At 37.8% G+C, this 72,089-nt stretch overlaps 1 pseudogene; it reads right to left on the bottom strand.

Moving 5' to 3' along the window:
- Positions 1–35,342: 35,342 nt before the first annotated feature.
- On the bottom strand, positions 35,343–64,411 carry LOC128513367 (band 4.1-like protein 3; annotated as a pseudogene).
- Positions 64,412–72,089: the final 7,678 nt, after the last annotated feature.

Here is a 72,089-nt window from a genome sequence, read left to right as displayed (position 1 = left end):
TCACGGCAACCAGTTCTGGATTGCACGCGTAATAGTTATGCAATATAAATGCATAAAATATAGCTATATATAAAAATCAGGCATGTGGAAACCAGGACATTAAAAGTCCTGGGAAATATGTTTTTCAGGACAGATAGTAAAAAAAAAAAGTGACGGTCCTGGGGAAACCAGGTCAGGTGGCAACGCTAAACACCAGTCACTGTTTTATAGACTGCATTAAATAAATCAGGTTAAAATTTGAATGGAATTAAGGCAGTAGTCACATTACTGCATTTCCATTTCCTCTCTGTCAAATCAATCAGGAGTTTCTACAAAACACAAACTACAAAATAGCATTCTACATTTCCAGTGTGTGTTTCAAATAAAGTCCATTTAGTCTCTTTAGTTTAGGGCCAAGCTGCTCCAAGTCTTGTACACCAAGACCAGTTAACAATATTGGTGTCCTTTACAAGACTTTAACACTGTCAGGCTCCTTCAAATAACCTCCTCCTCCTATACCCCATTTCCTTCACACTCCAGGGACGGCCGTATCTGTCAGAGTGCTGTGTAAACAGATGAGAGTATGTAGTGATATATAAAGTGTTATCTATGAGTCTGGTAAAGGTTTGGATGGAAATGTGTGTGGGTGTGTGAAGCCCTGGATTCGTGTGATGTCCCCGTCTCCTCCTCTGGGCCTCTCTGACATGCCAAACAGTGTGTTACTGATGAGCTGCGGCCCGCCAGCCTCAGCAATCTCCAACATCCGTTCCGTCTTTTTCCCCACCTTCGTCTTTTGGCAGTTTTATTCTCTCTCGCTTTCTCACACGGCACAAGTGGAGCAAAGCTGTTTTTTTTTTGTTTTTTTTAACGTTATGGATGAGGTGTAGTCATATGGGGTGCAGATTGTAGTCTAAAATAAAGACCACAAGACAATTAGTAGATGTTAACAAAGACTCTGTTTGAAAATAACTATAGTATACAGTACATAATATTAGTTACTGCATATATTATAAGCAGCTGCTAAAACTCATCTTTTTAAATTAGCATAAAAACGTTAGTGTCTGTTTTTGTTTATTTATTTATTTAAATGATATTAGTCCCTTTAATGATTTAACTTCCACATCTGGATTGCCAACCTTTACTGATAGATTATTTTTATTTTATTTTTAGTACTCTAGAGTTATTTTGTTCTAGATCCTTTTGATCTCACAGTAATTGTCTTCTAATTTATTGCTCTTGTTCTTAATTATATTTAAAATGCTTTTTTTATTTTATTTTTTTACCTTGTATGTTAAATGTAAAGTGTCCCTATAAATAAAATTTAAATTTCCATGTACATAATAATAAAAAAACCTCAATTAAACAATATGTTATTGTAATTTAAAAAAACAATGACACAGGATGTAAATACTTTAAGAGATGCATGGTTTAGGGGCTTTCATCACTTGCACAGTATCCAAGCATATGGTTCACAAATGTAAAAAAAAAAAGAAAAAAGAAAAAATACTTTATAGCAAATAATATTATTTCCGTAGATATCCATAAAACACTGAAGAAATATACCGTAAATTACTATAATTTATTTAGTCCACTTTTATAACCACTAGGATTGCTGTGTATCGAGAGTCTATTCTGGAAACGTTAGGAATGCACCCTTGATAGAACATCACAGGTCATCACAGGTCATCATGCACACACTGAGATATTTACACCTGGGGCAATTAAGCATAGCTATTACCTGTATTTTTTTGGAAAATGACCTGAGAAACCAATATGGACACAATATGGACACACAAATCAGAACATGTAAAACTCCACAAAACAGTAACCTCAGCTCAGAATTTAATCAGGAAACCTGGGGCTGTGATACAGAAATGCTGCTTGCCATGCCAAAATCCCACCTAAATACAATACGGATCATACAAGTCAATCTATCACTTTCGATTGGCCAGAATAACAGAACACACACTTTTTACATATGAGAGTTAAAACTCCCTTTATTTCTCTATATAATCCCCTGCTACACTAATGCAGTTATTCCAGTCTTTCAGTAGTGTTTGGACACCATCAACGTAGGAAGTTTTCTGAATACACTGGAGCCATGATTGGACTGCCTACTTCATGTCTAAAATGCTACGCCCTCCGAGGAACTCCTTTACTGGCCCAAACATGTGGAAATGCCTTGGAGCGAGGTCAGTACAGGGGATGTGGCAAAAGTACATTGCAGAGTGCCTGAAATGTGCAATGTTGTGAATGATTGCATGTGCAGTTCCCACAGCCAGATGGGTCTCTTCCGCAAGTTGCCGACAAGTTATCTGTTGATTTGCTAGGATCAGGCTTCCACTCGCTCAGTGTTCATGGGAACGACTGCAGTGGGCTCCGAGCCACCTCGGCCAGGATTATTCATGGGTGTACTTTCTCCTCTAAAATGTTTGCACCTGCAAGTCCTGTTTTGACTTGAACGTCCCACTTACATGAAATCCTATTTATCTGATATAGCATAATAATTGACAATAGCAGCAATAGCATTATTGATATGTATAATTTGACATGTTTTCAGTAGTACAGTCCTGCCAAAAAGTAGCAAAACATGATAAAAACCACTGGCCAGCCTTTAAGGGAAGTAATCATGGTAATGATACCTTTGCATTGTTTTTTTTTTTTTGTTTTTTTCAGTTTGGAATGTCCTGCGTTGCCAGTGATCCAATACTTGAACTCCTTTCATTGAAACAAGGGCACATTTCAGTCTGTGGTGTTTTAGGTTCCAGCTGCAGTCTGATAACTTACTTCTGGAATGTCCACAGTTCCAACAGGCCTAGGGGGATCACAGACGGGGCTGCCGTCATCGGTCTAGCATCCTCAACAGAACCCTGGCTGACTCTGATCAGCATGCAAAATAATATCCCTCCCCCATTTTAGATCTTCTGTGTGTTCTCTAGTAGACATGGCTACTCGGATAAAACTTTAAAACGTCTATAGTACTTAGAGATGATGAGGCCAATGGTGTCCTAATTAGAGAGAGAGAGAGAGAGGTCCTGAAACCTTCATACTAAGAAGAAAAACATATTTCATGCAGACTTAATAAAACAGTTTATCAAATTTTATCGAATTAGTTTGGAACCATCCATGTATACTTCCCTACTATATCGCTAACTGACTTTGGCGGCAATGCATCTGTGACTCATTCATAAAATATATTTTTAGTACAAAAAAAAAATCCAACTTATTACATGAAAAGGTGCGAGTCTCACCTCATTCACAAACACACGAGTCAATATTTGTCTGGTATAAAATATTCCCTGTGGATTCTGATGATGAATTGCACTTTGTGTGTCGTATCTCGAAATATCCTCGACGCGTGGCACTGGGGTATGAAGTTCTGTTTGGGCTGCCTGCGGCTCTGGTGCTGACAGCGAGGGTTGATATCATCTCAGGGAGCTGAAGAGAAGCTCTGTGTCCGTCATGCTTTATACAAGCGCGGCTTTGTCTATGTGTTGAGATCAAGCCTCCGTCAGAGACACCAAATACAATGCAGGCCTGGATTAAACATGTCATATTTCAGGCCTGTTTGTCACCAGGCACGGATGGCACCTCTTGCTGTGGGATGCAACAGGGAAGTGTTAGTATTAACAAGCCAACCCTTTTAAGCCTGCGATCGCTAGTCTAAACATTGTAGGAAAAAAATGCAGAAATTGTTTCAGATTAGTGAAAAGTGAGTCTGTCATGCTGCCTTTAAGGCACATTCAACTGTCTTGTGGTTTAGTTCCATACGTTAACGCATTTCCTTTTTAATCAGGAAGTTGTAATGGCAGAATGGTAAAGAGATAAATGTTTAAAATATGCAACATATAATGTGGATTTAAAAGTAAATATCGCTTATACTATAACAATAAAGATTTTAGGGTGAGACTTACAGGAAGGATTTTTTTAAATAAATTTTTACATTGACAATCCATTTAAATAATCCATGCTTTTTACTGTATGTAATGTACATAAGTTTTTTCTGAAAACAAAATTTAAAACCAAATCATCCAAACTTTAAAAGGTTTTCGCAGTTCAGTTAAAAAATTTTTTTTTTGAAAAATTAATTTTTTTTTTTGTTAATCCACATACAGATCCATTATTGTTTGTCTGAATGTCAAAAGGTACACCCTGACTCAAAGGACACACCTCTTCTTATTTAACTGTGTCTGGGGGACAAACACAACAAATGACCCAAGACCCATATCATTCTGTAGTTCTGGAAGTATTTGTACTTAGCTCCAACCTTCTGTATGACTGATAGAAAAGAACTGGCAGTCATTAGTGTCATCTTTCTTTTGTTTACAGTAATCAGATGCAGCCCCAAGAAAACTGTCTTGGCATACACATGGAAAATAAGGCCTTTGATAAATCAATCAGTGTTAAGAGCTAAAACTACACCCAAGATTCCATCTAAACATGAGTTGTTGGGAATTTCTCCTAGCTGCGTATCAGACCAGAGATAGGGGCTCAATTCAGAGCTATCGGAGGCACCAAGATGAGTATCACTCAAAAACTTTCCCAACATGGTGATAATTCAGTATCAAAATAAGGGTAGAAAACAACATTAATGCGTTAAATGTTTCTCATCATGGTGGTCAGTCATTGAATAGAGTTTTTGTCTGGACGAAGATCACATCCACTGCCTTGAATGATTCTTATTCTTAATAAATGACTGTATTGTGTTATTTATCATATTATAGATATTGTTAAAGTATGTAATAAATAGAAGGCTCAGATAGTTGTGGCTCTGGGTTGTTGAACCTGCCACCGCCAGGTTGCGACTGTAGGTCCTTTGGGCAAGACCCTTCTCCTTATGTCCATACCAGTGTAGCAAGGGACGATGGGACCCACTGGTCTGTGAGAATGATGTAAAGTGGACAGTGAAAGGACAGATCGAGATCGGGATGCCTGGAAAGCTGTGCATTCATGCCATTCCCTACCCTCAATTGATGGGAATGACTTAACAACAACAACAATGGAATAAATACATTGAGTGAATCTCACCATCAGTAAATTACAGTACTAATAGACTGAGTGGTGTGTGTGCACACGGTGTGTGCATTGAGTTTGCATGTTCTCACCGTGCTTGGTGAGTTTCCTCCAGGTTCTTCAGTTTCCAAACATATGCATATTAGTGTAATTGCTGTTCCCAAATAGTCCATAGGGTGTGAATGCGTGTGAATTTTGACTGGTAAAATGGGAATAAATGCAAAGGTCACAAAGCGAATTTTCCCCAAATAAATAATGGAAACTTAAATTATTCATTCCACAGCCCCAAAAAATAAATGCATAAATAATAATTAATACAAAATATAAAGTAAAATAAAACAAATTAACCTGCACTTTAAAAATAAATCTCGACAGATAAGTGTTTTCGTTTATGCACGCAGGCACACAAACTGCAGGAAAATGGATCTTTAATGTCTCTAATGAGACTTTCTTTTGCTTTACACGTGCGCACACACGTGTTATATTAAACAGTACATGCGCGCTGTACACACACACACATACAAACACAAAATAAATTCTGTTACATCCTGGTCACAGTGTTATAGTAAATAGTATACATGTGCACGAATGTTATTTATACCAGTAAAGGATGCGCACTAATACCCAGCAGGAGAGACGATTACCCACCACTCTGCAGTGCAAGAGAGAAAAAACATTGACTCAGTTGTGATCACGGGATGCTCGACGTCAAAAGAAGAAGCGCAGGCGTGCTACATGATACTCGGTACTTGTAAACCAAGACCTTATTTTTCAAGTCAAAATTTATTGAAAAAATCTTCGCAGAACGCTCGCAAACCGCGTTACTTGCAATCCAAGGTTCATATACATTTCTAGAAAGACCCCTAACTGTTAACTAATAGAAAAATTATGTTCGGATGCAAAATCTGTTACTGTGATGAAACTGACAGATGTGCAATAAGTTAAAAATAAAGTACCTCAAACATTGGTTAGTTTGGATGGCAAGTTATTTGTTACCTGTCTAGCATGCTATCCAAAAAAATTTTATTATGATATGTTTGTTTTTCTTTGTCCTTACATGGAATGTCCTGTACAGTTTCTGACATTAAACAAGAGAGGTCTGTACCCTGCAGGGCTTTTTCTAGAAATATTAAAGCAATATTTTACTAATTTGCAATAAAACGCCTAGAGCTAACAGTCTGAGGGTAAACAAAGGCTTTTAGCATCGCGAAATGTGACTTGTAAACATCTTTCCATCAGACCGACTATGAATGTTTTTATCTTTAAATGAATGGGTCTGATTACTTCAGGAGTATGAGACTTGATATTTAATACTGAAGAAAAGCTACCCACCCTCTCATAAGGGTCTTTAGGATTACTAACAAGACCAAGCTTGCACAGATTATTTGTGAAATAAATTTTAGCTTCACAGAGCCTGTCACTATTTGGGGCTTATATCTTTTTTTTTTTTTTAGTGAGATAATTACCATTTGTCTTTGTTGCTTTTCAAAACAAAATGAAAAGTTGAAAAGGAGCAAAAGCTTGACTTAATCCCATTTGTTTGAAGCTTTGGCTTATGGTGCTTTTATCTGATTAAAGGAAGAAGTGGAATACTTTTCTTGGCTCGATCCTGTACAAAGAGAAAACCACAGATGAAAATATCATGCTGCTCTTCTCTCGTATAGGTATTCATCTATGTGTGTGTGTGTGTGTGTGTGTGTGTGTGTATTTCCATGTCAGCATGGTTATTTTGAATGATTCTGAATGAATAGTCATTATGCTGACACACCAAACTTCCTGTGATGTCATAATCACATTCAAACACAGGAAGAACTCCCAGGCCTTAATTAAGGCAATATGTTCACATCTTTATTCAAGGTCACACTCGGCTCAACCATAAGAACATGACAAGTGCACAGATGGTTAAAGGTGCAGTCTGTAATATTTAGAGTTGTTCCTATTCCAAAAAGCTGTATCATGTTACACATACATAAGGACATTTGTAATTCATAAACTTTCTGTTCAACAGGATTCATTTCAGCATTTAAAGCTTCTTTTAGTTTTTTTTTTTTCCAGGCCAGAAATGAGCAATAACAAATGGCTTCTTTAATGTAATTTAGCATTTTTAGTATATATTTCACAGAGTAGTGATTTTTTTTTTTTTAGCATTTCTTCCCTAAAGATGACCTGGTTTGGTCATTTTATTTTCTGATTTATTTACACCCTTAAACCAGGCGTTTCCATCTCTACTCCTCAGACACACTGGCCTGCACATGTAGAAGACAAAAAGTACAACTGTACGAGTTTTGCCAAAAACATTAGCTAGCTTATTTAAGCACTGGCTCTGGGTCAGCTGTGTCGCACAAACAGCCAGAATCCCATTCAGCAGACCAGACCACCCAGTATGACCAGTGAACCCCCTCCTCCTCCATTCTCTAGCCCTCTCGCCTTCCCCCACACCATCTTGCTTCTTTCTGCTCTCGGATTACACTGCTTTAGAGGGCGAGAAAAGGAAAATGTCACAAAAAAAAAGAAAAAAAAAAGAACTTGAACTTCAAACAGGGGCTAATCTGACGGAACCCCAGATAATCGCCTGCATCTGTTCCTCAAAGAAAGAGAGAAAAAGAGACAGAGGGGGAGGAAAGTGAGAAAGGGAGAGCTACTGACCAATTCATCCACAGCCAGCACTTTGTGGAATAGATAGACATGTTATTTACAGACAGTGTTTACTATTAAAAGTATCAAATTTCCATTCACTGTATCTGTTCCATATACAGTAAGTACTGTACAAAATTATTAACCTACCACTCATTTCTCCATATTAATTAAAATTTAAACATTTAGATTAAATGGAAGAAATGTGAACAAATCTTTTATGATAGGCTTTAAAGTGAATAAATTTACAATAAAAAGTTGCAGCAACCTCATTTCCTTTCTTGTCTGTTCCAACAACTCAGCATTTAGCATCACCAGTATACCAAATACCAGCCTGATCATCTATCATCATCTGCACCTGTTTCTCACTGGTTCATGCCTTAAGTTAGATGGTTTTTATGCTTGAATAATTCATAGGTCTCTGCATGGCTTTACAAATAAAATCCATTCTTCTGAAACTGGTCAGGTACCGTACTGGGACTGGACTGAAAACGAGAGCCAAAAAAGTCTATTCCTCAAGACTACATTAAACATAAAAAGGTTAAAATATATGAAATACGGGAAGCCAGGACAAAACATTTCTACTATTTGTGAATAAAATTCTCTAAAGAATTAATCAAAACAACGTATAATAATAAACCTACAGTAAATGTACGTTTGAGATTAGACATTGCTCGGGGCATTGGTGGCTCAGTGGTAGGTTTCTCGCCTTCCATGTGGAAAGCTCGGGTTTAATTCCCAACCAAACCCCAGCCACTGGATGCATTACTGGACTCAAGCCTGGATAAAATGGGAGGGTTGCGTCAGGAACAGCATACGGTGTAAAACCTGGGCCAAGCTGTGTGCGGAATAGATGGCCCGTGTGGCGATCCCTTGACAGGAGCTGCCGAAAGACTGACAAACAACTTTAGACATGAGTAATGTGTGAATAAATTGTGTTGCCTTTTGCCCAATAAATACAAACAACAAAAATTATTTATTACGTATTTCATTTCTAAAAGTGCTAGAATATTTTATCAAGACGTTCAAGATGTTTAGTTATACTTGTTTACAGGTAAAAAAAAAAATTAAGTAACACATCTATATTTCTAATTGCAGGAAAAACATACAATATTTTTAAAACTCTCTCTTTAAACACAAACCGGAGTGTGCCAGATGGTTCTAGTATGTATAAATATGTATATGAAGCTATAAGGGCAGTTATAAATGGTCTGTCCTGCTGATCCCTGGTAAACCACAGGCAGATGTGGGAGAACTACGTGTGTGAGTCTGTCTCTATTTCTCCCCTTAAAAAAATTTACATTTTAGGAAATTTAAAATACACACTATTTGGCTATAATTTTTTATTCGGCTCTGTCAGTTTCTCTTCAAGGGGTCAATTTAGGGTAAAATACTCTTGCCCTAGTTCAACACACCCACTTTCCATTATTTTTTTTATCTCCTAACTATCCTTTGCTCCCTTTTTTTTCTTCTTAGTAGTGTCTGCATTCCTTCTCTTGACAGGAAAACAGAGACTGCTGGGTTTCATCTCCAACAGAGACTCGGCCGAGTGATAGCAGCTGAAAGACATGTGGCCAGTGCCCTTGAAGGCAGCTAAGAAACATGTGTGTCAACTACAAGCTCTCGCTATTACACACACAGGCACACACACACTCCCCCTCAGGGTCACCCCAGCATGGCTGTTGGGAGATGATTAGGGAGATGCCAGAATCAAAGGAACCAATTGACTAAATTATAGGACTGCCTAAGACGTTGAGCTCTCTCGCGTACCCCCCTGTTCCGTATGTTAAGATGAAGAATGCAGTTCATACGAGGAGCCCTCTTTAATTTGTCTCTTCTCCTTGGCAGACGGAGGAAGCATCAAGGAAGCTGATTTTCCTAGTTCTCCCTCTTGTCAATAGGAAAAGTGACTGATTTATTTACTGCTGTAATTTTATCACTTTTAATATCATTTTTCCTTTCTTGATTTTAGATTTTTCCTCAAAGTTTTATGTTATTCAATAATTTAGTATCATATCATTTAGGTGGATGATTTATAATAAAAAAAACAATAATTTAGCTTTTTTATATTAGTTTTTGTTTTTCTTTGTAGACTGAAGGCTGTGAAACTTTTCACAAAAGTCAATATGATTTTTTTTTTATTTTCATCTGAGTTTTTTTTTTTACCCTGATCTTTAATCTTTATTGCGGAGGAAAAATGAAGAATTTGGAGCACAAGGTTTAATTAATTAATTTTATTTTATTTTAAATAAACACATTGTATGTGTTGGTAAAAATGTACATATCATTCAGTTCAATTTTATTTGCATAGCGCTGTTTCACAATAGACATTGTCACAAAGCAGCTTTACACATTTAAAACAATTATTTAAGTTTGTATGAAAGGTGAACGTGTATAAATCAAAATGATAAGACTGTCCCTGATGAGCAAACCAAGAGTGTCGGCGACAGTAGCAAGGAAAAACTCCCTGAGATGGTAATAGGAAGAAACCTTGAGAGGAACCAGACTCAACAGGGAACCCATCCACATTTGGATGAAATGGATATACCCATTTTGATTATTTATCCAGTGGTGATGAAAATCCCAATTTTTTTTTTTAATTGCCAAGGCCAAGACCTCTCACCTTCCTTTTAACGATGATGATCGACTACAGCTGGTGCCAACATAAAAAGGGTTTGTTTGAGAGCACTGGATTGACTAACAAATCGTTTAATGAGAAAGTCCAAAGATCCAAAACTGTCACCTTTAACTGGGAGGTAATTGGATGGCCAGAAACAACTGAGAAACCACCAAGGCACAGGCCTGGGATGAAATAACAGCTGCGGAAACAGTTAAGCTTGGACAAAAAAATTATGTTATAATAGAATAATGATCACACAACAAAGTTGGTGGTAAAATGGAAAGAACAGCCTAAACCTAAGCTTTTGGAACCACAGCCCCATTTGAAATATGTGGACCATATTTAAAAGCCAAGTGCATGCCAGGAAACCAACTCTGCCAGGAAGAGTGGTCAAATATTGAGTCAGAATTCTGCCAGAAGCTTTTTGAAGGCTACCTAATAGGTCTGCTACTATGAAAAATTGCTAAAGAAATTTAACCAAATACTGTATTAGGTGTGCTGGGACAAAAAATATCCCTTGGGTAAATCATTCAAGATAAAGATTAGTCAAGACTCTCCAACTGGTCCAAAAATTTTAAGGGCAAATTATTAAAATAATACTGTGGCTGGGGCGGTTAAGGTTTTGGGTTGCTGAACAAAATTGGTGGGTTGCATCAGGAAGGGTATCCGGCGTAGAAATTGCTTATCAAATAATCAGATATTTGTAAGAAATGCTATTAGTTTTACTCTTGAACAATAACTATAATAATTTGAGGTACATTTTATCATATGATAATTATACAGCATATATGTACAATATAACAAAATGCTTTTAGCCACCCATAGGTCCAGATTACTGTTCAATAAAAAAAACAAAAAAACAAAAAAACAATAGCAGATCTACTATATAACAAGAAGCACAAACAACATTCAATATACCATAAATTGGATAAATGGTTATAAACACTGAAAAAAATGTCTCCAAGTGGACTTCCAAATTACCCTAGGTGTAAGTGAGTGAGTGAGTGTGCGTGATGCCTTGTGATGGATTAATGTCCGGTTAAGTGTGTCCTCACCATTTGAACTTCCTGTTTTTGTAACACAGGATACATGTACAGTGAGGAACATTTAGATAACATAGAACTATTTCACTAACAAGGTTAATTAAATAACATTTAGAATTCTATTTTTCCTGTGTGGCATACAGTAGCTTTAACAGTTTACCAGTCCATTGTATGCTACTGTAGCTAGCTACTGTAGGTATAATTACTGAGCTAACTTATATAACTTATCCAATGTAGAAATATCTTCTTCAGAAGGTGTTAGTTATGTATTCTTCTTCTTTTAATTATTATTATTAATAATTTAATTATTATTATTATAATTATGTTTAAATTATCAGACAAGCTAACTAGCTAATCCTTGCAGAAATCCTGGCTAGCCCATTTTCTCTGCAATCATTAGTTAGCTCTAGTTGCTTGCAAGATAGCACTGATCAGCAGACAAATCATTTTTATTAGGAACACCTCTACTTTCATGCAGTTACCTAATCAGCCAATTACAGATTTGGCAAAAGTACACAAACTTCATACTCAAGTAAAAGTACAGTACAAGTACTTGTCTAAAAGTCTCCTCCATTGCAAGTACTACTACCTTTTTTTTTTTTTTACTTAAATAGACATACTACATATGCGTGCTCTAAAACCTACAAAAGTACAAGTACACCACAAATTATCTAATTTTTCGTGATATATATACTGTATCTGCTTAATTTAGTGATAAACAATATTTTAAGGTATTTTAAATACACTTGAAGTTAATGCTGTAGATAACATGAATGTGCAAGTCTACACTGCTTGTAGTTTTATTTTAAGATGCTAAAATAAATAGTTGATTAATTTAATATTTAAAAATGTAAGGTTTTAGGTTCTAATTGTCAGCGCTTTAGTGGTTTGCAATATGTCTTGAAATAAAATCCTCTGGAGAAATGTACATTTTCCTCCACAAAGTCTTATTTTATTATTATTGAATTACACTATCTGATAAAAAGAAGGCTAATGATTACATGACTTATTGATATTAGTGAAATTTTATATTTATTAAACAGATGGCAAGCAACATTGTTACTGTCTTTAACAATTTGATAGTAAACTGTCCAGTTGCCACCACTGCTGCTGCGTATAATGCAAGTAATCACAACTAAACATGGGAATACTACAAGCATGCATACAAGAATACAATAAGGTTAAAGGACGTGCCCAAATTTCAGTCTTTATTTAAACATGTGGTAAGTAAAATGTACAATCAGAAATTGTAGTGTGTACATGTAAAAAATATCACAAGAGTGATGGAAATTACTCAAGTAAAGTGCAGATATATAAATAAATACTTAAGTCAAGTAATGAAGTATTTGTACTTTGTTACTTGCCACCTTTTGCCAGTCATGTGGCATCAGTGCTATGCAAACAGTCTTGCGGATACAGGGCTAGAGCTTCAGGTAATGTCAAACCAAACATCACAATGAAGAAAAAGTGTCATCTCCGTGACCTTGATCGTAGCATGTATATTACTAGCAGGTGGTCTGGTTTGAATATTTAAGAAGTTTTTGATCTCCTTATTAAACATCACATGCTTGCTACTGATTGGCCGGAGCAGGTTAGACTGAGACTCTGCAGAAAACAAGGAGTTTGAGGATACAGTATTTATAGTATGAGGAAATAGGAGCCAAGACCAACCTACAGATCCTTTATTCATGTATTTTTAATGAAGGGCATTAATATGATGATCATTAAGAAAACACGTCAACATTGCCTGGCAATAATATAAGAATGCTAAAATCCCGCCTAATGGAGTTATTCAGGACACCAAATCCCTTCTCATGATAATAACTTCAGTAATAATTTATAATAATTTGCAAACGATGCAGACTGAAAGACTAAAAAACCACTTTTAAGTTTCTTGTGATAGATATTTGCCATGTAAACCTAAAAGCTAATTTCACCCCCACATTTTTTTTTTTTTGCAGATGGTGGAGAATGATGGAGTAGAAGTAACAATAAGTAATCCATTTTTATATCAGTAAGACTTTATGTCTAGACTCAAAATGAGAACCTCCAGTTTTTGCCAAGTTACAGACTAATAGCCAGACTAAGAGGGATTTACAGTATCTTGCTTTAATCCTTTCACAATAACTTTTTTTGAATTTTTTCAAAAGTTAAGAAATATGTGTTGAACCAGCCTTTTCTACCACTTGGTTGAAAAAGTTAAATAACAATAAAAATAAATAAAACTAATAAACAGATAAGCCAGACGACGCTTTGTTTTTTAAACATCCTGGCGGTGGTGAAGTGGTTAGCACTGTCGACTTACACCTCCAGGGTCTGAGTTCGATTCCCAGCTGGGTTCGAGGTGTGTGATCTCTGTGTGCATGGAGTTCGCATGTTCTCCCTTTGCTTGGTGGGTTTCCTCTGGGTACCCTGGTTTCCTCCCACAGTCCAAAAACATGCAGATTAGGCTAAATGGCGTTCCCAAATTGCCCGTAGAGTGTGGATGGATATGTGGGTATGTGGGTGTGCCCTGCGATGGATTGGCCTCCTGTCCGGGGTTTACCCCGCCTCATGTCCCAGGTCTCCTGGGATAGGTTTCAGGCCTCCCACGACCTTGAATACAGGATAAAGCAGTATAGACAATGAGTGAGTTTAAGGATTAGGTTACAATAATCAGGTGTCCTTCCTTGATCATACACCACCTTTATTTATGTTTTGGCTTGACATGATATGTGATAGGTATATATCTGTTACCAACAAAAGTTATGCTAGCCAGTTACTTAAAGCACACATACATGTGTATCTTTATATTGGATCGTGTAACTAAGACAACTAAGCTAGATATCGCTTGCCAGAACCAGTTGGTAAGTAAGTAAGGTTTTTTTTGTTAAAGAACTACAGGAACAAAAAAGAGACTTAGATTAGGACCTTATGTCTAGAGTTATACTATTGGTTATGTTATAATTGCACAATCTGAAAATAAATAAAGTCAGAATAGTGTTTTATAGAACTTAGGAACATTAAATCTAGTCCCACATAGAAGCAGAAGCTGTTACTGGCAGGACTGCACTGTGATTTTCATGAATGAGCATGATAGATGAGGAAAGCGTAAGAATGATTAACATTCAGCTATGAAACATGCAGCCAGAAAAAGAAATACCAGATTCCGGAGAAGAAAAACACAAGTGTTTGTTTAAAAGATGTTTTGCCAGGACACACACACACCCAATCAAATATATATATAACGATGCCATAAACAGGTGTCACACACTGACAAAGCCTTTTTGAGAATTGAAATCCATTTACGAGATACGCTTGGCATGGCGAAGTGGCAAAGTTAAGCAGGTTTAGCATATATTCATTGTTTCAAGTATTAGAGAGCAAAGTGAGCACGCCAAAAGGTTGCTGATAGATGAGTCAAAACAGTGGAGGGGAAATATTAGCTTTGGCCCGAGAGCTGAGAGCTGTGCTGTGTGCTCAGTGCTCATGCTGTGGCGTATAATCTTTCGCTAGGTCTCCCACAGTGCTTTTATCAAACACGCAGTCTTTGTAGGCACTGAAGTACACGCCCATCCACACACAACATGTTCAGGTATGTGACCCTGTACGTTTGATGTGAAGTGTTTCCTGCCTGTCTGTCAGCACAGCAAACTGTGATTTATTGCTGGCCCATACTTCACTTCTTTCTATCACACACTCACACACACATGCTGTCCTTGCTGAAGAATCTTCACTCAAATGACGTTCCTCACACATGCTGCCCCCCCCCCCTCTCTTTCCCCCCTTCTACACTCATATATCAATTTCAGTAAAACAAACACTCAACCTACAACCTACCTTTGATTGTGCGGAATAACAAAAACACCCTTATAAGAGTGAAAACTACCTTTATTTTTCTATCTATAATCCCCATATATAATGCTACTCTAATGCACTTATTCCAGGATTTACTAGTGCTTGGAGAGCATGAAAGTGGAAAGATTTCTCAGTCTGCCGGAGAAATGATCAGACTGCCTGCTTCACGTCTGTAACACTGGCCTTCAAGGAACTACTTTAATGACCCAACACATGGGAATGGCTGGGAGTGAGGTCAGGACTATACAGAGGATGTAGCAATAATTCCCAGCTGAGTTTTCTTGTAATGTACAAGTAGTGTTGGTGAATGATTACGTGTGCAGTTCCCACAGACAGATATGTCTCTTCTGCAAGGTGGCAACATGTTATCCATTGATTTTAAAATATCAGACGTTTCACTCGCTGAATGTTCATGGAAACGACTGCAGTGGGATCCAAGCCACCTCAGATCGGGATCGGCATTCAGGATGTACGGCCTTCTTTGAGGTTTCACTGCGGTTAAGAGTCTCATGACCGTACTGTGTTTGAAGTAAATATCAAACATGACCTTTTATGCCTTCATTTATGACAAATTTGATCAGAAGTCCAGGTTTTGACTAGAACACCTCGTTTTATAAATTTTCGTTTAACTGTAGAAAGGGTGTCACGGTGGTGTAGTGGTTAGCACTGTGGCCTTGCACCTCCAGGGTCATGGTTCGAGTCCTGTCCAGGCTCGATTCGCATCCTTGCATGTTCTCCCGATGCTTGGTAGGTTTCCTCCCAAAGTCCTGCAGATTAGGCTAATTGGTGTTCCCAAATTGCCCGTAGTATGTGTGTATGCCCTGTGATGGATTGGCACCCTGTCCAGGGTACCCCGCCTCGTGCCCCAAGCCTCCTGGGATAAGCTCCAGGCCCCCCGCATACCCTGAATACAGGATAAAAGCGGTATAGATGATAAGTGAGTTAGCTTTAAAAAAATGATCAAGATAGTAGAAAGTGACGTATAAATTAGCTGTTCTGTCAGATTACAGACTTGGAAGTACTCCACTGTTTTTTGGTGTTGTTGATTTCACCTAATCTTCATCCACTGAAAATTTGTCAAAAAATTCACGAATTTTAGTTATTGTAATTAGAAGTCAATTTAAACTCTTAGATCAGGTCAACATGTATTGTTTTTTTTCTCTCTTTTTTTGTAATGGCCTATACTGTACACCCACCAACCACTTTGTTTGGAACATGTCTACTCCTGCTCATTGATGTGATTACCTAATCTGCCGATCATGTGGCAGCACAATGCAGATACAGGTCAAGGTTAATCTTCCTATCATACATCAGGATAATAATCCTAGCAGCAAAACTGGACCACTGGGCCTTTTTGAACTGTCCAGTTTTGGTGCATGAGCAAAGTAAAGGTGGTTAATAAGTATAGGAGAGTTAAGTGGTGGATAGAGTGTTAAGTTTTAAAATTAATTACAGAATAAATTATTGCTTGATGTGTCCTTGGACGCGGTTACCAGCCAGCTCCAACCGGGAAACCGTCTGAAAATGTGTTTATTATCAAAGAGAGCATATTTAAGCTTTTGACCATATTTCCTGCATCATGTACATCAAAAGAACAAAAATTATTAGCTTGTACACTATATGGACAACAGTATTTGGCCAACCCTGCATGTTAATTACTGAATTCAATTAGGCACCTTATCTCCATTGAAGGACAATCTTAATGCTTCAGCATACCAAAAAATCTTGGACAATGCTTTGCTCCCAACAGTTTGGGTAAGGTCCTTTTCTATTCCAACATGACTGTGTCCCAGTGCACAAAGCAAGAACTACTGTATAAAGACATGGTTTAATGAGTTTTGTGTGGAAGAACTTAACTGACCCGCACAGAGCCCTGTGACCTCATCCCATCGAGCACCTTTGGGTTGAACTGGAACGGAGATTGCAAGCCAGGTCTCTTCATCCAACATCAGTGCCTGACCTCATAAATGGGCACAAATTTGCACAGAAACACTCCAAAAGCTTGTGGACAGCCTTTTAAGAAGAGTGGAAGTTGTTATACTGTACCAACTCCATATTTAAGTAAATGTATCTGGATACAGTGTCACTGGCCAAAAACTATTGTCACTACAGTGTCACACAGACAGACTGAGGATAGGAAACACATTCGCGTTTTCAGGTTAGACAAACGAATGTTGTCACAGACTGTTTGTATGTATATTTGTCTGGACATGGACTTTAGAAGGTTTTACCATGTAAGGAGTGAGGAAGCATTGGAGGGGGTTGTTTGGCAAAGTTTGCACAATTTCGGAAAACCTTACATAGACATTCAGTAAAAAAGCTTTTTTTTTTTTAAATACTTTTAATTAGGGTCTCATAATCTGGAATATGGATATGGATCTGACAAAGCTGCATTCAAAGCTGCTGAATGAGACCCATTGTACATTTATTAAACAAAACATTTCTAATAGAACTGTATAAATTTTACACAACGCAGTTTAAGTATAAAAATATATTTATATTCCTGGAATTTGCATTACAGCTATTTAAATACTTATCCGCTGTGTTGTCTCACTTCAGAATTTTTGGGGTTTGAAGGCTGGTTTAAAGCTTTCATCATGTTATCCAGCTAAGACTGTGTAAGATCTGTGATTATTTGACTGGTCATATCATTTTTTTTTGGTTTTGATCAAACTTGGCTCAAAAACAGCTAGCTGTCTGGAGCCCCTGAATGCTGTTAATGTATGGCAGGCATTTTGGCACACACACAAGCACACACACTCACACACACATGATGAAATGTGGTTTATTTGATTATGTATGAAACTATGAGCACAGTGACGCATTTAAAATCTTCTTGCAGAAACATAATTGAGAAAATCTGAAATGACAAAAGGGCTTTCAATATATTTCAATATATATCGGAACCCAAAATTTTTTTCGTGTTATTTATTCGGAGTTACCAGACTAAGTACTTGTTTTATACCAGACCTTTAACAATATGATTTCATGCATGAAGAAGCTCATCCTGTAGGATTTCTTCAAACAATGTGTGTTGATACAGATGGTTTCAGGAGAAAGAGCAAAGGAGCGAGGTGGGATGTTGTGATTTCATGCAGGTCAAAGAGATCACACTATTATTTCTTCTTTCCAACAAAACAGAAATGGCAGCGGGGTTGAAGACAGAGATAGATCATCCCATTAATCATTTATTTACTCTTAGAAGGGGTGCGGTTCATACAAACCAGATGAAAAATACAACAAAACGACGGATGTTAATTGTTATATTATCTCCTCAAAGCTCAAAGCTCAAAGCTCTTTGGCACCTACTTCTCATTTGCCCAGACAGTTTTGTTGGTCAGCTTAGTTGATTATTAAGATTTCTTTTTATTTATTTATGTGGTTTGTAAGCCTGTATGAGCTGAGATCTGGAGTGTAGAATGATATTCTGAACACATGAAAGGTCTGATCCACGTGCAATGTTCTAATCAGGTTCATTTCCACCAAATCAGCATCTAGCTGGAAGCTAACCCTGGAACTTTTTCAGGAACCTGAGTTGTTTTTCCAACAGAGAAATGGTCAGTGAATCTAATTTCTAAGCCGCAGTTCTAGAAACTTGCTTTCATTTCTGCCAAGGGAGTATTTAAATCGTAATGCAACTGAATGATAGACTTAAAATATGAATTAGGAAAAAATGAATTCCAGCAGCAATACAAAAATGAGAATTAAAATGTCATTTTAACTCAGGGGTTTGCTTTGAGGGGTTTGTCATCGTCCTACTCTATCGGGATAGAGAATTAAATTGGCTGGGCCACGTTGGAAGCTGTTGATACACATAAAGTGCAGCCCTCACCACAATAACTATCAATGCACCAGGTTTTAAACCAATAAAACCAATATACCGTGCATAGAATCCCCTTAGCTTGGTCTATTATATTTAATTGTTAACACATTTTTTGTAGTCATCACTAAAACACTGTATTTGATCATATTGTTTTCGTCTCTGGGAGCTCTGTAGTATATCATGCCTAAGAACATCTTACCCATAAAAAAAATCAACACATGCTGTCTTTGTGTCTTATTGCTTTTTTTCAATTTCAATCTATTAGATATTAAACTGAATACTACCCTTGATTAGAGCAAAAGGATTGAGACAATAAAAAGCTGTCAGTTTATATAACTTGTATTTTGCAAGTCCCCGTCAGTGCAAATTAAAAACCTGTGGAAATGTAGTTAAATTCTTAAATACTTGTTAAATTCTTGTCGTTACATAGAAAGCCTGTGGTCTTTCTTATGCGTTTTGGAAAACACTGCATAAGAGGGAGTGCTGTTGTGATGAATATCAGAAAGTTAGTAATATGCTCGTAGGCAGGTGGTCGCAGCCCGAGTGCAACAGCATCAGTACTAAATAGCCAAAAGGTGAGGAGAATAATCCATGAAGGTGGTAGACATCTTGTACGTTTTTCTTTATATTTCTACTTTAGAATATCAGCTCCGTTATCTTCCAAGTTACAGGGTTGAATTTCCAAATGGGATTAAATGGAAAGCTAGTGTGCTAGGGTAGGGTGTACAACCACGTTCTAAATTGTCTCTGAACCATTTGTGTTGTTTTATTTATGTCTTAGCCAACCCACAAAGCTAACTAGCTTCAAAGGCAAGGCTGTATTCCAAATACCCTGCACACTATCTTTTCATTTCATCCTATTTGAAACTCAACCCCATGTTCTGGATATAACGGTTTTACAATAGTGTATCGCCTGCTGCATGAACCAGGCTGAAAGTCAAGGTTCAAACAATACAAAAGATAGTATAGAAGTTCAGAAATATTCGTCAGAGAAGAAGCAATACTGAGTTTCTAGCACTTATGTTGACTATGAATCCAAGCTCATATTACCCTTTTACAGTAGGTGTGACAAAGCATATATCATATAGGATTTCACATCTCCATTATTTATCCAGAGATCTTTGATCTCACCCAGATCAGTCATAATCATTATTGTTACTCGATTGATGTTTGTCCTTGACAGACACATGTTTGAATAACTTATTCCATCTGAATAGTATGTACAGGAATGAGAGAAGATCAGAGAAGAAATTGGATCCCTTGGATGAAAAGAAGTAGTTAAAGACCGTGACGAAATAGGAGAGGAGATCTAAAGAGTGAAGGAGCCTCAGTGCGCTGATTCCGGGTCATATCTGGAGCTGATTAGTGCAGAATGAGAGTTAGAGATGAGAGGAACTCTTCCCAGAAGTACTTCAAATGACATTAGAGTCATTCAGTGTGTTCGAGAGCATTAAATCAAGTTTGTCTTCAGAGGGCATTTAAGTCTTTAAATTCTTACCAAGAAGGCCTTGTTTCAGTTAGAGCCGCATTGTGAAGAGTTTGTGAACCGTGGATGGGACACAGCAGCATGCGGTACGTACAATATAATCCATATTGTAAAAAAGAAATAATTGAATTATACTAAGGGTATTGTGATACTATTACATAAAACAGATGGCGCATTGAACAGGATAACACTAATGAGTCATCACATTAAGGGTGGACTGGTGCTCCACACTGGGTGTATTCGCATCTCACACCCAGTGTTTCCATGATAGGCGCTGGACCCAGACCACCACCCTGACCATGATAAGGCATGCACCGAAGATGAATGCGTGAATAATGAATCTTCAGAGGATCTCTCTCTCTCTCTCTCTCTAACACACACACAGCCAAATTCTCAGGGTGATTTAAAGATAGGGAAAGAGAAGCTAAGGAATTTAATTAGACAGAGTTATGCACCATAGATCACACACACATGGTCTCACTGAGATGGCTCTGTGTGTGTGTGTGTGTGTGTGTGTTGCTCCAGACACATGTGGCTTTGTGACCTCTTAAGAACAAAGCAAGTCTCATATCTGGTTAACTCTATAATGCTTCTACATGTGACTTATAGATGTTTTGACAATTTATAGTCATCGCTAAATAATTCAACATAATAAAAAAAAGAAAAAAAAGGAGCTAATTCCTCTTGGGACAGAAGAATAATGGGATAAAACAATTGCACATTATAGACCTATGAGCCACATGTGTATAACTGAGCACTGTTGCTCCTGTAGCTTATTAGAACTATGATCTTGTGTTTGATGGTAAAGATTATTCAACATAATAAGATAATTATGAATGACATGAAACAGCTGTGTAGAGGGCAAGAGGGAGGGAGGAAGGAAAAGACAGGAACAGAGAGACAGATAGTGAGAAGCATCCAACTTTTTCTTTGTTTAACTTGGATTCCCTAAAGGCTCTGAGGGTCAGGCATGATTACCTGATAACACATCAGTGTACATGGTGGTGTAGCTCCAGCATTGGCAAACTAATCCTGATCCACTTCATCTGTAACATGTGCATGACTACCACAGATATTTTCACCACAGTTGCACACCAAACAAGAATCCACTAAAATTGATCAGCAGAACATTAACCACATGACTAGGTCCGTCTTGAAGAACTTCGAAAACAGCACTGATGTGTTGAGGCATGGATGCCACAGAAACTCTCATGGTATGCTGTGGTGTTTGGCACCAAGAAATTATCAGCAGATCCTTTGAGTGCTGAAAGTCGCCAGGTGGGGCCTCCATGGATTGGACTTGGTTACCCAGCATAACCCATGGATGCTTAATCAGATTGATATCTGGGAAATTTATAAGCCAGGTCAACACCTTGAACTCTCTTATTTTCCTTAAACAATTCCTGAACAACTGAAGCACTGATACACAGTTATCAAAAAGGAAAACTTTCTCACCATGCTTCAATCCACTACTCAGCATAGCATGATCACTGAATAGTAAAAATATGAATTATATCATGTAGGGCTCCACATTGTTTCTCTGCTGATTGTGCTCTGGTCAAGTAAGAACCAACACCTGCTAATGCAAACTGGCTGAGCCCTGCTGGTTGCAAAGGTATGCAACTGGATTGACCTTCTTGTGGCTCTTAAAAGGGTCAGTGTAGCAGGGGTCAATTTGTTGAACTTTACTTGCAAGAGAAGGTCATCTGTGACCAACCACACCTATTGTTCATGGTCAGAGGCTTAGTTTTACACACCTTCTATTGGTTGTGCCACTCTGTGCTGCCACTTGCAGTGCTCACCTAATAGCAATAGGTGTTGTGGGTATATTCCACCCAGACCAGATGTTGGGACCATGCTAATGGGTTGGTGCAGTCAACCTCTGATTCACTTTCTGAGTCTGGCCACTGGACTCAGGATAGAAGCCCAAGTACAGACTGTCCCTGGTTGCATGCTTAAAGAGATATTTAAATAGATGTCACAGTGGACCACTGTAGAGCCCTGTGGAGCTGCCAGACCCCAGTGCACAAGAGCCACAATTCAAGTGGAAGGAAATATGGGCTGGGGGTCAGGTTTATGTAAGAGCATGGTCCACTATGTGGAGAAGACAACTGGTCTAAGAGCTGGGCTTATGTGGTTTTCTAGGACTTTTTTTCTACCGCTGAGCTCATCATTGCATTCCATATTTTCAAGAATGTACCAAATTGTTGAACCTACAGTATGTATTTAGCCCCTCACATTTCACCCATCTGATGAAATGTCCAGATGTTAACCCACCTTAGCTTCTTTCATCTGACATCACCCTAAATGTATCATTGGACTGAAGACATCCCTCACACACACACACACACACACACACACACACACACACACACACACACACACACACACACACACGTACGTCATTAATAATAAGCGTGTGAGAAAAACACACAGCCATATGCCCATAATGCATTAAACTCACACAGAATTGAGGACAAAGGTGAGGGAGGTCATAATTCACTTTGGAGTTATGGTTACAGGTTGAAGGTCAGAGTTCAGTGAGTCAGTAGTAACAAATGGAGATGATCAAATTTTAAAAGTTAACTTGAAACAATACAAACAAGTTTCTGCTCAAGAGTTTGTTTATGTCATATAGTCATGCCTGTGTGTGAATGAGAACACACCTACATACAACCCTCACTCACACTCTTCACTCTCCTGCCATCTGGAAAACCTGATATGACCGGATACTCACCGTACATCAGAATCACCTGAAGTTAACAAAACATAGATAGGGATTTTGAATATGAAACAGTGAATTTAACTGTGATATAAGCTACAGTATACCTTGCATGCTGGGGATAAAAAGTTCCACCTTTGCCACGTTATGACAGCATGGTTTCTTACACAGATTCATAATAATTCTGCAATCAGTCAGCAAAAATGGATTGTTTTTTATTTATGGAGGATTGAGGTGGGTCTAGGGGTGGATCATCTGTACAGGTTTAAATATTTACCATATTTAATTTTCATCAAAATCTGTTTGAATGATGTTTGAGTTTGGAAATGGGTGTATATATTTAGCTTGATGCTAAGCAATAAACCTACAGTCTATTATTTGGTGGCTACATAATCATCATAGTTGTTGATTTAAAGAAAATAAAGTGCACATGGTCTGACCTTGGCAACATGATCAACATAATCTGAAGCTATAAATGACACTTCTCTGTTCCTGCTTCATGGTAATTTTATTCATAAATAGGCTCATGCAATTTATTAATTTATTATTTTATTATCTCTTAATAAATAGTAGTTTAAGATGGTCTCTCTCTCTCTCTCTCTCTCTCTCTATATATATATATATATATATATATATATATATATATATATGCACAATGTATATAATTGATATAATAGATATATGCACAGCATAATATGTATATAAATATACAGTATGGTACATTATAGATTTTACCAAAGTTATTGAAATTATGCATTATTGTGTTACAGTTTCTAGAAATTCTGACTTAACACTAACACAGTAACTATTTCTCTAGTATAAACACACACACTACATGTGCATCTATAACATTATATGCTCACTAATAATTATTATTTAATAAGGTAACAGTAGAATTAAATAGATGACATTTAAAAATTTATTTTTTTTAAATACTTCATTTAATATTAAATAAATTTAATGGAATATTATTTTAAGGAGTAATTGTTAATACATACATGTCACTAAGTAAATGTAAAGTTTTCCCAAAAATACACAGTTTAAGTTTTATGGCTAAATATTCCAGTGTCAGCTTCTTAAAAATGTAATGTATGTATTTTTTTCAACATATACTGTACATTACAGATACCAGTTGGTTTGTGTTTATGGACTATAACACTCAGTTTCACCTCATCTCATCACTCAGACTTTTCACCCGAGAGCTGGAGCTGCTGATAAATAAGCCAATGGAAGCAAAAAACCTGATTAATGTAGATGTGATGGACTTGTTGCTCATCTTGGACAGTTATTGGTTTGTCCCCTGAAGGCCGAGAAGGACACTTTTATCCTCGGAGCTCGCACTGATATCCTAAAGGAGGAGGTGACACCATGTCCTGGACATGGAGACCACAAGGCATTTCCTCTGCAGAACTACAGGCTCAGTGTTGTTGTTCATCTGAGAGTGAGACACAGAGAGAGAGACAGAGAGAGGGGGGGGGGGGGGGGCAGAAAGGAGAACGTAACAGAGCACACCAGGAAGAGGAGGAAAAAAGCACATGCCTCATCTCACTCATCACTGTTTTCTCTTTGTGCCTCTTCTCTGATGTACCTCCTGCAATTATGTATCTTTTCTCCCTGTATTAATTTCCCTGTATAAATGATGTGGTCCACCTCAGGTTAGGAGAATAAAGTGGGCCAGAGGTAAATTTAAGGTGTTGTAGCTCCTCCTGGTGGTGAAGAAAAGTTACTGCTGTGTGTTTGTTGTTTATAGTTACATTTAATGGCCTGGTTCGATTTTTGTCTATGTGTATGGAGTTTGTGCTTGGTGGGTTTGCTTTCACAGTCCAAAAACATGCGGATAATTGGCTTTTCCAAAAATTTTTGCCGCAGTGTGTGAATGAGTGTGTGAGAGTGTGTGCCCTGCAGTGGATTGGCACCCCGTCCACTAAAGCAGAGTAAACAATAAGTAAGAGAGTGAGTGAGTGGGTATTTCGAGGTCAAAAATCTCTCCAGAAAAGCACTTAGTTCTTGTCCTGCCATTGTTGTTCAGGACAAATGATGTCCCCTAATGCTCAGCTATTTACAAAATGACGTAAAAACTACCATTACCAACTACGTCAGGTTTTCCACTTGCTAGCTTGTGACTAAGCCATTCCCCATGGTCCACTGACTAGCTTGTCGTTAATCGAGTTAACACCGTCCACTGAAACTAAACTGTGATCAGTAAAAAGCCACTCTCTTCAAAAGGACTCATTCAAAGAGCTGATTCTCACTTTGTCAAGAACATTATATCTATAACCATGGATGGAAAACATTTTTATTTTCTGTAATGTTCAGCTTTGACTTGGACTGGATGACAAGGCACTGAATGCATTCTCCTGCACAGCGCTGTCACAAAGGATTTCACTTTGCACAGAACTAAAGATTATGTTGAAATCACGAGGAGAAAGAAGGATTTAAACCATCTGCTGTACTGCACCTGGGCTCCATGGCATGAGACTGAGCTCATCTGATGGAGTGTAAGCACATGGCTTCTGTTAATATTGTGCACTGTGATAGTTTCAAACATATTTCCTGATATAACTATGATTCCTGATGGATCTGTTTATTATCAACCCATGAATACCTCACCATTGCTTAAAATTTGGATATAATGTTTGTCCATGTGACTAGATCCTTGTTGAAATAAGTAAGAGTGACACTTAGATTTTAGAATGCAGGTAAAAAAAGTGCACTGATCAGCATCAGAGGTCCAGTAACTGCTGTTAATTGGGAAATCACAGTGCATTAAACCATGATGCTTTCTAGCAAAATTCTACTAATGGATTTCTACTAATGGAATTCTATTAATGGACAGAAGAACATTATTTTGAAGAAGCAGACACTAGAATGTTGAAAACAATATTGCACTTAATTCAGTTTGTTTTGTTTAGGTTTTGTCCCAATGCAGTTGGAACTGATCTGTAAAAAATTATGTCGATTTTTTTGCTAAAAATACATATAGTGAAACAATTACATCCTTATTTTTAAGTATCCCCACCTAACATTTTAAGTAATTCTTTTACTAAAAAGACTGAATTTACAAAAAAAATAAAATAAAATAAATAAATGTATTTAAGTGTTTAGCCTGTCAGTAAAATTAAAGATTTTATTTAGGCTTCTTATGACTTATTCTAACTTTTTAGAAACGTGGAGTGAGATTTTCAAAATAAGGTCAGTGATTTTGCACATACACGCGAACAACATCCTCACTGTGAATGCCCAGCCATCTGCATATTTTATCATTTCAGTGTTAAAGTAAAACAAAAAAATGCATTTAACTGTATTTATTGTTGGTACAAAATATTCTCTTAAACCAAAAAAATTAATGGCCTACCTTAAATACCAGCCAAATCACCTACATGCACTCCAACAACTTTATGTAGGGCAGCAGGGGCCCTGATTAAGAGAGAATACAACAAACCACAGTCGGACAACTGATACGCACAACAATTTGGCACAGGTTTTATGCCAGACGCCCTCCCTGACGCAACCCTCCCATTTTAGCCAGGCTTTGGACCAGCACTGCATTCAGTGGCTGGGAATCGAAACAGGTTATGTATGCATGGTAGTTGAGAAACCTCACCTACAGTAAGCCACCAATGCCCCACAACTAAACACAGCCAATATTATGTGAAATGAAACAGTCATGCAGAAGCCGTGCAACAAATAGAACGTATCAGGGCAGCAAAGAAAGAAGAAAAAGAGGAAAATCAAGATATTATAAATAAAGGATAGAAAAGTGGATCAGCTACTGGTCCCGAGGGTAAGTTTCAGGAGATCTAATGAAAGGCCAAAAATATTAGGCTGCATTTAATCTTTCAATTAAGCAAATCCATACCTTCAAATAGATTTTGATTCATAGATCAGTGCTAGCTCTGCATAGCTAGTTAATTAAGCCTAGACCAGGGGTCAGCAGCCCGCGGCTCCGGGGTCACACGTGGCTCTTCCATCCCTCTGCTGCGGCTCCCTGCGGCTTTGAAAATAAATAATGTGTATTTAATTTAAATGTATTTTTACTTTAGTCAGTTTTTTTTAAATGCAATTCTAAATGTAAAGATTTGGGTGATTTTATAACTAAAATATAACGTGGTTAATTTTTTGTAGCTCAAAACATTAGTCACACCCGCCGATGTGCATTTTTGGTTCGCTACAGTTGAATAATTTCAGTCCAGCTTTTTGTTTCATAAATAAGGATTATTGAAATAGACATTGAATATTTATATAAAATGGACATTTGAATATATTTGAAAGTAACCTTCAACTTAGCGCCTTTTTTTTTCCCAAAGTTCAAAATGTTTTTTTTGCATGCAAATTTTTTTTATTTATTTTCTCTGTAGCAGTTCATTGATGTCATAAATGCCACACACTATAGTTTCTTTTTTTAAATACGTAGCATAAAAGTAAAAAAAAAAAAAAAAACGATATATGCAGCGTTATCTTTATTTTAGGTCCAAATGGTAAAATTTCTGCAAAAGTCTACATATAATGAAAGCACCAAAAAAATATAAGGCTGCTTGTAAACTTTCACTTAACAAATTAAAATATATATAGGCCTATTATATAAGCGAACTTTCTTTTACAGTGTGAAATCTAATCTGGTTTCTGGAAAACTTGCACTGTTTGGAACCGACAGATTCGCCGGCTGTGACCACGCGGGGTTCTAAACAGGCGAAGGCGCGGCCCTTTATCAGCCTGGACAGTCCGCACGTGGCGGCGTGTCTATATAAGGGTTCTGATACCTCGGTACTTTGTAAAAATGAAAACTGAATTGAGTAGAATTTACATTTAAAATATCACTTCAAACATGTAGTTACTCCTGAGAATAAATGACAAAGTAATACCCTTAAAAATATCAATCCTTCTGAATATGAAACAAAACATGGCTTTAACCTATCACTAGAATTTCAGAAAAATGTGTCTTTAACACACTCTGGTGGTAAATAACCTTATTAGTATCTTTTATTTTTATTTTTTATCTTTTTTTTTGTCTTTACAAGACTCATCTCGTCCTCTTGAACCAGGTCTCTGCTGTGGAGAATTGGGTCAGAGGTGTGATGGTTGGAGCTACAGGAGGAGCATGAACAAGCTATTGAAAAGTGGTAATAGTCCTTGATAGCCTAGAGAGAAGTTTGGTCAGGTCTGTGCTTTAAACAATAAATCTTAAAGGGACTAGACAGACACCTTCAAAGCTCTCTCACTCATCATCTATACCGCTTCATCCTGTATTCAGTGTCGCAGGGGGCTGGAACCTATCCTAGGAGACTTAGGGTACAAGGCGGTGTACCCCCTGGACAGGGCACACATACTGATTCACACATTACGGGCAATATGGGAACACCAATTAACCTAATCGGCATGGCTTTGCTCACAGAGATAAGAATCGAACCCAGACCCTGGAGGTGCAAGGCGACAGACCAAAGCGATTTAAAGCTATTCAAACGATTTCTATTGGACTTGGAGAGCCATGCTCTCCTCAGATTCACCTGTTGAGATACAAACTCTTGTTGACATGTTTGGGAAAAACACATGTTCATCTTTATTAGTTGAAAACAACTGTTCATCTTTATTAGTTTTGAAATATGGTTATATATTGTAATATAAAAGAATCAGTAAGAGACTAATAAGGATCTGGTGTTATCCAGGTATTTTATTGAAATTTAACGAAATCAACCCTAACGAAATAATTAATTAAGCCCACAAGCAATACTACTAAAACTGACTAAAATATTTGAATTACTTAAGATTCAACTTGATTCAACTTAAGATTTTGACCTGGGTACACTTTGTGTCAACTAAACAAAAATGTGAAATATTGTTTGGCCAGCAAATTTCCTCTGAAAGTTAAGTAAATGTAAAAAGTCATTTTTTTTACAGCATCAATGCATTATGAATCAGAAATCGAAATTATAGTTAGGTAGCCAAAGAAAGTCTTTAATCACTCACTCACTCATCTTCTATACCGCAGGGGTCTGCAGCCTATCCCAGGAGGCTTAGGGCACGAGGTGGAGTACACCCTGGATAGGCTGCCAATTCATCGCAGGGCACACAAACACACAAACACACACACACACACACACACTACGGACAATTTGGGAATGCCAATTAGCCTAATCTACATGTCTTTGTACTGTGGGAGGAAACCGGAGTACCCGGAGGAAACCCACCAAACACGGAGAGAACATGCAAACTCCATGCACACAGAGGCAGGAATTGAATCAATATCCTTCAATATCAATATCCTGCTGCAGTATATTCAGAACAGAGCTACTAGGATCCTGATGAGAGGGCATAAATACGATCATATTACGCCTATTCTTAAATCTCTTCACTGGCTCCCTGTTTTATTTAAAATTGATTACAAGGTTGCCCTTCTTACTCACCAGTGTATTTATGGGGATGCCCCTCCCTACCTTAAAGAACTTATTACCTCACATACGTCCACACGCAACCTCCGCTCTGCATCAGTACATCTTTTGAAACCTCCTAAGACTAAACTTTATACTATGGAAGATAGGGCCTTTTGCTCAGCTGCACCTAGACTGTGGAATGCTCTCCCTGAGTATCTGAGAACGCCACAGACTGCTTTTAAATCTGGTCTTAAAACGTATCTTTTTATTAGAGCTTTTGGGTCGAATTAATTTGTAGCACTTTAAGATTTGCTTCAAATATAAAGTGCATTATAAATAAAATGTTTTATTATCACCCTGGAGGTGCAAGGTGACATTGCTAACCACTACATCACCGTGCCGCCACAGTCTTTATTCATCAGGTCTAAAATAAAAAAATATAAAATCAATTGCAATTAAAATAAATAACAAGAAGCCGACTTATATTGTCTTATAATTATTTGATTTTAAAACAATTTCTATGAACTTAGAAAAAAAAATTAGTAAAAGATTTATTGTTTAAGTATGCAAGTACACTCAAAAAAATAACTTGTTGAATGAACGTAATTAAATTATGGAAAGAATTTCCACCTGATTTGATGGCTTTCTTTCAACATTAAGCAATTTTGTTGGCCCAACTTAATGTAATACAACATAATTTAATACTGTTAACATAAATGAATAGCGTTGGTACAACTCATTTTTCAGTGGTAAATTAATTTGATCCAACTCAAGTAAATTTTTATTTCAAGACCTGGTCAACAGAATTCTGTGAAGGAAAGAAGCATAAGACAAACGGGATAAAACAGAGATTTTTATTTTACACTTACAAATGAAGTCTCAATTTGAAAAGATGTACAAAACATAAAACACCACAAATAAGTATTAATCATAGAAAAACAATTTAACACCAACAGAAAGTTTTGTACTTTATAACTGTTCGTTATGACTTTTAAATATGACCGTTAGAGACGGTTGGTCAGGAAACTCCTGAAGTCAGATACAGACAGCACACTTTCACTCACAAACCCCTGTGAAAAAATACAAAGATAGATTCAATTAAAATTCATGATACTTAATTTATCAAATTAACAATATTTATACTTTCTTCCTCTCGCTTCACAACTCATGAGAACAGAACCAGAACCGAACCGCAGATTAAGCACGCGCATATAACCCTCGGTATTAAGTGTGATTAAAAATACAAAAAAAAGGTTAAACCAAAATAACGTGACTAAACATCGCTAAACAGAAGGTGACATTTATGTTCAGTATTTCGTTTCTATTTAGAAAGATGGGAATTAATTCCTGCTTACCTTTTCCACACGCCCGCCAAACGTTTGTCTTCTCAACACGCTGTGTTCTCTTCTCGCGATATTTCCGGTTTTGCTATTTCCGGTTTTCATAGTGACAAGATCTTTTTGGTTTATCTCAACATAATTAAATCTAATACATGTTAAGTTGTTTAATTTCATGTAAATACAACATAATTTATTCATGTTTATCTTGGAAACATGAAATTATTATGTACAAAACACATACAGTGGAACCTCGGATTACGAGTAACGTGGTTTACGAGTGTTTTGCAAGACGAGCAACAATTTTTAATAATTTTTTACTTGAAAAACGAGCATTGTCTTAGTTAACGAGCACCGAGTATCATGTTTCACGCATGCGCTTCTTGTTTTAACAACGAGCGTTACGTCATCACAAGTGAGCCAACGGTTTTTCTCTCTCTTGCAGCAGAATTGTAGGTAATCGTCTCTCCTGCTGGGTGAATACACACACGTGCTGTGTGTGTGTGTGTGTGTGAGATGTGCGTGTGCGCGCACACACACACACACACACACACACATTAACGGAGAGACCGTTTTTAAACCGTTTAAAAATTAGCAAGGAACATCGCTAGTCACACTCGCGTGAGTGCATACTAACGGGATCACTACTGTAAAGTAAAACAACAACAACAACAAAAATTAAACAGCTTCTCACCTTTGAAAACAGTCGCGACAGAGAAGAGTTTGTGTGTTTGTTTGGCAACCTGAGAGAAGGGGAGCTGTAAAGCCGAGACCTATCGTCTCCCCTGCTGGGTCTTAGTGCCTGCAGTGTTTTTGAGTGTGTGTGTGTGTGTGTGTGTCTGTGTAAGGCAGAGAGTTTGTGTGTTTGTTTGGCAACCTGAGAGAAGGGGGCCGTGAACGCGAGCGAGCCCCCCTTCAGCCCCCCTCCTCTCAGGTTGCCAAATAAACACACAAACTTCTCTCTTTCGCGATTGTTTTCAAAGGTGAGGAGCTGTTTAATTTGTTTTTTGTTGTTGTTGTTTTACTTACAGCAGTGATCCTGTTAGTATGCGCTCACGTGAGTGTGACTAGGAATGTTCCTTGCTAATTTTTAAATGGTTTTAAAAACGGTCTATCCATTAATGTGTGTGTGTGCGCGCGCGCGCACATTTTACACACATACACTCTGCATGCACAAACGAAAACCCTTATCTGTCAGGGTTTAATTTTACATTTTTTTAAAGTAAAGTACAGGTTAATTTGTTTTATTTTTACTTTATATTTTGTGTTAATTATATTTATGTATTTATTTTTTTGGGCTGTAGAACAAATAATTTAAGTTTCCATTATTTCCTATGGGAAAATTAAATTTGGTTTACGAGTGTTTTGGAATACGAGCCCACTTCCGGAACGAATTAAGCTCGTAATCCAAGGTTCCACTGTATTACATTTTAGTACATGTAACAGGTAGCCATGTTCATTTTTTTGAGAATAGCCTAACCTACCCCAACAGCAACACTTCACTTACAGTTAAGTTTTAACCCACAGAAAATACAGTAATGGAAATGTTACATTTGTAGGACCAAAAGAATGTTACAGAAGCTAAAAAAAAAAAAGGTTCAGATGTTTTCAGGTGTTATGTTACATCTGAGGGTGCAGCATTCTTATGTTAGGGTTCAAAGAGGTTGTTGTGGATCCAAGTGCAGATGTAGGGTAAAAAAAGGTTTGTTGTGTTGATGTCTAGTTAAGGTGATGCTTAAAGCAAGCTTGGCAAACAGTGTGGGAGACTTATTAACATGCTCGTGGCTGCTGCTCCGCATTGGGAGGTGGTGTGTGTGGAGGAAGCCTTGCTGGGATGCTGAAGTGGAGAGAGCTGGCACGAGGAGCGTCAGAGTGAGAACGCTCTGTGATGGAAGCTGGCGTGCGGTTTCTTGTGCCGGCTCCCTCCACACACCCCACCTAGTGTGTGATTAGGGCCCAAGCACAATGACATCAGCCCAATGTCGTCATAGAAGGACCCTATTGTTTTCCTAAGGATGAATTTGATATACTCTTCCTAGGGAAATAATGTAATCGTAAGACATTAAGGATTGGGGTAGAGGGATTTTTGATATCTCAAACAGGTCAGCTGTGATGATGCGCTTTATGTCATAATGGCATTGGGATATTCTCTTTAAATGCATGTGTCCACTGTGCCCGCTGTTTGCCTGGTGTGCCCAGGTGACAATAGCGCAGGGTGCTTGGGCCCGCTCATTGTTTCTTGCAGCTATATTTCTAAGTTGTACTTCTTTATCGTTAGCCAAACAAACTCCCTATTCGGTAATCAGAGAGTGAATCCCAGATGGGTAGTCAAAAAAGTAGATCGAATAAAGATTATATTTTGTCTTAAAATGACTTTAGCACTGAATTATTTCAGCAGTAAAAATAATAAGTAATCCCAGTAAAAGTATTCAGTTGAGCTTTTCTAATTACTATCTAATGGGCAAGTGTTTGTTTACATTCAGCAAGTGGCTTATTAGTAGTTTATTTTAAAGTTGATTATTAAACCCGGCACATAACTTTATAACATCGCTTTTACTCAACATTTTAATTTCACTTATGGCGCAGGTTAAAATGAAGGAAAATCCTAAGTACTGCACGCATTTAATTCTGTCCAGTCCGTTTTGCATGATGCTGTGACAAATTCTGGCTGGACAGATATACATATAGACATATAAACAGACAGAAATTTTTCTGAGACTTGTTTCAGGCATAGTAATAGAAACATAAATACTGAAAGAGCGAGTTCTGACCAATGTACAGACAAAATATTTTTTTTAATATAAATTATTGGTCTGTTGATAGTCTGGCCCCTTGGATTGAATTCTTGATACAAAATGGCGCATACTGGAAAAAAAAGATGAGCATGCACTTGGTTAAGCCTTTCTCTGTCATGGAGTTGATGGGCTATTCCAATGTGAAGACTGTTGCCTTGTCTCAGGGTTGAACCTATACAACCTAGTTTTGTCACCATGATCCTCGACATGAAGGATGGGTCACCCATTGCATGTTTCTTGGTAAACTCCTTCTGCTTCTGGGTCAGTAACCTGGGATAAACTTGGCAGCAACACAGCACATGTTTAAATCACACCCAAAGATTGCCTGGACTGTTCCATATGACAATGACACACCGACAATGGTAGCAATATCATGGATTGTTCTCTTACAATCATCATGCACAAATTGCTGGATAGTTTCAACATTTCCTGGGGTTGAAGCGAGCGTGCCACTCAACACACCTTGAACGATTCGTTTGAGTATCGCTTTATAATTGCCGAATCATGTCAACCATCTCTGTGGCAGATTTGTGCAGTTTCATGCAGAATTTCACACTCACTCTTTGAAGTCACTCTTTGATGTCATAGTGCCCAAGCATGTTTTTTTTTCCAGCATCTGAGGCTTTTTGGAAATCTAAATATAAAATTCCCCACGTTTATAAAATTATGTCATAATGGGTATAGGTATGTCCCCTTCAAATGTATGAGACCAGTGTGCCTCTCTGGAGCACAAAAGTAGGCAAAGGGTAGGCATAGCAAAATGTGGCTAAATAAACAGAATGGAAACAGTTAATTTCAATAGGATTTATTTAAAAAATAAAACCAAAATAAATCACATACAAATGCTTCTTTGTGCACCATGTCTGTATATCGTGTGTTTATAAGGGGGAAAAAAGCCCTAAAGGGTTCTGGGTAAAGCAGGTCAGGTCACCAGAGGAAGATGAATTATATAAACTGTTTGTATCCATGTTTTAAAAAGCCTCAAGCAGTACACTAACCCACTCTTTCATTTCTAACTCTCAAGTTTAACATTTAAAAACATACAGTTCTGTCACTTACCTAAAGCAACAGTGACATAAAGAGTAAATATCAGATTTATTGAGTTTCCAAGTAAACCAAGATCAGCCCTTTTAAGAGTGGCATAGTTTTTTCTTTTTTGGGCCATGTATTGCTAAAACCATTTCATGAACAAAGTATAAACATTGTAATACAGAGAGAGTTCATGTTATCATAGATAATAAGCTTATATAATGTACTGTATATACAAGACAGTTTAAACTTAATACCATTAACTCCTGGCCTGTGGTCTAGTTTTCTCCATGCACAAATTAATCCAAGTCATCATGCTATTCTGATCTGCCTGTCAGAAATCAGTAAAAACATTTAAGACACTTGGATGAAATGTAATCTGTGTCAGCATACCTGGCTCTAATTCGATATCTCCCTGGAACACTGGTGTATGGCACTATGATTAATTGTCTGCTATAAATAAAAATGAAGGTGCATATATTTAATACTTCATGATTGAAAAAACAAACAAAAATAATAATGTTTTAGGCAGTTGCACAAATGGTTTTTGAGAAGATTCTTTCATGTGTCCATGGCACTCAGATTATTGCTGTCAACAGTAAAATGATCATTCCAAAAAAAAGATAAGCTTTTGGTAATGCAGGTTTTTTTGAGTGTGTGTGTGTGTGATTTTAATCATCGCTTTTCCACTGTCCCAGCACATCCACTCAGCTCTCTGGATCCAAGATCAACGGTCACAGAAGCCAAATGTCCATGGGGCCGTGGAGTATTGAAAATGGCACTAGAATCTGTCAGACTGGTGTTCAATCCTAAACATAACATAGAAGAGACAGAGCAGGTATAGTGTATATATGAGTGTTACCATTCATTGATGTACAGTAGCTACACATTTCAGTAATAAACTGATTAAAACTGAAAATGTAACACAGATGAATTGGAGAATCATGTTTACAGTTGGGGTCCGAAATTTACATACACTCATCATGAACATGAATATCATGACGATATTGGACTTTCAATGATTTCTTTTAAGTGGTCTTTTCTAGGATAGTATGATTGTACAAAAAAAATCTTTCATTAAAAAAAAAAAAAAAAAAAGAGGTTTAAGCACAAGGCTTGGGTTTTATGGTCATAACACAGGGTCATAAATGGACATACTTGCATTGGATCATTAATTCAATTCCAGAAATGTATTGTAATTTTGCCTCTTTGACTACAGCTGGGAGCTTTACTCAAACAGTCAAGCTGGACTGGAAACTGCTGGAGCAGCAGTGTCACTGTGTACAATGTAAATGAGTTTTACATTGCCATGGACCGTTAGGCTGTGATGCAAGAAAGGAGCCCCTGCTCGACTAACGTTTGCAGCTGATCACATGGATAAAAGCCTTCTGGTGGAATGTTTTGCCCAGATGTATGCTTGGAGAAGTCAAGGTAACACGTTTGACCTCAAGAGCACTGTATCAGCTGTTATGCATAGTGGTGGAAGCAACATGCTTTGGGGCCTTTTTGCTGCCAGTGGACCATAGCAAAGTGGGTGAAATTATAAAGGAGAATTGCCTCGGAATTTAAACAAACTTGGACAAATTAGAGCATTCCAACAGGTCAATGTACCTAACCACACATCAAAACTAGTTATAAAAAAGGATAAACTAGGCTAACTTTATGCATTTGAAACCTTGACCCGTTTGTAAGTTTGAGTCTATGCCAGAAAACCAACAAATATAGTTGAACTCTACTAATTCTGCCAAGAAGAGTGATCAAACGTTCATCCAGAATTTTACCAGAAGCTTGCTGATGAATAACCAAAAGGTCTGCTAAAGGTGAAACTTGCTAAGTGATATTCAACCAAATATTAGATGTGCACCATGTACTGTATAATTTTGACTGTTAATTTCAGAAACCTCAAACAGTAATGTTTTCTTACATTTCTGTACAATCATTCCTCCCTCCAACACACAAAAAAGACAAGTTAAAAAATTAATGTTCATGATGTTCATGTATGTAAGTTCTGACCATAACTGCATGTCTGTTCTGTCGTGACACACTCCAGGACAAGGGCTGTAAGTGGTTCAAGAATAACACCAAAACTATCTACACAAGAGCCAGGATAAGACCAGGGGAAAATGACTTCAACATGCACTTAGAGGCATTAAAGCTTTCTGTACAGTACATGCCAGGCATGGAAAACAGGCCAAAGCTGAAGAAGACCTTCTGTTCCCACAGAGTCACAGATAATGACAAAGAAGCATGGATTTAACTCTAAAGCCAATAAATAAACAAACGGCACAAGAGGACAAACCCATTCGGACACAGCATGAAAAAACAAGCATCAACAATATTCAGCAACAGTGCCTTGAGACAAGTTGAAAATGGTTAAAAAAGAGCTCCAGTGTGTTGCCCAGAAATCTGCCAGATTAGACTAGGAGATGCAATTGATTAAATATAATAATGTATGGCTAGTTAGTTAGTACAATGTTATGATTAAGTGTATGATTATGTAGCACACTGTATGCTCCAATTTGGTTTTTGGGCATTACACAAAAGTAAAATTTGAGACTGGCTAGCATACTTATTCTCTCCTGACATGTTTAACAATCAGGTGTACTGTATGGAGTGCAAGAAGAGGAGTTACAAAACAGCTTTGTGCAAAACTTCATCAATATTTCACATTCCTGCGTTATCTGTGTATGGTACAATTTGTGCCACAGCGAATGAGAGTAGTACAGCATGTGGTGGAGTAAATAAGGAAAATGACAAACCGTGAGTAAGCTAATTTTAAAGCTGTGATTTCTGTATGGAAAAATCCAATCCGGGTGTAATCAGTAACGATCTACAGCATTGTGCAGCCCAAATGAATTGTCCCATAATGGCAGAAGTAGAATGAAAGTAGAAAGGAAATGACACTACAATTTCAAAGCACTAAAAGAAGTTGATGATGCTGAGACACGAGCACAAGTACGAGCACAAAACAAACCCATTACAAATACACAGCTAAACTAGCACAGATCAGGGCAGAGCGTGCAGGACAGTCCAGGAATGGAAAGCACAGCGGTTCTAATAGAGGCTCACCTACGCTCCCTCCCTTACCTGCGTCACTGGTCACCTTCGCTAGATGAGATCTCCGTCTCTTTATGAACCACTACTTTGGTGACCGACATGTCTGGGTGCTGCTCTTTGATCTCTTTTATGGCCTGAGCCAGAGCCTTGTTCAAAAAAATGCCACATAAGACCAGCAGGGGGCACACAGGAGAATCGCCACAATTAGGATAAAAAAGAATCAGTCAGTGAATTAATGTTGATAGGATTCATTGGTTAAACATTGGTTAAACATTTTGCTGAATTACAAATTACATCCTTTTAATGCACAAAGATTTAAAGATCTGAAGCTTAAACAATAACTTAAAACTAATAAAAAAAATTACATTTGTGATCAGTTTGAGATTTTTTTATATTGTTAAGATTTATTTAAAACAGAAGCAAAGCCAAAACCAAACCCTGCAGTTACTCACAGGCTCACTCCTAATTACCCACGAAAAAAGGGAAATACATTTCTGAAAAACATCTAAGCACACAGTTTGCATGTTGTGTTTTAGTTTGGGTAAGAACCGAAGAATTGGCCTGCCTTAGTACCTGGTCATGATCAATGTCGGCATCACCAGAGATGACGATCCTCTTTTCGATCCTTGTCTCTGAGATGCCTCCCTTCACCGTCTGACAAAAGACAAAATATGTAAACAATGTATGAATATAAATGGCTGTGAAAAAGAAATGATGCAAATGACTGAAATAATGTCAAATATTCAGATTCTTTGTTCTTGGCTGACTAAGCGGTTAAAAATGCCCTTACTGACCTTTGTTATTTGTGTTGTGGTTGTGGTGCTGTTGTTCTCAGAGGTGATGGTCTGCGCGCTCATCAGGACTCCAGGGTCTGTGTCACTGTCGGCATCCACCTTCCCACAAACAGAAAAATTTTAATCTTCTAAAAATATTCTGGAAGTAATTTAGCTAGGTATTGTACAGTACCGGCCAAAACTGGTCTGGTACTATAATTTTATGAATCAGGATTGATTTATAAGTACAATTACTAAAAGTTTTCAAAATATGAATTAACCAAATAGATGTATACCTCAGCCGACTCGTATGTGATGGTTTTGGTCTCAGTATGAACAATAGGCACCTCACTGGTCATCGTCTGTGACGTCTCCACTGGCTTCTTCGACTCCTGCACAAAATGGACAGATCAGAGAATGAGAAACATGAGTAGACGCAAACTTTTTTGCTTCAAAAAAAGGATAATAAAGCTGCAAATTCATATTATTAACATTATTGGGTGAAGTATACCTTCACATAGTGAAAAGCTTAATCAGACACAATATTAAACCATAAAACCTACCACATGCACTTAAATGTTGTGACAAAGCTTTCTACTGAACACAGTGACAGTGAAACAGATTTGTTTCTAGTTCATGCTAATGTACAGTATGTGGCATCCCTCCAGTGGTCATGCAATGATTTACACACAGATCAAAGGTTACTTCATAAATAAGACAAAGTAAAGAGAAGGACAGAAGTCCTTTTAGAATTAGTCAGAGTTTGTGATAGACATAGAAAGACTGTGATGTTAAATCATCCAGGTTACAGTACTTCTCCAAGATAGTGGCACTAACTGTGTTCGCTTCCTGTGGAACGTCTTCGACTTTGCTCTCATTATTTTTTCCATAACCAGACGTTAACGTTTCTTCCTCTTTGCTTTCACAGTGTAAAGTCTCTAAAGGTACGGCGTTTTTATAACCAGCTGTGTGACGTTCCTGCACAGCTGCAGTCAGCTGGCTTTCATGAGGAAAAAAATGAAGGTTAATACTCAAATTCTCTTTTGGTTCATGAGAAAAGTTTTCAAAGTCTTCACAGAACAACACAGATTTCTTGATATGGGTATGGCTTTCAATACTTGCAGACTCATCCTTTCCATATGGACAGATAAATTCCTTTTCAATTGCAGGTGCCACTGAGTGCTCATCTTCACACTGACTTCCTTTAAGCGAATACCCTTTTACTTCAGCATCCTTTGGAATCATACCTTCTTCTGAAAGAAGAGTACCATCTTTATCTACCTCCAAATTATTATCCGCTTCCTGTACTGGCAACCCAGCTAGGGCCAGAACCAAAGATTGTGTTGTGTTGGTATGGGTCTGAGGCAGACACCCTTCCTCCTTAGTGGGGGATTGAGGAAGGGACTCTTCATCCTTAATATGTACATTAACGCACAATTCTTGATCCATAGCAGGAGTCTGTCCCAGCTCAGATGTGTGAACAGGAAATACCTTTTCCTCAAGATGAGTCTGATTAAGTTCATTCTTCTCTGTACATTTCCCACCAGAAATTATTGGCACTGTGTCTAGGGCAAATGTAGCGTGCTTAAGAGATTCTTCTACCATGAGCACCTGAGCGTCACCAGCAGAGGGCGCCATTGCAGTGTCTTCACCGTGATCTGATTTAGGTACGGACGTCTTATTTCCAGTAAGTGAGGTGTCTTTTAATCTTTCACTGACTGATTTTAAACGCATATCTTCAGATTCCAAATTCTGCTCCTCAGACAAACATGGAGAAGTTGGACAACCAACGTCAAAATTAATCACTTCAATTGCCACATTATCTGTAGCTTTAGGTGTCAGAATATTTACTAAAACTTCTGCTCCATCTTCCTTTATTACTGCGGCATCCTGTTGGTCACCTGATCTCTGCAAGAGATAAATTGCACCTCAGACCATCATCTATGAAAGTCTATTACAGATAGCGTTGTGCTTTGCATGGGTAGTGAGAAAATACAAAAACCTAGCACACAGGTTTGTATTATGAGTGTAATTGAGAATGAACAGTCAGTACCTGAAACAGATAATGGTATTTCACGGATTTGTCGCCTTGCACAGATAAGACCTATGCGCATTATCAAGAATATTATGGGATGTTTTTAGTGCAGCGTGGAAAAAATAAACAGAAAGAAATGAGGGCATGGGTTAAAGAGGTAAAGCCTACAGGTTTTACCTACAAAAGAAGTAACATCCATTATACTCTCTATAATCTTTAAGCTAAAAATTTATGTTTGACCAAAACTGTAAGGCAAATTTATAGGAGCAAACAATTAATCGTTTTCACAGATTGAAGCCATACAAATTTTAACTGGAATTGTGGGTATGAGAAACTAAATAACGATAGAATACTGGAATGACTGTACGTGAGCACTTTTACTAGTCAACTCAGTCTTTGTATTAATGGCATCTGTTGTAGAGGAGGCAGGGTTTAGACTAGAAAGGAATGAGAACAGGTGGGTTTCAAAATTTGATTTGAAAAGTTTAAAAAAGGGAAAAACTTAACATCATTACGAAATATGACACTGATCAGAAAATACTACCAAATGAAATGTTAATCCCTTTTGTTGTTTTGCAGTTCATTTCACTGCTTGTTGGCCTCCAAGTACACATGGCTGAAGAAGGCTGATGAGTACTAAAACGTATCTACCTAACAAAAGTAGTCCAGTTGACATGACTCAATTTCCAGATAACCTCACCTGGATGATTGAAAATCTTCATAGGCTTTTTACGACATGCTCTTCAAGAGTTAAGATGTGTCAACTGTCTTGATTTTGTCTGCCATCTCTTGGCAAGTTATAGCTGTTGCCATCTTAAGCTTAACACATTAATAACAAAGAAACACACGAGGCTCTTCCCATTCGAATTTGATCAAATATGGTGTAAGTTCTGGGACTGTCATGGTGTAAGTTTCATCTGGTGTTTTATTGTGGGCCTCTATTTATTTCCATCATAATGGATTTTGCATATGATGTTTTCAAGGACAGCGTTTCTCCCCATCTACATCACAACATATCCTGTACTAAATCCTGGAGGGGTACTAGCACACTGTATAGAAAAACAGGCAACAGGAAGAATACATTCACTGTGCGAGTGAATGGCTCCAAAAAAACACTGTACAGCAACAGTACCAGCATATGCATGCAAAGAACACTTTAGTGGTTCATATACATGTTAAGAAAATAAAGATTTAAAATAAGGCACAGGATTCTATGCTAATGTTTACCATAAATTCAAAAATATCCTTAGGCAAACCATTCTGACAAACTCCATACATATCTATGACATCATGTTAAAAACATTTTGTGGTTTTAGCAGTGGAACCCAGTGGATAGTGGGAAAGCAAAAACTGGCAATATTTTCCTAACTTCCCACAACCGCTATATATGGACAACACTCCCTTTCCAGACATGGTCATTAAATACAAAAGATCAAAACATATCCATCTGAAGAACTTAAAACCAGCACTTTTACAAATTGTGCTCGGACAGTACAATAATAGAACAGTTGCTTTTAGTGCTACCTCAGCAGAGTCAGCCTCCGTGGGCTCTGGTATTTCTTCCGAAATGTCCTGAGGAGGTTCAGATTTGGCATCTTCTGCAGTCTACAAAGAAAAACAGGCAAACAAAAAAATTATATTGAGAGTTGTTGAGTTTACAATATTGAAAACCCAAAGTATATAAAAAAAATACGGGCGAGGGTGTGCATGTTTGGGATGTGGCACGGATCATGCAGACCTCAAGACTTGTGAAAAAAGAAAAACCAAAGGAATGAAAAACCCACAACAATGGCTTAAAACTTTCCCTATATGGTTAAACAAACCTGGTCAAATATTCTCAACTGTAGGGATTCAATAAAACATTTAGCCACACCTTTTATATTATTTCTGACTCAGCAAATTCTGTGCAATTACTTAAACAAAAAAAATTGCATAGCCTTGATATTCCACAGCAATTCAAAGTCTAGAACAAGCACAAACAAGCCACTCTAAAACAGGACACTTAGTACTAGACAGTGTGAAGATAAAACCTCTCACACTCTGGCATGCATGTGCAGAACTTCCTGAGGCAACTATCCATCTTACTTCCTGCAAGAGTTTGATCATTGTCAAGACAATCAAATGTGGACAGTTAGCAGGGGAAAAGTCCAGCCTCTTGCCCCATTCACTGCCTCCTGACGAGCCAGAGCACATCTCCAAAAAGATCTCTTCAGCTCGATGAGATTTGTCTGCCTCTTGAGCAGCTCCTCTGAGGTATCAGTCTCCTGACACATCAAGACGGCATGATAAGTCAAGGCATTCAACATATGGAGTTTAGAGTGATTGTAGTTTCAATTACAATCCTAAGGTTTTGTTTAGGTACTCTGGGTCTGAGGTTAAGAATCTGAGCTGCATCCACATTCATGAGTCAGATCTGCTGAAACGCTGTTTATCACCAGAATGGATAAAATGTTACGCACCATGCAAGCAAACACTTCAAGAGAACCTCCAAATCCAACACTAAATGCAGGAAACCATTAGTTTTCACACCACTGTTATACAACAGGAAAGAGTAGAAGCGGGCTGAGTGTGAGGGATTCAGATTAAAGGATTAGTTTATCGCACCAACACGCCTGATCCTTTTTCTCAAAAGCTTCCTTTCCATGGCAACACCCACGCAAACACTATACACATATTGCTCCACACATACAAACCTCCAACACGAGATGACTGTGTTTGATAAACACATCCCCCTTTTTCTGCCATATGATATTATTTTTAGGAGGAAAATAAAAGATCAGTTTATGAAAGATGTCCCTTAATTAACAAATAAAATACATTTAAGGTATATCATTGAACAGAAAGAGTAAAAAAAAAAAACAGCTATAAGAGCCGCTGTTAAAAAGAAAATCTTTTAACCGAACAAACTTGAGTTTTAAGCAATTGTTTTTAAGCAACTGATAAAATGCATGTAAAACATCACAAATGGGCAAAAACAAGTTTTAATGACTTTACCCACAAATTTTACTCATCCAAGACCATAATCACTGATGGTTTGATGGAGAAAAAAATGACACTGTAAACAAGATGACATTGTGAGGGTAACAGTATGTCAAATCAGTTCGATATCATGCAACACAGTGGAATAAAAAAAGATCACGACTGCTTAGGAGACTGCGATGGAGTACCTGCGACATCAGGTCTGATTCATCCTCTGGCTCAGACTAAAAGCCAAGGTCAACATCATCAACAAAAAGAAAAAGCAAAGGAACAATGATTACCTGACATCATCTAATAAACCCATAGACTTAAAAGGTTTTCACTAATTTAACATTTATAATTTTACTTGTATACAAACTAAATATTTTTCTTTGGTTAGTTAGTTTGTAGCCTCACTTACAGACAACAACAGCTTAAAATGTGAATAGTTTTATTTTGCTAGTCGTTATAAACACAACCAAAGCTCCCAAGATGTCAAGCCCTTTCCCCACACCCCAAACAAACCTCAGTTGACGATGTGTCATCAGTAGGATCACTGTCTGTCTGTCTCAAAGACAACAACAGACAGGACAGTTTCCATTGGAAAGCAGCAATAGGGGGGAAAAGGTCCATTGCATTAGACTGTTGATTCGCAGTATGAATCATGCCATACGATACAGATGGAATGATGAAAACAGGATGGCATGAAAAGTATGAAAGTACAGAGTAGCATATGGAGAAAAGCCTCCCAAAATATTAAAAATAAGCTTAGCTATTAAATAGCTATGCACACAGAGACCAGGGTAAAATAAACAAATACGTCACAAAGTCGTTGTATGGTTCTGAAATGGGAAGGATGTAGCTGGCAAAGTTTGGATACTTAAAGGATGATTTACACCTGTAACTTTTTATTTCTATATGGTGGTATTGGGTTACTCGTAATCCGAGGTTTCACTGTAGGTAGAACTCCATTTTTGATTCAGAAATGTGTAAAAGAAAGCCTTTAGTTTTAATAAGTACATATAATTTCAGGTCACCAGAGATTTAAAGCAAGAAACATTTTACACTTTACAGGGATTTATAGCCATCTCAAAAAAAGGCTAAAATTTGGGGGGAATGTGGACCTTCAGGATTTTGGTCAGGAACTGTTCTGATGTTGGTGTACCTGAATTTATAAAAACAGACCTACATAAAATCTGAATGGATATTAGAACATGTGTCCGTTTTCATTTCGTGATGATTCATAGCACCCCCCCATGCATGCATGTCTGGTACATAAAAAGTTATGTGTAATGTGAAAATGATGACCCAGCAAAGACATAATGACAGCCTGAATTGCCACACACATAGACACACCTCGTCATCTGAACTGTCTTGAAAGCTGTTGCTAAAAGAGGTGGTGAGTGATGCAGTCTTGGGTTCCAGATAGCAGAGGCAAAGTGCCAGCGGGAAGGAGAGGGTAAGTGCGTAGGGTACCGAGAAAGAGGTAGACAGCAGAAAGAAAAAGATGAAGAGGAAGCAGGGCACGAGTGATGGTGACTTGATGGGCAGGAAGTGTTGAAAGCTTTCAGGCATAAAGTTCAGCTCAGTTAGGTCAGGGAAACTCAGATAGCCATCTTCGTCCAGGAGAGAAGACAGGTCTGGAAGGTGCAGGGAGAAGGAGAAAAGTGTTCCCCCTTTGGGACGACTCTGGTCTGGAATCTGCTTGCCCTTTCCTGGGCTTGCTGAGGCTGCGTGCTCAGAACTGCTCCTTCTGCGCTTCCTCCTCCGCACTTTAGTGGAGGAGAGAGGGGAGGAAAGGAGGGTGTGCTCGGAAGCAAGGGGAGAGCACTGATGAAGGTAGGAGTGATGACATAAGTCACGGAATGACGGGTGGATGAGGCCACAGGGACCATGGAACATGGCAAGTGAATCAAACGTGCACACGCATCAGTGTTAGGTGAAAAAAAGGGTAAAAAAGAGAAAGTAAATTAGTAAAAAGATCAAATATTGTACAGTATAAATACCACAGGTATCAGTATCAGACATGCCCATATTTGAAACATACAAACAATATTTTAAAAACTTTAAATACATAATTTCCTAACTTAAGAGTAATACTCCATTACAAGAATACTTTACAAAAATAAAAATAATCAGACCTCACAAAAGGTTTGTTTTAGAGCTCAGTTAGTGTTATAGTTAGTTATTAATTCAGGCAGAACTAAAGCATCAGAAGAAAACAGGGAGAATTTCTATTGCAGCGGTGGTTTATTTTCATTTCCTCACACACTCAGTCCATTTCTGTGAGTGATCTTTCAAACACAGTGTGGTGTTTTAACGAGGCTATTTAAAAACAAACTATCCAGTCAGATTAGGTAAGAAGGAGATGTTATGAAACTCTGATTACCTCTGCAACAGGAGTAGAAGAGGCTGGCTCAGACGTTTCTGTATCAGGAGTGTTTTCAGTTTCGACTGAGTTTTCTTCCTCTGACTTTTTCTCTGGCGTTACCGTGGTGATGAGGGTCCCTGTGGCAAAAGCTGGTTTGCAGTCCTCGATCAAGTTGTCACTGTTGGCCATGGCTGGAGCTGAAAAAATAGGGGGGGTGACGAGTGAAAACAGTTAGACTGGCAAAAGGTGACCAAGACTTAAACCACGACACTGAATATGTGACGCAGGAATTTTTCTCCAAGAAACACACCTTGGATGAGATAAAATTTAATCAGGAACAAATTATAAAGCGCATAAAAGCATTATGGTACTTTAACACCTTAGTGCACACATGCAAGACAATTATTAAAACATGGTAAACAGCAGCTTACCAGACGCTTAGGAAACAGGCACATTTACAGCTCAGCTCACTTCACATCAGTTTACTTACTTTATTGTTTTAAGGAGACTTTCTATAATCTGTCTATATCTGTGTTAACTCTTCTGTGCATAAGATTCACTTTTTTAAAGATTCAAAACAGGGATGAACCAATGTAAGACCCAAACCAATAGTGACAACCGTAACTGGTATGCACTGGATTTACTTGGATTAATATTTAAACTATTACATTACCTATATCTAGACTGCGGGTGGTGGTGAGCCGTTTGCTGGAGGAGCGTTGGAACAGCGGTGCAGGCCGAGAGATCTGCGAGCTGGCACGGCGTGTCTGCGCCTGCGTCCTTCCACTGTAACGGAACTTGGAGCCCAGCGACAGGAACTTTTTGGCAGGAGCTTCAGGAGCTACCAATCTACAAAAAAAAAAGGCAGTGACTATCAAGCACCACACTTGGGGACCTATAGAGGTTTTATCCACAGAGTCGATAATTCCCAAAACATTAAAATGACCTTTAATACTTTTTAGGAACAGCACAGTATTAAGTTCTTTCCTAAAAGCTTTCTTATGCTGACACAGATGTGCCTAGTCTGTTCTGTGCTTTTACCTGAAAAAGGTGTGATGCTCCACGCACACTTTCCACAATCTCTTTGCTGCTTTGTGATTTGGAAGTTTGAAACCGATAGTGCTCTCAAACTGCTCTAACTAGGAAAAACAAAAGAAATATGTCTTCATTACAGGAAATTCCTCATAAGACGTAGCTCCAGTTAGATAAATATTTTCTAAATACCGTCTTCCCATGAATCTATCAAAGCAAGAGTAATTAGTTTCACTTCCTGGCAAATACCCAACATCAAATCACCTAATAAGAATATCAAGTGCCAAGTGTTTCACCTCTCCAGGGCGTATCTTGATGTAGAAGTTGTTCCGCTTGTAGGATATCTTGAGGATTTTGGGCCAGGCGAAACGATTTATGCGCAGTCGGTCCCTGTAGATGAGAAGGCCGCTGCCACACACACCTAACATAATCTCCACTCCCTCTGAATCCTAAGTAAAGAAAAATAAATGGAGTGCGAGGAGAGCACGGCGGGAAAAAAAAAAGAATTAAATGACTAGCACAACTATGACAGATTGAAACAGAAAGCTTTCAGGGGATGTAGGGACGAATGAACATAAATCACTAATTGACCTACACCAGCTCACACAGGAGGGACAGGCAGCAGTAAAGAAGCACAGGAAGTGACTGAGTTACTGCAGGACATACACACTGGGGGTGATGATCTAATGAACCAGAATATTTAGCAGGAGTTTAGAAAGACCTTTTTAAACGAACTGAACTACATGCACAGTTTTCTTGCCACATTCAGCACAGTCATGTAGAAATTCTAAAAAGATGTTCAGGCATGTGTAGGCTTTAATGACAACAGTGCAGAGGACAGAAAGGTGAGGGGAAATCCTGCACAGCACTGCAACGCAGCATTTGGTGAAAACATTTTCTCTTTATTCAATTTCATGCTCAGGCAAATAACACACAGGCACATACGACGGTACACACACGTTTACTGAAACTGATACACGGAACCAATAAGGATGCATGCAGAAAACGTTCATAATGTCAATCATGTCACATGAGAACACAGTAGAGTAAGATGACGCATTAGACACTTAGATGCATGTAAATATACACACGAGACTAAGAAACATCACCGCATCTTACCTCATCCTTAGCCAGTGCTAAGCTCTCAAAGAGCCTTCCTATCAACTACGTCATTGACGGGCAGAGAAAAGGGAAAGAGAGAAAGAGGGGGGGAGGGGGGACGGGGGGGAGTGCACAGAGCGAGCTGAGCCAATAGCAGCACAAAAATGGGAGGTGCATTTACATTCAAGAGGGAATGCTATGGGGGAGCTATGGAGCTGTAAAGCCAGAGGCATTGCATTCTTTCAGATACATTTTATTTTTTCTACATCCTTGAGTTCCAATAATTTTTACACCCACAGTACACATCATCATATGCAGTATGTGTACCATTTCTTGAAAATTATATTATTATAAATAAATTATATAATTATAATTATATAATTATAAATTATATAATTATTATAAATTCTAAATATTACAAAAATCATATTTCTTTAATAGTGTGCACTTATTAATATACAAACTTACTTTAATTTGCAATGTCACCAAATAATTAAATACATCCAACCAAACAAATACATATTTTTATTCCTAAGTGGGCCACTCCCTATGTTTCAAGACTGAATTTATATCTTTCTTTCTCATAAAAGAAAAGCCGGTGGTCTTCGTGTTGGTATCAGTATAAATTCATGCATAATAAAAGCTGATATAGACATGCAGAATGGAAGCAGGCAGCAGTGACCAAGAGCAATGCCGGCATGGAGGCTTCTAGATCCACGGCATCGCCAGAGAGAGCGTGTTAATTTGCATGTTAACACTCTTTGTTCGTATACCGTATTTAAATTTCAGTAGCGCAGTCAGGTTCTAATCTGTTTTTGACAGGAAACCACAGTGCTTAGATTAGGGTTACACAAGTAAATCATCATTCCCAGCCCTACAAACGGCACACACAAAATAATAAAACTCCATCATTCAGTACACACTATTTCAAATTTAGAATGTACATAAGTATATAAAAAATATACACTAAGATATAAAATATATACTAAGACTAATATATTAAGACAAAATTAAATCCAATAAATAAAACAAAGGCAGCCATTATGGTTGACTGGACTGCCATTAGGTGGCGCTACAACACCAACAGCATGCCAGATATTGTAAATTCATAGGTGTTCAATATTTCACTTATTTATGATAATGTTTATTTTCAAACAAAAACAACAACAGCTGAAAAATAGTGCAAGTCAAAGCATATAAGACACAAAGCCACAAGACTAAGGGATACAGAGGTACTTGGTCTTTCATGTGCATGTAACTGACTTACTAATTCTTTAAAACTACTGCTGAATGGAAGATGTTCTCAAGTGTATTTAACACTGATCTGATAATGAAAAAATCATCAGCATTTTCTGGCTCTTGACTGACATGGCATTTGTAACCAGCCAAGATAAAGACCTTCCTCATAATACCAGTATATTTTGGGTATGTGACCAATGACATTATCATATCTATTCTTAAGAAGATCTTTTATTTCCTTTGATATCATGGCCAGATTTTATTTTCTTTTTGCTGTGCATACAACTGTAGTTCCACTATTTCATCCATCAAATGCAGGTGCAATAGATACATGGAACAGATTTGGCTACACTGCCATTATCACCCAGTAAAACTAATTAGCACAAACTAATTAGGGCCCAATCACTATGACATCACCCCTATTAAATTATAGTGTGTGAATGATGTCATAGTGTATAAAGGGCCCTATCGTTCTCACCTCACTCATTGTCTATACTGCTTAATCTGGTATACAGGGTCGCGGGAGGCCTAAAGACTATCCTAGGAAGCTTAAAGCGGCACAAGGCTGGGTACATCCTAGACAGGATGCCAATTCATAGCAGGGCACACACATACACACTCACACATTCACACACTACGGGCAACTTGAGAACACAATTAGCCAAATCAGCAAATCTTTGAACTGTGAGAAGAAACCAGAATACCCGGAGAAAATCCACCAAAAACAGGGAGAACATGCAAACTCCATGCACACGAAGGTGAACCTGGCCAGGAATCGAACCCGGACCCTGGAGATGCAAGGCGACAGTCTTTATTGCTTTTTGTAGGATTTTTTTAAATATATAATCCGGGCCCTTTTGGAAGTGCTAACACGCTTAAAAACCCATGAAAATCAGCACACAGGCTGGAATCTGCTGCTATTAAGAAACCAGCGAGTCTTCATAGGTAATTTTGCTGAATAGCTCATACACACTTGCACGTATGAATGTGAAACGTTTCATGATGCATGTCATGGGATTTACTCAACACAAAGTCACATAATTTGGGTGGTGCTTTTTTGGAGGTCTTTACATGCTCAAAAAGCACACAGGTCGCGTGCTGTGTCCGGGCGGCAATGGTGGGGGTGCTTGGGGCATGCTCGTCATTGCTTGCAACTATATTCAGTTTTTTTCTACACTAAATACATTGCACTGTATGTAATGGTGACATAATAAATCTATTTACAACCAAAGCAATTACTGTAAACAAAATATTTTCAAAACTACACAATAGCATGGTATGACATTTAACTGAAATATATCTTGTGATGCATTATATCCACTTTAGTGTGTGTGATTAATTGAAATTTGCTACTCACATGAAAACAACTATTTTAAAAGACCCCCCCCCAAAAAAAAAACAGCTTAAAAATCATGCATAAAACAAATCTTGAAATAAAAAAATATTATTATTCCTTAAAAGTGTTCATTTTAATGTGTTAATCCAGTGATACTTCAGCTGTGTGGTATCCTAATGCTCTCTTGATGCGTGGTTTAAAACTGCTAGCTAGCCATTTTAAACAGTTACCTACCAGTTAAAAAAAGGTTTACTCTTAGAAATACTAGACAAAACTGTAACACACTTACACCAAGAACATCAGGATTCTGTCTGCACTACACCTCCTCAAATATTTATCAGGCTTTTTACCTTAGCATGATGCAGATCTACTCCATACATGGAGAGTTTCTTGGCATTCTCCAGAAACAGCATCTCTGCCTCAGCTGGAGTCATTCCTCTGTTACCAAAAAAAAAGACAGAATAAAAAAAGTGTGAGTGCAGAATAATATCCTTACAAGCCTTATTTGGGGAAGAACCTCAGAGGTGAACAAAGCAAACGTTTCTTAAATTTGGGACAGCGAGCTGGCTTTGTCTAGAGGTTGAGAGGTTAAGAAGATAACTCTTATTATCTTCTAGGGGGGGCTCATTTAATTGATGTAACAGTTAACAGTTAATCTACTGAACACACAGTGCTTACTTGTGTGAGATTTAGAGACTCAGAATAAAGAAGTGATGTGTAGATGGAGATAAGGCTTTAGTGTGACTTTGTGTAAACAGATATTCATCTGCATTTGTGTATTCATGAATGAATAAAAGAAGGACTTATATTTAGGGTTAAACACACAAAGCTTACATGCTGCTGTGAAAAGATCTGCGGTCTAAATAATCAAAAAGGACTGGAATGGATCTAGTGCACTCAGTGTTACTGCTTTAGGGCTGAAAGCATTTTTCTCTTGTGGTTATATAATGGTAGGAATCTACAGATGCATTCAAGCATATTGGAGTTTACACACAACACAATTTTGTTTCTTGAATATATATTACACTGATCTATTGTATCTATCTGAAGGCATTTGCTGCTTTTGTCTACATCGTAGCTGTAGGTCAAGTCAGGGTGATTGTAAAATGAAGGCGGGTTCTGCTTACTTGTGGTTGCGATGCAGGTCCATGACCTTTTCCTCCAGCTCTTTGGTCTGGTTAGGAGCGAAGCGGAGGTCGCTGATGTAATCGCTGCCCAGCTCTTCAGGGTCGTAGTCGCCTAGTTCAGACTGGGCGATGTATGAACCCAGGAGAGTGTGAGTAGCAAAGGAGCATGGCAAACGGCCTGACACAACGTCGTCTCTCAGCTGAAGGCACAGGTAGTACCTGACCAAGAGAAAGCATTTTCATGATGCCTCGACATTACGCAAGTACATACCCATGTTAAGAAATAACTGTTGTTCAAGTCAAAACTGGGACTTATAAACGAAAGGTGTAAAACCAATTGTCATGCACAGTGCTGTGATTTACTCTTAACTGCAGTAAAACATCTGAATGTTGCAAACATTTAAAAGAGGACTGTATGTCCATAAAGACGATTAAGGACATGAAAACGATCACTGCAGTCGCTCCTGCGAACATTCGGCAAGTGGAACGCCTGATTCTTGAAAATCGACAGAACATTTCGCTAACTCGCGGCAGACTCCAACTCGCCAACACCACTTGCACATTACAGGAACTTGGCTGGGATTTACTGCCACATCTCCCGCATAGTCCTGATCTTTCTACATGTTTGAGCCATTAAAGGAGTTCCTGGGATGCCAGAGTTTCAGACATGACCTGAAAAAACTTTCTAACTTAATGGGATTCAAGCACTAGTTTCTACTCTCAAAACTCTGCTGTTATTCTGCACAATCAAAATTCCCGGTTTGACTCGTACACCCCCATACGTCATATAGCGATACACATCATCGCAACGTTGGGTTGTCTAACACAGTGCTAGCAGAATAGTGTTACCACATTAAAAAAGACTAATTACATAAAGCAAAGGGTTTGAAAGGGGACGATATGAGAAGTTTTTAAAATATACGACAACACTGTTGAATGTTTGATTCTGATCTCAGCACTTCAGACAGCTAAGTCTTTATGTCAGATAAACTTGCAGTTTCTTTGTATGTCATATACTGGTGTTTCAAGAAGGTAAAAGAGAGAGAGAGAGAGGATGACAGTGTATATTTGCTGTAATGCAAACCATAACAGAAAGCAACTAGTTTTACAGATGTTCCACAACAATAAATGTAACGATACAGAGCAAAAAAACTTAAATGTTATATACGTAAAAAAAAAAAATGCAATCTAGAGAAAATGCTGTGGTAGAAGAAGAATATAGAACTTCTAAAAGTGCAGATATTGTAAAAAGAAAATTTATCTTTAGGGTGGTGTTTCCTTGTCACCGTGTTTATTCCCTATATCGACAAGCCTAGACAACTTTGATGCCTCACTTGATCATTTCATCATACTAGTTAAATCGGCAACATGCTAAACTGAAACTGAAGAGAGAATGTGGTTTAAAGAAAAGGTGAGCATGTGTGGGGATTTTCCTGTGCAATCAAGTGATGTTTCCTGCAAAAGGAAATAAACTATAAATAATTGTGGAGACAAAAGCAAACGGTAAGAGAAACTCCTCAGATGTGAAAAGCTTTCCATGTAAGTATCAAAGATAGCTGTCTGAGTGAACAGACATCTGATTAATCTTACCGGGTGATATCTTCACAAAGCTGAGATGGGTCAGGAGGATAAAACTTCACATTAAATGCAAAATTCCAGGGACCAGCTAATACACAGACACACAAACACATAGATTATTCCCAGTGGCATCAGATTTGCAGAAATGTTACTGAGAAGTAAACATTTAAGAGTGATGACATACTTCTAATTTGTTTCTTTAGTTCTTTAGCAGGGTCCATCCAGTTCTGGGGAAGAAAAAACACAAACAGGAAGTAAGAATATTTATAAACCTGATACTTTAAAGAAATAACAGCTAGCGATAGAAATATTTTAAATGAGCTTGAAATAATTTAGTACCTTCTGATGTTCTGCGTCTCGGTACGTGAGACCAAAGTAGTCCTTCTCCATAAGGTTGAGGTTGTCACATACTTTATCAAACAGGACCTGGCCTTTGGCCTTCTTCTGTTTATAACAAAGCAGAACAGAGAATGTTAAAAATATCGGTCTGGTATGTGATGATACGTAAGTTCAGTAAGAAGAAGCCAAGATCAGGGTGGTTTGGTGGTTTACTGGGTAAACAAACTTTCTGAACTTTCAAGGACAAAGCCAAACTGCTTTATACACTGTAAACACATGTGGTTTGATTCTCACTAACTTAAAAATTTTTTTTCACAGGTTTGTTGTGTGAATATAAGAAATCTGACACTCTGAGGGATAAATAGATAATGCCAGATGCTATATCCGACCGCTTTATCTAATGGTAATGCCATGTTCTGTTAAAACAATCTGTTCTGCTGCAGGCTGTCTGAAAATGAAAATTAAAAACCAGCTATCCTTAACTAGAAACATACAACATGCTCAACCGAGCGAGAAACCTATCCTAGATTCTACTCCTTAAAATTAGTCATAGTGTGAGAGTAATAAGCAGTGCTATGATGGTTTACACATGCTTTTGATTACGCAGCATGTAATTTTGCAAGCTGTAATTTTGGACAGCAGTTGGTGAAAGGCAGTGGGGACCAGGAAAGGAAAACCCCAGACTTGGCTGGTCGGGCAGATTACTGCCTGTGTATACTCACTCGGCCAGACCTTTAACATCACATACTATTCTTTCTGCCTTTTTCCCCCCTCATCTTAAATTACACCAATTTTTAACTTGGATTACTTTTTTTTTCTTCCTCTGAAGTATTTGAACACTTTGGAAAATGTAAGGAAGAGCTGTTTTGATTCACAGGAATGCGAAATAAATATAAAACAGCGGCTGTAAATTTACAAGCAAACTGCTTGAATTTTTTTCAACATACATAAGTGAACCCCTTTTGTAACATTACTGCCGCTGATGTTTATAGGTCTTAAATGCAAGCTAAGCACAGCAACCAAAAAAAGAAATCTCTTCCCAAAGACCCTGACTCTGAAAGCCCTACAAATACACAGTCATCTCCTTCTGATCCAGCCTGAACCTAGAGAAAAAGAATTAGGAAAGCATTAACAAACACATGATCAGAATACAGTAAAAAAAAAAAAAAAAAACGTAGACACATGTAGGTTCACGGTGATATAGAGGTTACTGCTTTTTTTCCTGCTCAAAGACACTTTCCTGCTCACACTGATTAGATTCTCAAGATATGTAACAATTATACTAGTTAGTCCAGAAACTATGACATACTGTTAAAAAAAAAAAAAAAAACTAGCATGGGTACAGGTATAGAAAGACTTTCTGACTAATCAGGATTGTGAATGAAATCCTCTTTTGCGACACCGACCTCAACCGTGCAGGTGTAGTCAGACCCATCCAGTAGGGTGATCCTGCACTGCATGGTGTTTAACTAGTATGGTCCAGGAAAACTTGCTGCTTAAACAATCCTGATATTTAGTCCTGTTCACTGCACTGCTAGAAACATAAAAGAGGGAACAAAATATTAAATAACAGTTTTTAGGACAAATATTTTATATAGGTTTTAAAAAAGAAAAAAAAAAACAATCTCTAAACTTACTAAATATGAGTAAGACAGAATCCTAAATTTCTTTATGCAAATACATTTATCCATAATTTTCATTATCAAATCACGGTTTATTATCAAATCCCGTTATAAAAATTGTGAATTTAATAAACAGTTGTGTAATTTTAGTGGCTGTAGTAATAATAAATGTCCTCCTGGTAAATCCAGGATACTAAAACATGACATTCAATTACATTATAAGACATTTAGGACAATGGTGTTTATGAAGGCAATTCAAGTACATCAGTGTTTTCTTTCCAGAGGCATTACTTTCAGAGTTTGTAATTGAACCATAAATCTTTGCTGTGGTAAATTAACTTCAATCTAAAACCCAGAGTCATTTCGGAGGAATCCCATCAATGTAAAGTTGAAGTTGAGAAAGGGGTCAAAACAATCAATCGCCATTTACAGCTTCCGACTCCAGAACTTCAGAAAGTGTCAAAACCAGCATGAAACGTCACAGACAACCTGAATTCAATTCTAATAACAAAACACTGGCATGCTGGCTCTATTATTGAGGGTGTTGTTTAGCTTTATAAAAAAAAAAAAAAAAAAAAAAAAAAAAACAATAGGGACAGACAGCTTTGGAGAAAGTGCCATTAATCATCACAAGCAATTTAGTGGTACGAGAAGGAAGAGAGATAGAAGGGGAATTACATTTGTACAGTAATGAGCTGTACGCTTGTGCAAATGTGAAGCTTTTGGGGAAATTACTCTTTTTATCAGCTGTAATGAAAAAGGGTTTCCTCTTGTACTTTATGGAAATAAATGATGCTTTGAAAAGCTCGACAGTTCAACTTGCATACAGATTTATTACTGTCTTAAGTGCTATTGTAAAGCTGTAGTCTATCTTCCATCAGCAGCCTTTTATATTCCCGTGCCAGGAGGCACATCACCACTAATCCTGTTTAACCTCAATCTTCTCAGCTATGGGATACCCGAAAAGCTGGATCTCTTAAAACATTTGCCAAGTCCTTTAGTGTTGGTAGAAAACATGGATTTAGCAATGTGTGCAAAATGGCTTTAAAATCTGATAAACCTCAGAAAACTGCTGCTGGCATAAAGTCTGTTTGTATAAAGTCAATCTGTGAAGAAAATCTAAATATCTTTCTATCGTTAACATTAATAGGAGTGGGAATAGATTTTTGTTTTGGCAATTAATTTTCTTTCTCCACTTTGTTTAAAGCCTCTATAATTTTGCAGCGTTTTCCATTTGGCTAATGCTTTAGTTCAGAAAAAGAAATTAGGAAATAAAGTGCAGTGCCTTTCTTTAAAAAAAAAAAAGTCTTCAGATCAATAGTTCACAGCCGTAGCTGCTGATAGGCCACTAGAACTCACTCTTTCCTTATACGAGGATCCTGAGTGTCTAGTTCATGAAGTGTGTAGCAATTCTACCTAGAGCGTTGTCACTGTAGCTTGACTTGTCACTTGTAGCTCCACCACCTGCTCGAGAGATATTGGATGGACGGTGATCTTGGGACGAATGGAGCTGGTGGTTGTGAACGCTTTGAACGTGATCCTGCCTTGCCGCTGAATCCTGGTCTGCATCAGCAGTCATGGCAATTCACACTACAAATAAGAGAGAGGATGTCAAGGTAAAAAAAACAACAACAACAAATAAACACAATCGACAATTGGGGGAGGGGGGCATTGAGATTGGGATACACATCACATTTATTTTGTTAGGCAATTTATCTATTGCCACGCTGACTCCAAAATAGCATTTTTATTTATTATTTTATTTATGTTTGCATTTGAGATGGTGGTACACTGTAAACTATTCAAACATTGAAAAGGCAGAAAGGCATCCTGTGTAGTAGAAGCTGTAGAACTGTTAAAAAAAAAAATTGTGATGCCTACAGAATGCATTGGCACCTAGGTATTATCATAATATCTTATCTGGTTGTCCCTGGTGATTCCTGTGTCTACTAATTACTTCCTTATGCAGACATATTTAAAAAAAATCCATCTCTCATTTATCCGCCTTACACCATTAACGTCTCTTGTTTAAACATGCAAAATAATTATCAAGTATCATATTTTTACTTGTAATTTCTTACAAAATAAAAAATAAAATATTAAAATCAGGCAGTATGAGCACATTCTTTAATGTTTTTGCCCCTTCTGGGTAGGGATGGGAACCATAAGGCCACCTGATAAAATATTATCATGATATTTAGGTAGTAATTCAATTTGACTCTGGAAGTATAGTAAGTCCCCAACTTACAAACGAGTTCCTTTCCAGGTTCACTTTGACATAATTCGGATTTGTTTGTAAGTCAAACAAAGTGAATCTTATACACAAATATTCAATGTAAAGCATAAAAAAAACAAATACATAGGTTTGGTGTTTCCGCATTATACTCTTGTGAAACTGCGCCTCAAAATCGGGAGGGAATCCCGGTGACGTAGCTAACCTTGTTTAAAGGGAACCCGGAAAACTGTGGTGGGGAGGACAACGCTAAATTGTGCTTACTGCATGCTTGAACAAATGCCACTTTGTCTCAGAGCTGTACTAGACTGTTAGGATTTTAATAAGGATTAGGAAATTAGGATTATTCACCATCATGACAGCTTTACAGGACAGCCATTTTCTATCCGGACCGATTTATTGAAACTGGTGAAGGCTGATTCAATTCTTCCGCATCCCCCCATGCACTCACATACAATATACCTGACTTGATGAATTTTATACATTCACTTACACACTGAAACTATTGTATATAATTGTAAATACTTGTATTTGTTGCACTGCAGTGTCTATTTTTTGTACAATACATGTGGGCTACTTCCACGATTTGTTCGCATCTATGATGTGTCTGTTCGTAGACCGCGGTCAGTTCATATCTGTGGAAATTCATAATTCAAATGTCCCTAAGTCAGGACGTACTGTATTGAGATTTTTTGTAATTTTGAAATTAAAGCTTAATTTTATCTAAAATACTTGGAATCTTGTTTAAACTTGTTCACTGTAAGCTACTATCAAAAGGCTAGTCGTATTACCAGTGGACCATTCAGCAAGACACCTCATGCATACAGAATGGCTCATATTCAACACCACTTTACCACTTAAATTCTATGTTCTGCCATATGTTCCATTTAAACTGTGTACCTCTGGTGTATCAACTACCGTAATTGTATTGCACAATTTTAACAGGCGTAGCAAATAATTCTTTCCTACCACATGTGATACTGTGCTGCCTGCTGATGTATAAACAGTTTAAAACAATACACTTGTAGGGTTATCGAGGAACAGTGATTACTAATGCATGCATGGTAGTACGCACCTGCTTGGTTTGTGAGCCGCCATTAAACACAAGAGTAGAAGAGAACGAAGACGTTAACTTTCGCTCTATGCATAATATTATTGATAATGAACCAGATATTGTGGTCAAGTGTTCACGGAAACAATCCATGGGCCCCAAAGTAAAAACGCCCTTAGCATACCATCCAATCATCTTACTTACCGCTTTAGTACAAGTCAGAATAGCACACAAGGAACAAGGCGGATCTTCCTGTTACACAGGAACGCATTAGGATACGATGTGCAAACAGAGCCAGGCTAACAAATAAAGCGATTTTACGCCTCAGACCTCAAGGAGAAAGAAAACCGCACTTTAAACGCTGGCAAATATTTATCCAAGCTGAGGTTCAATTAAAGTAAAACTATTCATGCAGGAAAAGGCATCTTGCTAATCAAACACTTTAACAAACACGTCCATTTACAGTGAGGAACACTAACAGCACTTAGGCACACAGTGGAGACTCTGAGGGCGAAGAAGAAAAAATGCAGAGTGAACAATTCCCATCTCTCTCTCGCATACATACAGAGCTTTGTTTTTAAGCTGTGTTTACACACGAGTCTGTGTATCCAGGGAAGCTCATTGGCACATGTGTAGTCAGGACAGGATCTCAGAGCCCCTTAGAAACATCAGAGCTTGGGGATTTCATGACTGCAGTGAGAATGTCAACACCAGGCCCAGGTGTGTAACGCAGGATAGGCACTACTGGGTTAAAGGGCATTTCTAAATGACCTTATGAATGAATACATACCATCTTACTACCATAGCGCACAGGCAGTCATGGGTAATAACAGTAAAAAAACGGCACTTAAAACATATTAAGACTAGTGTGTCTTAGTATTTTATGAGGGTTTTTTGGCTAATAGTGCTGTGACGATATTTTAACCAAAGTACTACTATAAAATTATATAAACCTTTTATCAAATTTTATACTATTATATGACAGACCTGTTAAATTATCAAATTTGATGAGTCAGTAGGTGCAGATTCATTTTCTACAGAAGACTACAAATCTTTAAGACAGTGGATTTCACAGTTATGGAGTAGCATGGTGAAGACAAAACATTGTTCCACAACAATAAATCCAACTATTAATAAATAGGGATAGAAATCAACAGATATTATTAAGATGCCCAGGTGCCGATTCGATTTGTATTGCGATTCTGTCAGTATCACATTTTTATAAATATGCAGAATCAATATTAATCTTTTTTCAGACTTAGTTACAATTCCAAGCTTACTTAGCAAATAACACAGGACGCTGTGCCAAGTAAACAGTTTAAAGTGCACCATCTGCAGAATCATAGAGGAATTGCAACATTTCACCACTTGCAAAAAAATATTTTGGAGCGAGTTTGGCGATACATGAAGTGCCACACAAAGGAATCACTGAATTGATTTTTCCCCATTTCAAAAACAACATAAAAATGTAAACAGTTGGCAAACTGCTGTTGTGTAAAAAATAAAACACTTCAAGTGGTGCCGGCATTAAACAAATAATTTTTTTGTCTGTTTCGCATTATACCAAAACACCGTTGATTGTCTTCCAAAAACAGCACTCGCTGATCCTTACACGGTTAGATATAATAAAATTTAAATGTTTATAACATATATAATTGAGATGTTAACCTGCATTACAATGAAACTAAAAAGGCAACAAAACAAAGCTGCCGATGTACACGGGACGATGTCTTTTGGCACACTGACTTATGAAGGTCGGTGCTCCCTGTGACTGTGCATGCAGCCTTGTGCTGCCATCTGTTGCCGTGTTGCAAAACTTTATACGTTGTTAAATATCACTGTTGTATCGTATCCCCTTTATAAACAGCTTCACTTTAGTACTGGATGTAATCCCAACTGAAAAAAAAAAAAAATTTGAAAAATCCGTGACTCTGCTCTTATAAACAACATTCACCTCTTCCTGCACAGTGTGTGTTCTTTTGGCAGCACTTAAAGTAAGCCCTGGGTCATCTGCCGTATATACTGACAATTCTTAACAGATATTTTGTTAGCTCCCACATTTCATGCTGAAAAGTATGTGCGCAGATTTGTGCGTAAAGCGCTCTTGTCAAAATCGCTAGCTGACTCTTGCCCAACTCCCACTCACCACTTCAGTTATATGTGTGTAATATGACAGTTATTAACCGGGCAAGGTAAATATCGGATATGAGATCTCTCAGGCACCCATGACTGGCTATCGCTGTGATTGAAAAGGAAGAGAGAGTAATCCACTGCTGTCATCTAGAAAGCTTTGCTCTCTTGGCTTCCTGACCACAGATGACTGTGGCATCGCCGAGATTCCTCAAGACCCTTTTCACTTGGCGGCCCTGTCGAGACAATTTCAAGCACTAGCTTAAATGATTTATAAAAAATAAAAAAAAACTTAGACATCCCCCTCTTTAACTGCATTTGGTGCAATTAAACCATCAGTAATACAGTCATTCAAGTGGAAAAGAGCTGGAGGAGCCTGAGCATATCCTAAATAGGTCAGAGTGAACCCAAGGGCATAAAACAGAGCACAGAATTTGTGCTTTCAGTCTTTTAAAACACCAATGTCAGAGGAGGAAAAGTAAAACAAAGAGAAAACCACTTCTGATCAACATGAGAATATAAAATTACTCAAACTGATACAAGAGATCATTTTAGGAATAAAAAATCCCCTTCTCTTTTTATCCCAACTTGGTTGAATATACTCCACAGCATTAATTTACAATGACGGTGCGCCTACGCTTGTTACCAGAGAAACGCCGTGTTGTTATAGTAACCCATAGTTTTGCTCCGAATTCTGTCCGTGACTCACAGAAAAAAAATAATAATAGCTGACCATAATGACTGACACTTATTTGATGCTGTATGCCTACAAACAAAAGAGCAAATGCTAAAACAAGATAGAAAGACAAAAAATGTCCTGCCCCTAAACATAAAAGATTGATGCCTGAAATCTTTTTGCCTGATCTCTCGATGCAGAGTGATGATCACTTTTGTCAGAAGGCTGATGGCTGCTGAATCAGCGCTAACTGCCATCGTGTCCGGGGGGTCTAATTGACATCTGTCACAGCTACAGTGGCAATTTTATGCCAGTTTGTCATGGGAGCCATGCTGCTATTACAGTATTAATAAAACCGGTGTGGATCGTAGTGTAGGGAGAGTGAAAAGAAGGGAGGGAGAAAGACTAGAAAGTATTTGCATGCTTGCATTTCATTTTCCAGGCACATCTGGAAGCGTGTGTGTGTGTCAACCAAAGCCAGTGAGGTGTCAAGTGAATTACAGGGCCTTTTTGGCACATGGAGATCCATTTATGGATCCTAAAGCCAAAATAATAATCATTTACATAAATAACTGGACTATAAAAAAATTTTTTACCACCAATTTTATATTTTTTATTTGAATTTAGGGTCAATTTCTGGAACATTCCTTTACACTCCTGAAACATGGTTTACATTTCTCAAACATGTTACTTTAATGCTTAAGACATTCAGAAAGTTTAAGTGTTGAATCTGACACAATTAATCTTACAATAAATCTAAACAGTTCACCATAATTTCATGAACTAAATCCCACGTTTAAAAGTCTACTTTGAATCAAAACTCTATTTCATTAAAATAACCAATGGATGTGTTTGAAATTGGAGGCTCGGATGTTGTAAATGACTAGAGTCAATCTTTGTATGAACTCGTTCAAACGCAAAGCAAGAAACAGAAGAGAAACAAAGCTGCTCGTTTATCTCCTGATTTTTCATTCAACACAAACGCTTGTTTATCTGAATAGCAGCCATGGATGTGAGGTCAAGAGGTCATGTGGATTCGGCTCATTGAAATGTCATCCAACCACACAAAAAATGGCAACTATTTATGCTGCCTAAGGGCAGGCCCAGAAAGATATGCGAGATGCACACAATGTGAGAGCTGTTACACGTGTGAGAGAACACACAATTCTTGAGCATGATATACAGGACTGTATTAATCTACTAAAGTATAAACTGCCCAAACAAGCTGTTTGATTCACAACCACAAATGAGCCGTTATCAAGAATTATTCAATTAAATCAGCACTTATGATGATTCGAAACCACAGCGTTAAAAGGAGACAAAGAATACATTGATATAGAAAGAATTTCTATTGTTGGTGTAACATCCTATTTTTCTGTGAATGTGTCGGTCTCACCAAAGCAAAATATAGGCTACACATTTTAGAATATTGAAATAATTGCCATTGTACCAGCATGAGTCATAACCTCCTGCAAATCTTATTTAATCCTTAGGGACTGACAACACAGATCTTGCACAAGTCTTTTTTTTTTTAGGCCTTGTGAACACAGTCAGAGACAAACCGATCCAATATTGGTAACAATGTTGATACTTGCTTGAAACCCTAACTTGGTTTTGAACTATTTGTAATCTCATCTACTGACCATGTCATAACATCTTTCAACTTTTGCATAGTATCTGGATTTAAGCTAGTTTTAAGCTGGTTTTACTGTAGTGGATGGAAATGGCCCTTGAGAAAAAACTTTTAAGTTGGGAGTTGAGATCGGCATGACGTGACATGCTCGTCGCATTGCTGCCACTCAAAGACAGCCGATGCCAAAATTAAATTAAAAGGATTATGTTAAAAGAAAAAAACAGCTATGAATGACAATATAAAATCCTGTCTTAATCTAAGCATGCTTATAGCCAGGTGGAAAACCCTTATTATTTTAGTCTTGCTTTGTAGAATATTTCTGTTTATGACGCTCTCTTTTTGTCCTAATGCAAGAGAAATTAACTAATTTTCCTTAATCACAAAGGATCGTTGTTCTGTAATCGATTATGAAGCAAAAGTTTAGGTGCACAGTCACATTAACGCTTACTACCATGTACCACATTCACTTTATGTACATCTGTTACATACTCAGATCCCCGCCCCTGATCTTTGTTTATTAAATGTTGAGCACTTAAGGTACTTTTTTTTTAATAACAAATATAAATAAAGTGTTTCATGTTGGTCTGTACTTTGAGAGCCACAAACATCTGTAATAAAATTCCTTGTGTGTGTCAACATACTTGGCAAATGAAACCCAATTCTGATTCTGATCATCTTGTACAGTGTGAGAATTAATTAATTAAGACATGTTAAATGGACAACAAACTACAAATAAAACTTATAGGTAACATATTGATGAAATCTGAAAATGCATCTAGCATTAATATAGAAGCATGAACTTATATATCTGCAAATGCGCATGCGCAGATACGAAGTTATCCATCAGAACAGTATACTACTCTACTAAGCAGGATTCTAAATCAACCACTACACATTGTAACTATAGTTACAGTAACCACGGTGACCTGCTATTCGGTCCTCGCGTACTGTATAGTACGCTAGTATTAAACTTAGTATAGTGTGCGCGTGAGTCCAGTGAGTGTACCACACACAGCATAACGGTACCAGGTCTAAACCCTGAACCTTGTTTATTCACTAAGCTACCCAACAAAACACAAATTATCCACATTTGCTGAAAAATTCAAATACTAAAATTATCTTTAAAACAACACACGAGCTTGCCCAACAAACCGGAAACATTTAAGCAAGCTGAGCTTTACGGTTAGACCAAAACAAGCCACAACACGCTGCTACTACTCGCTAACCTAACGCGACTCACACACCCAAGAGGACACACCTCCGATACACTGCGCTTTAGAAACAGTAAATATCGACATTACCGGAAACTCGGTGTCCTTTCCCCCGCTCCCCCGGTTACACTGCCACGGCCAGCGGTGCGGTTTAGATCAACTGAATCCCCCTCATCATCCGCGCTCGAGCGCTGCGTAGTGGGCGGGAATACGCGCGATTTAACGTGGTGACGTGACGCAGATACTTCAGCCAATCACAGCGTGCTAATTCAACGTCAGACGTGCCGCAGGAAAAGAACGCGGAAGCGCGAATTTCCCAAAGCGTACGCGCGCGTGTGCAGGGTTAAACTTGCGTGTTGGATTTTAAGAAGAGAACAGAGCGTCGGCTTATTATTTAACCAAAAGAATATGCCTTAATGTGGTCTTTACAACTTTGTGTTCACTCGCCACGATTCCCAGAATATTGAGAACAGACGATGCCTGTACCAGCTGTCCCACAACAACTAGGGTGACCACTGGTATGACTCCCAAAAGGAGGACAATTATGTACAAAAATGATGACAAAGGGTAAAATAAAACATAAGGACATATTCGAAACCAAAGAGAACTAAGTGAAAGGTTGTGTGGGGATAAGACAATAGCATTATTCTAGAACCCAGTGTTCATTTATTCACAGACATTTGGATTTGCCAGTCACCACCCTGTTCCTCCAACAGTGATTGCCAGTTTACCTTGTAGACAGACGATATATAGATTTGTTTAAGATCTTAAATCACAAATTTAATGACCATTATTACTATTTTAAAGAGGATACCTACATGGATAACTACTCACCAGAGATGTTCTACTTAATGTATTTCACACATTTTGTAGTTGCCTTCAAGATTGTCTTAATGTCACGAAACATTCCTGTAAAAGTTTGATGCAGATTTGGACCTCTGCTTTGACTGAGTCTACCTCTAGATGGTTGCTTTCATTTCGCCATGTGGATTATATAATGAACACTGGCAACTTGCGCAATTGCATTCATTCATGTAGGCAAAGAAAAAAGGGTGTAGTTTTGTGATGATGCGTGCAATGTGGTGGCAGAGGGTCAGAAATGAGGAAAAACAGGCAAAAACAATGACACGCAACAGTTTTCAACAGACAGATGGAAACCCGACTGTCTGGACGAATTGTCACCGTACCCTCAAACCTGGTCCTGAATTACCCCTTGTCCTGCACATTACCTCTTGTCTCTTTGATCTCAACACACCTGATTTAACCTGACAAGCTAATAAACGGTTCTTTCCTGAACTCTAACGTGTGTTAAAACGAAAAAAAAAATGAATGTGCAAAACATAGTGTACTCAAGGAACAGAACCTTTAGGGATTCTGTATGTCAGTATTTCTGGATCTGGTTGCCAATATCAAGCATCCAATACTAAAACCAACCCAACCCCAAAACGCAAACTCTTAAACCCTAGACACTGCTTTAAAAAATGAGATCATGACAATCCTTGCCAATTATATTACACTCACTCTTACTCACTCATCTTCTATACCACTTTATCCTGCATTCAGGGTCACGGGGACCTGGAGCCTATCCCAGGAGGTTTAGGGCATGAGGCAGGGTACACCATGGACAGGGTGCCAATCCATCGCAGGGCACACACACTCACACACTCACTCACACACTATGGGCAATTTTAGGAACGCCAATTAGCCTAACCTGCATATCTTTGGACAGTGGAAGGAAACTGGAGTACTCGGAGGAAACCCACCAAGCACGGGGAAAACATGCGAACTCAATGCACACGGAGGAATCGAACTCGAACCCTGTAGGTGCAAGGCAACAGTGCTAACCAGTACAATGTCGTGCCGCCAATTACATTACAATGAAATTTAATAAAGCTGTGATAAATAAGAGAAGGCGGAGGCTTAGTGGTCAGCACTCTCGCCTTGCACCTCCAGGGTCTAGGGTTTGATTCCCGCCTTGGGTCTGTGTGCATGGAGTTTGCATGTGCTCCCGGTGCTTGTTGGGTTTCCTCTGACAGTCCAAAGATACGCAGATTAGGCTACATGGTGTTCCCAAACTGCCTGTAGTGAAAAAATGTGTGTGTGTGCTGTGCGATGCACTCTGTACCCCACCTTGTGCTTAAAGTATCCTGAGATGGATGGCCCCCTATGTCCCTGTACAGGATAAGCTGCATAGAAGATGAATGAATGAATGAATGTTTAGAAAAGAAGCTGTTCTCATGAATAACTCTTTCACCATTAGACTTGTATTATTAAACATAGTCACTCTTATTTAATCCACACTAATCCTAAAAACCACACACCAGACAGAGAAGGAAAAAAAATCTTTCAATACTAATCACCATTGTATGAAAAGGATTAGGGCTACTATAAAATATTTTTTTAATGTTGGCCCTAATCCTCTTCTGCACCATTGCAAGGTTCTATGAACCCATCCTATTCAACCACTTTTCCTCCAATCAATCTAATTTTTAATTGCCCTTGAGAGCATAATACTATATCCCTAAATGCTCTTACTTATTTATTCAATTTATTTACACAAATGTCTCCAATGTCTCCATTTTCTTTGCCAGGGCAAACACTTTATTTCTCTAGTAAGAGACCAGATTTGTGGCATTCAATAACTCTGTAACTAACTCACAAAGCATGTTCAATTACACATTCAAACACAATGCTGAACACAGATCCAAGTTTAGGTTTGGATGTCCTTTAAGGTGCAAACTAAAATAAAAATGCTTGACTAAATGTGGACATTTCTTTCACAAAGTGAAACACCCCCATCCCCTAAGCTTCTGAATGCACAGCTCAGCTGTTTTACAAGTTGAAGTTGTAACAGGCAACAAATGGACTTTTGGCCAGAGGGGTCATTAAGCAAAGTTATAGGATCTGTTTTTAATCTACTGTGCCTTTTTTAAAACAGCTTTTAAAGATCCATCTTAATAATCCACATGTTCACTAACAACAGGTAGATGAAATAGAGTAAAGAAATGATGACTGCCCCTCCTTCCTACAGAGACTGCTATAATCAGGAATAGAACCATGAACCTTTTTTCTTTTTTTTCTTTTAAGGCTATAGCTTTTTTGTCCCCCGCCCTTCTCAGCAATTTGCTGGAGAACATGTTTTTGCACTGATTCCAATTTCATTGATGGAGAAGGACACATCCTTAGAATTCATGACATATCACATCTTCCACTTCTGATATGTTGTACTTGTGGGCTCTACATGATCCACATACTTACGTCCACTATACTTTTTATTTTTTATTAGTATTTTGTTTTTAATACAAGAAGACAGTCTGCAGTAAGCATCTGTAAATTATATCACTGAGGGATTTAAAAAATATTTCCGAATTAGTAAGACATGTACAGTAATGTGTAAAAGTCTTAGGTACAAACTTTCCTAAGGATTTTTTTCTTTCTTTCTTTCTTTATTTATTTTAGGACTAATAATTTAGTTATTGAGAACAAACCAGATTTTTTAACATTAGTATTCCACCAAAACATTAAAAGAAAAATATCTGTATGCCAAAAAAGAAGCAGCACATTTTATAAGTGACCACTTCCCAGACAAAAAAACAAGACGGAAGCTACCGGGTTTTGCGTGCAAAAAAAGAAGCAGGTGCAACAGTTACGTACCTCAGAAAAATTGTGGCTGGTTCTACAGGATGGTCAGTAAAACCACATTTTATTTTATTTTTTTAAGACATTACTTGCCTTGCAGGATTTATTTGCCTTAGTCTGGAAACAATAATTTAAAGACTTAATCGTGTGATATTTTAACACAGTAATATAATTTATGACCAAAGATCCACACTTATTTCAAATGCTCCACTGACCAAATATGAAGGCATGCTCCGGACCAGTAACTGGAAAGCATCCACTTGTGGGAGTTCAGCAAATGAAAAAACATCCAAGTAACCAAACAAACAAGTAAAAAAAAATATAAATAAAATCACATTCGCTGCACATTAAGCCACTGAATCATCACCTCAGAATGCAAAGAAAAGAGGAAAAACCTCTGCTTGTTCATCAGCAGCATGACTAAGAGCAGACATCAGCTGATCTCTCTTCTCCAAACTAATTTAGTTTTTATCTATTTTCAAATGGCCTGTTTTTATAGTTTCATCCTTCACACAGACACTATTGGACCTTCACCTTGGCCACGATTATATGCTTATATCAAAGATCATGTCACTGATATGAGCAGAGTGTGAATATACTGTACATGCACGTGACAGATGTGTTAATGGGGATTGACTCATCTTTTTTTTTTTTTTAAGTTTAACTAGCTTGATCAGGTTTAGATTACGTTTCCCATAAAGGCTCAGAGACATCTGGTAAAAGCGACTTGAAAGTCTAAAGGTCGTCCTCGTTGCCATACTCACAGTGCCACACGTTAACTGTGTGCGCTTAATAAGATATGATGAGACAGCAAGTGCTGAGTGCTTGTTCAGGCCAGTCAGTGATTATCTCATCACAGGGTCAGCACTTTCATTACATCATAAGACACGCTTAATGTCTTAGGAAAAGCATCAGCACTTTCATTAGATCATAAGATGTACAATTCTGTAGGTTTAAAAAACATTTTTTACAACAAAGGTTGCGAGTCTCCACACTTTTTCCGTAGTTGACGCACAGTGAGTAGTTGCAGTAAATGTACAGTACTGTACAGTGTTGAAAGGTTTGAGGAACTGAAATGTACAAATGTACAATAGCTATTGTTAAAATCAGATGTATGCCTAAAAAAAAAAAAGATTTATAAATATATAGTGATTAAAACTTACATTTTTAAATAACATTTTTGAAATGTAATTCTTATTTTCAGTGTAAATACAACTACATAATTAAATCATCAATTCTGGGGTAAAAATTACACATTAAAAACAAGTACTATTACATTATAATAATATACAACTAACACTATACTATACTACTTAGCTCTTAATTGAGCAATGCTATAAACCTCAAACAATATGAAAAAGAGGTCTCGACTAATGGTCTTCTGAGCAATGCTGATACTTTATACTTATACCTGCTATACGTATACCAAGTACACTGGCTAGCCAAAATAACAAGCTGTGCTTCAGGAGGGTCAAATTATTGGCCTGCTTCAAGCAAAGAAAACAACTAATTAGATTCGAAATGACTGGAATTGGGTTAAGAACTGTCCAATGCATTATTAACACCTGGAAGGATGAATTGTGGTTAGTTAAACAGGGTTATGATGTGGAAGGCACATCATAAAACAACAGAAATTACAGCTATGTTTATTAGTTAAAGTAAGAGCAATACGAATTCACAGGATTAAACAGCTGTATGGCCATAAGAAAAACACCTGTTAATGAAGCTAATCAGAAAAAATTGCATAAAGATTGGACTTTGCAATGCAATCGGAAAATGTTATGTGGTCTGATGAGTTCAGATTGACCCTATTCCAGAGCGATGAGCATGTCAGGGTCAGAACGGAAGCCCATAAAGCGATGCACCCATTATCCATAGTAGCCACTGCACAAGCTTCTGGAGGCAGTGCTACTGTATGAATGATGTACTGTACAAGTTTTCCTAATGAAGTGGCCAGTTGGTTTAAATAAATAGTATACAAAATTAATGTTTCACACCCTCAATCCTACTATATATAACCCACTTTGAAGCGGACACATATGTCTTAGAGTAGGAGGACTGTAATTAATGCGAAAGAAACAAGCAGGTATTTCAATCTAACAAACCTAGGCATATCAAATACACTTACCCTTTAAATAATGTTGGAACAAGTCTACATTAGAATCATTATAATAAAATTAAGGAGTTTTAAAAGACTATCTGCAGCTTAAAGCTTACAGGGCTATGAATGAAATATTAAAGCACTATTGTATTTGACAATCAGTGCACTTCCATAAATCTGATATCTTATCAGTAGATATCTTATCAGTGGAGTACACAGCTCCAGCACTAAATGCTTCATTGGTAATCCATATTAAACAATGAGTAATGTGTAATTAGGTACACCTGATATCTGAGGTTTAATTTCATGAAATGATCATTGATAGCTGCTATTTTGTTCTCAATAAAATTATGTTGGTGGTAGTGAAAAGGGGGGTGGGAGGTAGTGATAGGCCAAACTTTAGTCAACAAAAGTCAATAAATTCCTGCTTTCCTGAATCAATGCAAAACTTTTACAATGCCTAGTCAGTGTCAGAGTTAAAAACACTAAAGCACAAGATACAAAATCCTGGAAAAGACATCAAGAACTTTGTTGAAATTATCATCATCTTATCCTTATCTATGCGTGATCAATAATCAACAGCCAGAATAAGCTCTGTTGGCTGATAAATAGGTGTGAAAAAAAATTACTCCTGCCATGGCCGCAACACCTTTCTGGAAAAATCACACACGCCCACTCATGAGGCTTTTCAAGACAGAGCGGCCCACCTCCCTGCTATTAATACCCACTGATAAGGTGCTATCTCTCCCCTGAGTGCCATGGCTATTTATGGGCAAAAGCAGCATCAAGCTACAAACCCATTCTTGAATGCCAGCTGGTTTGATCGGAGCTTCTTTATCACAACCGTGCCCGTGGTTTTGCTGAGACACACACAGTTCACGTGCAGGAGGAACGGGCTTTCGGGAGGAAGTCAAAAGTGCATACTGCATCAAGATGAAGCCAAAGTCTAGAGGTCTAGAGTATGGCGCAAGTCAGCACAGCTGAGGTACAGAACACTGAGATCAGGGTTTTCCTGCACTACTTGACCTCTGGATCATCTTAAGAAGAGAACTTAGCAGAACAAGAATGAACATGGATTATAGACTACCTTCAACCTTTGAGCAACTGCTTATCATTTGTAGAATTGATAACGAAGCATGAAATGCACTGACACATCATTTCTGTGACCTTTTATCCCCAGGACAACATTCCAGAGGACACACTTATTATCTTGCACCTTTCATGTGACGAAAGAACAAAATCATATTCGTTGTTCCTTTTAAAAGTCTTTACTATCGGACAGAACTGTACGCAATGTCTCTACTAGATATAAAAATGCATATGTTGACTTTCTCAGCTATACTCTTTAGTAAGAGTTATGTACTATACCTTATATTATACCATTATTATACAGTAGTTGAAACATTTATGCTATAAAACTGTTGAAAAAAACCTACTCATATGGAAATTCACGTCTACATAATGATAAATAATGCTTAGTTAAATCCTTTTTACTGCATTTATGCAAAATATTTAGGAAATGTGTGACAGTAATATTGGGCATGAGGAATATTGCGGTACGTTGCAGAAAATATTATAAAGCATACTCATACAAGTTAAATAAAAAAAGTAACATCATGCAGATCACATGTTAATGCTCGAACAAAACTACGCTCTTTCTACAGAAGTAATAAAACTTTCTCCTAAGCATTTCCTAAGATATCCCATAACAAAGCTTAAACACTCATCTTCATTTTGAAAACGTTTAACCATAAGTTAGTGACGATAATAATCCTGCAGTCAACGTCAGGCAGGAAGTGAAAGCCAGAAACAAAGAAGGATCATTTCCTCTTTCCACACGACAGCCAGCACTTCTGACACATCATTTGGTGATCACTTAACTTGAAAAACTCAGTGCTCAGAGGCACGCATGCCGGATGAACACCATGAATCTAAGTTTTTTAGAATAAACACGATCAAACGATTTCATGGTTAAGGTCAAAAGGGGAAATATGCAAGTGCTGAGGGGTTTCCTGTTCCATAATAAGCATTGAAAGACAGTCTGTTTCCACAAAACAAAGATCTACACAACCTAACAAAAAAAAAAAAAAAGCTGATGATTCAAATGATTCTTGGAAAAGTGTACTTACAGTATCAGAGCAGAGGCGATGACAAGGGTGCA

This window comes from Clarias gariepinus, chromosome 25 (genome assembly GCF_024256425.1).
Source record: "Clarias gariepinus isolate MV-2021 ecotype Netherlands chromosome 25, CGAR_prim_01v2, whole genome shotgun sequence".
In the NCBI taxonomy this organism is placed as follows: Eukaryota; Metazoa; Chordata; class Actinopteri; order Siluriformes; family Clariidae; genus Clarias; species Clarias gariepinus.
The sequence above is the reverse complement of the archived record's forward strand: the minus strand, read 5'-3'. Positions and strand labels throughout refer to the sequence as shown.